The sequence below is a fragment of the Carassius carassius genome, chromosome 49 (genome assembly GCF_963082965.1).
Source record: "Carassius carassius chromosome 49, fCarCar2.1, whole genome shotgun sequence".
Classification (NCBI taxonomy): Eukaryota; Metazoa; Chordata; class Actinopteri; order Cypriniformes; family Cyprinidae; genus Carassius; species Carassius carassius.
This window is the reverse complement of record NC_081803.1, coordinates 16,956,129-17,026,609: the sequence shown is the minus strand read 5'-3', so window position 1 is coordinate 17,026,609 and position 70,481 is coordinate 16,956,129. Positions and strand designations below refer to the sequence as shown.

Here is a 70,481-nt window from a genome sequence, read left to right as displayed (position 1 = left end):
ATGATTAGCATGTTGTTAGCATGATTAGCAAGTGACGAGCATGTCACTAGCATGTTGCAAGCATGATTATCATGTTGTTAGCATGTTTTTAGCACAATTAGCATGGCATGTTCCTGGCATGATTAGAAAGTGACTAGCATGTTGCTAGCATGATTAACAAGTTACTAGCATGTCACTAACATGTTTCTAGCATGATTAGCATGTGCCTAGCATGTTCCTAGCATGATTAGCAAGTGACTAGCATGTCGCTAGCATGATTAACAAGTTACTAGCATGTCCGTTTGGGATACTCTGGATTGGCGTATACGACAGCGTCTTCCAGTTCCTTCCAATATCCAAAAACTTCGCACAGCCATTGAAGTGGAGTAGACCAACATTCCACAGGCCACAGTCAACAACCTGATCAACTCTATGTGAAGGAGATGTGTTGCACTTTATGAGGCAAATGGTGGTCACACCAGATACTGACTGGTTTGTTCAGTATACATACACATATGTACATGTCTCTGTGAAATAAGATACTCAACAAAAACACATATGCAAACGTATGTATGTATGCATTGTCAAACAAGCATTCAAACAAGCATATCAATCAATTAATACCTCGGGCATACAATATCAATATCCAAGATTAGAAATAGCTTTAAATTCTGATGTCTCTTTATGGCCGTGCCGGTTTTAGGTTTAATTTCTTTGTTTTGCATTGCACATTTTTCATTTACAAGAAATCATTTCCCAACACACTGCCTAGATTTAATGGCTTTATTGCTGAAAATTCAAACACTGTAAAATCTCTTAAATACATAAATAGTAGAAAGAACTAGAAGATAAAGTTCGACTTTCGAACTTTGATGTTGGCTTGGCCTCGGCCTAAAAGAGCCGAGTACATGTGTGTCCAGCGTTCTTGAGCTGCCTTGCAGTATTTTTCTATGGACCTGGATTGCTGTTTTCTGTTCTAATAAAAAGCCTAGGCTATGACAAAAGCTTCAACAGAATTGGCTAGATGGATGCGAATTAACTCGTGCCTTTTTTCCCGTTTGCTATTTCACAGTCCTGTCACTGAAGCGTTGTGGGCAACGACACAGAAGGTAACTGAAACAATGTGGTTTAAGTCAAGGTGATCATTAGGGGTCCAAGCACAATGGTTTGTGTAGATGATGCCATTACACAAATGGACGTGTCTCTTTTCAAGTAAATTATGAGTCCTTATATGAGTACTATTAGATGCACAACATGAAAATAGATAACTAATATAGTGTCCCTTCTTTACTTTTTCAGTAATGTGTGATAACTTGAGAAATATGTTGTCAATACTATTAAAATAAGATCAAATTTAATGGTATTTAGGAGATTATCGTTTTTGCATAATTACTATATTGGGCTTTATTAAAGTTTATTAAAAAAAATAATAATATTTATTCATTTTTTATTTATGCACATCAACAGATCTTGAAGTATTTGGTATCCTGTGGCTCCATCGTGTGGACAACATTAGCATTGTGGCCTTCATTTCTGAACAGCATTATGAAAGGGGACTGTTAATATTTATTACAGACCACTGTAACGGTCTAATCTAATTATAATCTAACAAAAAAAGTTTTATTATGAAAATAAAAGTGTACACCAGTTAAACTGGACGATAAACAAATTGATAACAATAATATAATAGAGCATATTTTAGGGTTTTAAGTGTTTAGATGCAGAAATGGACATCAAATGTAAAATAACATGTCATTGATTTAATTAAATATAGATGAATGCTTGGAGCAAAAAAAATAAATAAAAAATACTTTAATGTGAATACATAAACGTATGCAAAAAAGCAGCCAAGACGTATGATTTTCTGTTTTTTATAGATTAAAATTGAAGACAGAAAGCAGATATTAATATTCAAATCCAGTATCATGATCAACTTCCAATTTATTTCTCAACAGTTTATATTCACCAAGCTATTATGTATTTTGAAATAATCTTGTATGTGATTTGTCCGTTCTACTAATGAAAAGCCAGAATTACCGTCCTCTGGGGCTCGAGAGATCGATGTTATTCTGCCCTTAGACAAAAATATCTCACAAGCACTCGTTTTGTAATATATTCTTCTTGCTTTGTGTTGATTCACCGCAGTGTTTTAATGTAAAAGGCTGTAGTTTCTGTAAGTAGACTTTTTTTTCCTTCCAGTATTCAGAAGCTGTCTCGCGCTGTCTTTAATTTTCTCACTTTAACAGCTCACAAACATCTGAATTTAACTCTTGGTGTGTTCTAATGGGTGCTTTGTGTGCAATCGCCATAATATTTCATTTTAAAAAGCTCTTAAACTAGAAAAAGAATAAATTTGTTTGTTGTGAGCTCGTTGTGGGACTGCATGGGCTGATCAGACATCAATTATTAAGGAGCCCTGACCCTGTAATAATCAGATAGGTTGGTTTAGCTTGTCAGTTTGAAGGAAATCTTATTTACTTCTATTTTTAACCGATTTAAAAGTGAAACTAAGGCAGATGCCAATCCAACATAATAATGCATTTAAGAATTATGATATCTTATTTTTACAGACTGAGGTTTACAACATTTACATTAATTCATTTAGCAGACGCTTTTATCCAAAGCGACTTACAGATGAGGACAGTGGAAGCAATCAAAAACAGCAAAAAGAGCAATGATATATAAGTGCTATAACAAGTCTCAGTTAGCTTAAAAGTACACGTAGCATGGGCTTTTAAATAATATAATAAAAAAAACAGAATAAAAAAAAGGATAGAGCAAGCTAGTATTAGAGGCCTTTACACACACGCACACACACACAATTGCATAATAAATGAAAAGAAAATGGAATACAAAAAGATTAGAAAGATAGTTCGATTTTTTAAAGAATAGGATTAGAATAGTGAGCGTTAAAGTTAGAGGGTCAAATAAAGATGGAAGAGATGGGTTTTAAGCCGATTCTTGAAGATGGCTAAGGACTCATCATTCCACCAGGAGGGAACATTTCATTTAAAAGTCCGTAAAAGTGTCTTTGTGTTTACATTTACCTTTTTGTACGTTTTTCTTTTTTTCTCTCTCTCTTTATATTGTTCAGATTTCAAACAGCCACAGTGTTTTATCTTCTTTGCAACGAAATATACATGTAGCCTATCAGTCATACTAGACCAGCAACCGGATGTGCCAACAGCATGGGCCAAAGGCATTTCACTAAATGTGTACATTCTCGGTGTAGCATTTAAAAGATAAGATTGATGTTATTATTTACCTTTAGGAACTGGAATCAATGGGTAGCCAGCAAGCTGTTGCCAAAATGTGATCAGTAAAGTCCACGGTAACAAAATCAAAAAGAGTGCTAAGACGTCCCTTCTTTTCGGCATGTTTTATCTGTGGCAAAAAAAGGGAAAGAAACAAAGAAAGAAAAAGTCAAATAAATACAAAATCTATGGTAATATGATGCGTTTCATTACCAGGTTAATTAACTCGCTCAAATATATAGCTATACGATAAGCAGCGGAGATGTTCCTTCTAAAGACGATTTTAAGGGATCGGGTTTCCTCCCTCCGTGCACCTGTGCCGCTACGAAGACGCCGACGTAGGAAGCGCGGAAAACGCGGCGGTGTTATTGTGAAACTGAAACGGACCATGGGTGGCAGAAAACTCATTGACGTATTTCGTCCAGGATCAACAATTGCGGATAGGAGAGATGTTAAACGAAAAATGTATCGGCGCTTCACGACTGGCGTGCTTGGCGCGGCCTTTGTGAGACAATCGGGATGGTCACCCGTCTGTACGAGAAGCATTGAGCTGCGGAATCTTCGCTCCGTCTGCATCGAGCGGCAGATGACCAAAGAAAATGCCACAATGCAAATGGCTTTACTCAATGTTCTATCCGTGGGAAACAAAACTTTTATACTCAACGATTTTATCATGAAAAATAAACTGGATTTCCTTTTTTGTCGGAAATTTGGTAGAAGATCTTACTCCGTTGACTGACCTTTTACCATTGGGTTACTCCTAGGGCTAGGCGATATACCTAACGATATGATCATGCACATTTAGTCAGTAAATCTGGTTCTGTGATTAGCGCTAAATCGCCATCACCTGCTATCAAATAGAGCGCATTTAATAGACAGAGCCGTAGATCACTGACAATATATATCGCGTTCATTAGCCTATCGAAGGCCATTCATCTGCGATAATGAACGTGATATTGCGTAGTTTGTCAGTTCATTGATTCATTAAAGCTTAATGAAAATAAAACCGATGTTATTGTGTTTGGCCCTAGAAAGCATGAGGTGCTGCAGTGCTTGAATGCAACTTCTCTGACTGGTTTTGTTAAATCTAATGTACGAAATCTCCCATCCATCCAGGTACGGACCAGGCTCAACCCTGCTATCAGTGTTCATCTCTGTAATGTGCAGCATGATTTATAGAATTTGAACTAAGTCAAGCTTTACTTCAAAAAGCTTCTGAAAAAAAAATTATTCTCTGCAGCTACTTTTCCCAAGAAAATAGGTCAGCATAAGCTTTAAAAGCATAGTCTACTCAAATTTTAATTCTGTATTTTATATTCAGAAGAAGAAAATTCAAACAGGTTTGGAATGACATGAGGATGAGTAGATGACAGAATTTTCATTTTTTGAGTGGAATATCCATTTAAACTTTTCTTCTGTTGCAATTAAATAAAAGTGTTAAGAAAAGAATGTAAACCTATCCTCACAATCTCAGGTCTTGTAAGTAGTGTTTGACTATATGTGTTCAGTTTCACATCATCAGTAGATACTCTGCATGTTAAATGTGCTCACCTGTGTTTATCCCTCTCTCATCATAACCCCGCAGCAGTCAATGTCTGCGTAACCTCACCAGAATTTGCCATAACTGACACAAAATCACTACTATTATACATACTATAACTACTGAAATACACATACGGTCGAATGGAACAAATGTTTAAAGTGATGATAAATGAAACATACAGTAATACGATTTTGTTTTATCCATTGGTGTTCTGAGACAGTTCTGAGATGCTGTGAAGTGTGGGTTTTCCTCTTTATCATCACACAGTGTCTAATTCTCACCAATCAGATCATCCCACATGAGTAAAGCTGCCATGGTCTGTCTCTGCAGAGAGGCTGAGATTAAAAGAGGACACACAGCAATGAGACAGCAAAATCCGATTGAACCGATGTGAAACCAGACAGATGGAAATTGCAAAATGAAATCAAACTAAGGTCTATATCAGAGAGTGGAATCAGACTTAGACAGTAAGGTCAAACTGAGCTGGAAATCAGACATTAAATTAGACAGAGGTGGAGATCAGATGGTGAAATCAGACCGTAGACCATTAACTCATATAGCTGGATATCAGACAGCCAAATATCAGACTGGGGTGTAGATCAGAGTGAGATATCAGATCAAGTGAAGATCTAATATCTCTGTTTCTATGCTGATGTCTATTGTTAAATGCTGTTAATGCAATCTTTACTTCACATGAGGTCACCCCTCTTGGGGTGGTCTGGCTGATAGCAGCATTATTGATGCCAACGACACAGTTCATTTAAAAAAATAAAAAAATAAAACTCTAACTGCACTAATCAAAGCCTTCAGCCTGCAGCACAAGAGCGGAGCAGACAGATAACACTGCATGGTCACGTCCACGTGCTACGGTAATCAGTTTCTGAGCTTTAGAGACTAAACCCAGAAAAGAAACACGCAGCAACATATTAAACAAGTCTTGTTAAAATCCTCAGCACAGCACTTCCATGTGACTGGGTCTGTAATTCTTTAATTGTTTTAAAAAATAATATTTTCAATAGCAGGAGTCAGAGCATGAATTAATGATGGTTCAGTCTATTGATTGCAGAAGAGAAGAGATTATCTTACCTGAATGCCTTTCAAGTGTACTGAATCCTATTTACTCGTTTTACTATTTACTCATTTTTTTTCTTGCACCTGTAAATGCAAAAGAACTGAATTGCTTGACACCTTCTCATCTAATATTTTGTTTCTATATATAAAAAAAGAAAACAAGAGACACTCTACCATAACCTTATCTGAAGAGGAGTAAAGCACCCTGTTTCTCTCTCTGTCTGTCTCACTCACACACACATGCACAAACACACAGAACGAGCTGAAACATGGAGTTGTCGATTTCTGAACTTTCCAAGGGTGGACAGATCCATTATAGATCAGCGACGAGCACAAACCTAATGACTGAGTCAGTCCACTACACAACACTCTTAACGACTGACGAGTCACGACTGGACAAATTTGCCAAAAAAATAAAAATAAACTCTGCAAGATCTCAAACAAAAAATGTCAACAACAAGCTGCCAGTATTTATTTACAGTGCAATTTGTGAATTAATTAATTAATTATTTAATTAATAATTGCATCCATTTATATGGTCTCTATGGACAACAATTGTGCCTTTAATTACTGAAATGTTAAATGTTTGTTTTACTTTCCTTAGTTTGTGCTCAGAATAACAGAAAACGTTAGCGTTCTTACTATTAAATGTCACAGAAATGTATCTATTGCTATTTTTTGGCACCATCAGATCTTAATTTTGAAGAATAGCCTAGCTATTCTTTATCTTCAAATACCCTAATCATTATGAAGAAAAATCATTATGAATAATATTCTTTAAAATTAGAGAAATCATATTCTCAATTTGTTTTACAAAAAAAAAACATTTATAATCGGCATGACAGTCATGTAGTGTGTTCTCGATTTAAGATGAGTAATCTACGTAACTAACTACAATGTTCATCATGTAGTCTGTAAACAGTTACAGACTACAATTTGTGAGTAAACCCAGCACTGTTTATTTTTAAAAGTCAGTTTCTATATATTCCACTATTACAGCAGGATTTTTTTTTGGAAATTATTGATTTTTGTCTGAGAAAATAACAGCAGAGTTAATATCATTTCAAGGATTCACTCTGTGTCGTTATCTCTAAAATAGATGCTCTTTATGTACATCTATTCTTTGGGATGGATTACTGTAAAATATTTGTCAGGTAATTGTGCAGTTAAACAGTAGCCTTACAGACAAATCTTCCTGGAACCATTTCAATCTAACACAATCAAGCAATACCATCACCGAAAACAATAAAATAGCTTACCTGTGATGGAGTATGATTTTTAGTTCCGTATATCTGGGGAATATCCCACACGAGCCCCCATAGTTGTTTGATTAATAATTCTGAAGTTTATTTTATCAGTTATGTATTCTGTCAGTAACCCCTGTGACTTAAAATCATATTTGGTCTCCAAAATCTTGGTATAATGTTTTTGCATAAAACTTTAAACATTGTTTTCACATCCTCCATTGAACATGGAAAAGCTTCTGGCCACTTTGTAAATCTGTCAAGGATCACTAACATATATTTACAATTTTGGACAGGTTACATGTGCGTTAAGTTGTTGGAATGGGGCTTCAGGGAATGGTAAGGCTGAATGACTTATTGGCCAATAGATGTTGGACTTTGTGTAGATTGAGTGCAAACCAATTTGGTTGTCTTGTAAACATCTGCTTTGCAGTATAAGGCACTGATCACCTGTGCTGTCTTTGCAGCACTAGTGTAAGACAGATTATATAATGATACACGAGTGTCAATTTTGGCCAGGCTATTTTCCTTTCAGGGTCTCTAATAATTCCTTTGCATGTCTGGCTGACAATCTTTTATTGCCAAAATATTCAAGTCACCCTCTGATGGTTGACTCTGCAATATTCTAATGTCACTGTCATGCAAATTGGATATGTGTGTCATCATATAAATTTCTGCATTTTCAATTTTCTTTGTACATTGTTTTTTAGCAGCTTTTTCTGCCAATTCCCCTTGGTCTGAATCTCCTGTTGCGTGCCCCTCCACATTGACAATGGCCACTTTCAGAGAATCGCAGGCAGCTGCACTGACTCAATCAAATTCCGTATCTGATCAGAATGAGCAATTAGGCCTAATTCCACATCGCCATAATTTTCAAATTGCCTATTGTTAATATTATTTCAAGACTTCACTTTTTTGTCTCATTATTTCTTAATTAGATGTACTTCATGTACTTCCTCTTTTCACTGAGTCTTGGTACTGGCAGGAATTGTAGATGACCAGTGCTCTCTTCCAATGAATACCATGACTGAGGTGAGACCCTTGAGCAAGGCACTGAACTCCCAACAACAATAAAAATGGCTGCCCACTGCTCTGTGTGTGTGTGTGTGTGTGTGTGTGTGTGTGTGTGTGTGTGTGTGTGTGTGTGTGTGCGCACTTGGATGGGTGAAATGCAGAGCACAAATTCCAAGTATGGGCCACACTTTGTGGCCTTTCCTTCCCTTTATAAACATGACTTCTCTTCTTGAATAAAGCTGAGAATGCTTTGGTCTGCTCGTTCATTCTCACAGGCCTGTGCTGCAATGGAACACCGCTGGACAGAATAAACGACAAATGAAATAAACTTTCAAAGAATTTATATAACGAGAGCAACCAGGGCATGTTTTCCCCTATTTAACACTATGGGATAATAGGAACCTGAACTTAAGATAATTATTAAGCATATGCTTTTCAACAGAAATTGTAACTGTTAAACAAAACCAGTTAATTTGACATTAGAAATGAAACAGAAATTCTAAATAGTAAACTGGAAGAAATTACAACATTTGGGCTACATGTGACAGCTTGCACCAATACAAATGTGACGCCAAAAAATATGACATTGAAATCTAAGATTGAAGGAAAGAATTCACAAACAAGTAATCTACGATTAAAATTATTTAACCTATTTTGAACTAGATTGTCTCAGTCTGAAGATGATCATTTTGTCTATTATTTGAAAGAGAACAATAAAAGCATTAGCATAGGCTTTAAAGTAATATCAAGACAATAAGCGGAACAATAAGTTCTAATCGCGCCATCTTGTGGTTGCAGTGCAATGATAGTGCCACATATTTGCTTCAGCACATAAATTATTCAAAAAATCAATGTAAACGTTCCATGAAAACCAATTTACAAGTAATGTAAAAGTAAACCTTAGGCTGACTACTTTTCGCAAATGCCGCGCAGGGCTGCCATCTCTCACGCCACGCGTCCATTCTCTCACGCAGACAACAACACCCTCATTTAAAACTGTAAAAATATGATAATGGCGAAACAGATTTGTTAAAGGCTCCACTGCGTATTTTTGTTTGCACGCTGGAAAGCGTCAGGAGTTTTTAATTATAAAGTGTTCCTGTTTTTGTATCATTGAGCGATGTAGCCGATCACAGTTGATTTCATGTGATTGGCCATTGTGTTGAAGGTAAGTCAGTGACAAGTAACAAAGTGAAGACATGATGTAAATAAGAGATTCACTGCTTATAACCATAGACTGCATAAAAACGGAACATTGTGAGATTGTGATAAAGTGAAAAATTCTGTAAAATTACTGTAAAATTGTGAAAAATGTAATTAAAATATATTAAGATAAAAAAACATTATTTTACATTATAATAATATTTCACAATATAACATTTTCCAGTAAGTGTGATCAAATAAATGCAGCATTGATGAGCATATGAAATTCCTGTTAAAAATTAAAAACTTTTGACCGGTAGTGTATATCCACAACCAAACACCCACCAATCTCTGTGGAAATTCTCACTCCAAGTTGAACTCAAATGTTCATTTCAATTCAGTCCAGCAATTCAAAACGTATACATCTTTAATTTTTTCTTTAAATGCTGCAATTTTCGAGAAAATTTAGAACTATTCCTAAAATGCAGTAAATATTCCAGCCAAAAATGAATGCCGCTGAGGACCGCAAGAAACTCAATCCCCGCCCACCGCGCAATAAATGACAGGTTGGCAGCCAATCAAAACAGAGATTAGAGAAAGCGCTCCTGCTCCGAGGATTCTGAACGAGAAGCCCAGACTGTCGGAGGTATTTTATTCATTTATCCTGATATATGAACAAGTAAAGCAACATTAAACTGTCTAAACAATATATATGTCGAGTATTATTGCTGTATATCTTAGCATGACAAAACACGCTTAGTCCCACTCTCCACGGTGGTACTGAGGACGGTTGTTGTAGAGGTCAGATACTGCGTTCGCTGTTTTCACGCATTGACGTGGCCGTGCGGTTTTGCGTTTTTATATTTTCATGCGGGTACCAGTGCGTGCTCGCTCGCGATGTCAAGGGCAGATCATCAAACATATCTCTTTTGTACATGTATTATTATTAAATTAACACAGCAGTCATCGGTTTTTTATCAGTGCTTGCAATAAGAGCGCATGTGTCCACCTGCCATGTGAAGCGAAGCAAGCATGTTTAATGTTATTTTTATCTGATGTGTTTGTATTTTTGCAAGAGACGTTATTTTGACACCTGCATCATGTTTCAAAGTCATATCGCTGTTCAAGTCCCCCTCACAAGCACCATGGCCTCAAGTTGCTCTTTAACATTTAGACTGCAGGAGGTCTGTAGAAAGTGTTGATACTCTTTACATAGAAATCCAGTCTGGAGTGATTTGTTTTGATTTTGAGTGTCTGAATAGTGCTGATGCCTTGGTTTTGCTCAGATGTGTTTAGATGCAGGCCAGCTTCACAGCAAGTTGTGCGCTTAGACCGCAAAGTAAACTGACTGATGTTTTTCAGGAACATTATCAGTGAATGCCGGCCGTGCAACTTTAAGGAACCTGGAGAGCTGAAAATCCCCTCCGTAGAAGTCCGATGAAAGGAAATAGACCTTTGGATCAGTTTTTGAAACTTTGTAAAGTTTCATCTGGAGAAAACTGGTTTTCATAACTGAAAGATTTTACATCCAGCACATTTTTTGGCCTTGATATTGCATCCTTTTTTTTTGCTTTTATTTATTAATAATTTCACAACTGCAATCATGGGAGCAGCTGGTTATGGATATTACCGCACAGTTATATTCATCTCAATGTTTGTGGGGTACATGCTGTATTACTTCAACCGAAAGACTTTCTCCTTTCTGATGCCATCAGTGATGGAGGAGATTGATCTGGATAAAGAAGAGCTTGGTGAGTGTGCTGTGTGTTCTGCAAGTTTTTTTTTTATTATTATTATTATTTTTTTTTTAATTAAATACTTATTCAGTAATTAATACTTAGTCGGAAAGACCAAAAAAAAGGTATATAAAAAAGCAATTCATTTAAACTTCCTGTTCATCATCTTGAAAATATTTCAGTTTGCACAAAAATATTATGCAGCACAACTGTTTTCAACATTGATAATAATAATACATGTTTCTTGAGAACCAAATCAGCATATTAGAATGATTTCTGAAGGATCATGTGGCACTGAAGACTGGAGTAGAGATGCTGAAAATACAGCTTTTCCATCACAGGAATTATTTACATTTGAAAATATATTGGAAGAGAAAACAGTTCACAGTAACTGGTTTACTTTTTTTTTTTTTTTTCAAATCAAGTCTTATAATGCAGTGCAGAACAACAAAGCCTCCAGAGTAGGGTTTCAGCCTTTTCCTGTTTCCTGTGATGCAGGGCTGATCACCAGCAGTCAGACTCTGGCCTACGCTATCAGTAAGTTTATCAGTGGAGTGCTTTCGGACAAGTTCAGCGCTCGCTGGCTCTTCTCCATCGGGCTCTTCATTGTGGGTGCCATAAACATCGCCTTTTCCTGGTCGTCCACTGTCATGCTGTTTACTGTGCTTTGGTTTGTGAACGGGTTCGGTCAGGGTTTCGGGTGGCCACCATGTGGAAAGGTGCTTCGGAAGGTAAGACTGACCTTTTGCCCTTTAAATCCATTAATATGCACCTGTCTTCCACTATTGGCAGTGTGACAGGAATAGTAAGGGAATTCTAACTGCTGACCACACGGCTCATGCTGATTGATTGCAGCCTGTATACTAGATGCAACAGCTGATGCCGGCCACATACTTATGGAGTCAAGCTGGGAGCATTACGATACACTTAAATGTATTTAAAGCAACTAGCAGCAGTTATCTGTGCCTGACCATTTGGAAGAACTTGTTGGTCTGCAATAAAAATAATGTCATTGAGTGTTACGTAAATTTCAGTGGATGATCATATGCATTTAGTAGTCCTTTTAGGTTAAAAATAAATAATCATATTATTATTGTAGACTACACCAAACCCTACCCTAATAGAAAACTTACAATCTTTACATTTACATTTATTCATTTAGCTGACGCTTTTATCCAAAGCGACTTACAATTGCTATATATGTCAGAGGTCGCACGCCTCTGGAGCAACTAGGGGTTAAGTGTCTTGCTCAGGGACACACTGGCGTTTCACAGTGGATTTGAACCCGGGTCTCTCACACCACAGGCATTCGTCTTGTCCACTGCGCTAACACCACCCCACAATCTTAGAATTATACTTCAAGAATATCCCAAAAGGAGGTTTTATTTGCTCTATCCAACATTTTTAAGCAATTTTGACCTCAAAGCTAAACTGTAGCTAAATTGACCATGCACACTGGGTTTTCTAAAGAAGCTGGAAGGCTTTTTCTAGAAATCTAACTTTTAAATACTAGTAAATAATAATTTGAATAGCCGTTTTTACTCTCTATCCTGTACACTGGCATTATGTTTTTGGTTTTCCATGAAAAGTGTTATTAAAATGTCCTTGTACTGGCCTTTTTTCAGTGGTTTGAACCATCTCAGTTTGGGACATGGTGGGCCATCTTGTGCTGCAGTATGAACCTGGCAGGTAGTCTGGGACCCATCATCACTACAGTGTTGGTTCAGTACTATAATTGGAGAATCATCATGTCCGTGTCTGGGGTGATCTGCATGATTATCTCTGTCGTTTGTCTTCTGACGGTGAAGAACGAACCCAGTGATGTGGGGTTGCCCAATATTGAGGCTGGTTCTAAAAAGGGCAAAGGCAAAAAGGGAGGTAAGAAAGCAGTGTATCATCTGGTGTTTTTGTTCTATGAAGAGAGAAACATATTTTTGAAAATGCAGATTTGCCATCACAGTAATACATTACATTTTGGAATACATTCAGATAGAAAACTGTTTTTACTGTGCAGCATTGCTGAGTTTGTAAGATTTCTTTAAAAAACATAAAAACTCCAAACTTTTTGAATGGTAGTGAATAATATAAACTTGTTGTTTTCTTATTGGCTACTACTCGTGTCAGTCCACTCAGTCTCCACTCTTTTCCCAGGCCCTAATGATGAAAGCAGTCTAAAAGAGTTCCTGCTGTCTCCTTATCTTTGGGTGCTGTCTGCGGGCTACCTGGTTGTGTTTGGGGTAAAGATCGCCTGCACTGACTGGGGTCAGCTGTTCCTCATGCAGGAAAAAGGCCAGTCTGCTATGATGGGTGAGTTTGGTACTATATTTCTATTTATGCTGAAGTTTTCTGTGTTGTTTAAGGCCTGTGTTAGGATGCTAATGTGCTCGTGTGTTTTCTACAGGCAGCTCATACATGAGTGCCCTGGAAGTTGGTGGGTTTTTTGGCAGCATTGGAGCTGGTTATCTGTCTGACAGGGCTGTGGCTAGGGTGGGTTCAGTTTAAAGTAGCATACATTAAAGGAATAGTTCAAACTGTACCTACCCTCAGGCAATCCCAAATGTAGACAAGGTTGTTAACTAACCATAAACTAATTCATTTAGGCCAAAATGAAACTGAAACCAACACTGTGTCTCTCAGTCGCCACAAAATCAAATATTACCGTATTTGCGATGTATTTGAATGCCAAATTATTACTTATTATGTACTTCACTTATGTTCTAATATATCTACGTAAAACAAAATGTTTTGCATAACATCACGGCAGTACGGTGATAACACTTAACGGCACGGATTTTACTAGGCCTACATATTTAAACTGCACAGTTTTTTTTCACGTTTGACTGACTGTATTTTATTATGATAATGAACAGGCTGTAATATCAAAGTAACTATGTGTGCGTGCCGCGCCAGCACAATCACTTGATTTTGTATTAATTTTTTTTCCCAGTGGAACTGTGGAAGCAACTTCTCCTTTTAGTCAAAAAGATAATCTGAATTGTAAACGGTTGGCCTTTATTTGTGCACATTCACAATAAAAACAAATCTTTATGCCTTAAATAAGCCCAGGTGCTGCAGGTGCGTGATGTGATATGAAGACCATGTGAATCATCATGTTCTGTTGTTTGCTGTTTTCTGCACATGTAAAATTAATTCCCGGGAAACAAATGTTAGTATTTTTAATGGGTCACAGACACTTATCCTTTCTAATTTAATTCAATTATAATTTAAAATAATCTTTTTGGTTAACGGTTAATAAACGATTAACGAGCATCACTTTGTCGGTAAGGAAAAATAAACTAAATGAACATCCGTAATTACTTTAATTTGGTATGCACAATCAACCTTAATTACTTTATTGGTGCATCTTCATTATTGGATGAATTAGTTATTTCTGAATAGAGATCATGTCATGTGTTTTACAGCAAGGGCTGGGTACCTATGGCAATCCTCGCCATGGGCTACTCCTGATGATGATGGCAGGCATGGCTGTATCCATGTACCTATTCCGGGTTACCATCACACCAGAGACCCCAGAGGTCAATTTTTTTTTTATCTAAAAATTATTCAGTTATTGTAAAATCTAAATGAGCATCAAGTTTTGTTTTTATTGTGGTGGTTAAATTATTACATTTGGTTTCTCAGGAAGCACCACTATGGGTTTTAGCACTCCATCCAATTGCAATCCACACTGGTGTCTCAGAGAAAGAGGTATAGCCAAAAACTCACCACAATGAGAAATTCGATTTGAACTTAGTAGGCATCTTCAACGTCTTTTTTTTCTGTTCTGCAGCTTTGGATTTTGATTCTTGGTGCTGCATTTGGATTTTCCTCCTATGGACCAATTGCTTTATTTGGGGTGATTGCGAGTGAAAGCGCCCCGTCCAATTACTGTGGGACATCACATGCCATTGTAGCTCTGATGGCAAATGGTAAATCTACAGAAACTGTTTTATGACAAAATGCATTAAGATAAAATTCACCATATAACCATAAATTCTCAATTGTTTTTTCTTTCAGTTGGTGCATTCATTGCTGGCCTGCCATTCAGCACCATTGCCAAACGGTACAGTTGGGACACTGCATTCTGGGTAGCAGAGGTCGCCTGCGCTATAACAACAGTTTGTTTCTTCTTTGTGCGTAACATGCGCACAAAAATGGGCCATGTGCCTAAAAAGATGGACTAATCCTCTTAATAAATATGATCCAATCAGAGAGCCCTGCCAATGTGCCAGTACTCAGTTAGGACATCTGTACTTAAAGGGATAGTCCACCAAAAAAATTAAACATTCTGTCATTATTTACTCACCCTTGTGTCATCTAAACTTGTGGAATACAAAATAAGATATTTTGTATTCTTTTTGTTTGATTTAGTTTGTATTTTTGGTCCATACTAAGAAAGTTTTGGGGAAAAAATGAGGGTGAGCAAATGATAAAAGATTTTTCATTTTTTGATGGACTATCCCTTTAAGGAACTGTTTTAATGTCAGTGTTACTGTTGGAAAAAATTATATTTTTAACTTACATTTTGATTACCTTACCAGTATCATATTAATATTTTTTTCGTCCGCAATATCAAGACATTCACACACTTAACAGATAAAGTGTCTCTGTTGTACATCTCTCAGAAGAACAGAATTGGTATTACTGTAAGAACAGAAATGTTTACACACTTCTTAAATATATAAAGTTGTTTACTTTCTTAGTAGAACTTAACAAGACTTATTTTACATGAATGTTGTTTCACTTTCCACAAGCTTTTTGAGCTTGTTCATTTTGTTTTGTTAAGTAACAGCTTTAAAGATTGAGTTATGTGCTGAATTGAGGTTCCTCTCTTTCCAGTGTACAGACTGTCTTATGTAGACACACGTTGTTCTTTTGCACTTTAGATATCTGTACTTTTGCTTTCAGTATATCAGCAAAAATTCATTTTAATTTAATGCAAACCACAGCATAATTTTTTATGTATAAAGGTGTAAAAAATGTAGTATAAAAGGTTACTGTAACTAAGTTGTTTCTTATGTGTCATTTCACATCATTTTTAACATTGGTCTTGATAATGTTTTTCCTGTCTTTTATTTATTTTATTTATGTATTTTTCTTGAGCTTAACTTATTTTATGTTATCGTTTTAGTAGGCAATATTTTTTTTTAATGATTTGTGAAATATATTATAATATATATTTAAGGTTTATTAAATTGAAATTTGGGGCAATTATCTTGAATTAAGTAAGTATATATCAGTCTCTTATGCTCAGCAAGGCTGCAGTTATTTGAGCAAAGATTCAGTAAAACGGTAATATTGTAGTAATAGTGTTTATATTGTATTATTACAATTTAAAATAAGTCTTCTATTACAAAATGTTTTCAAGCAACTTACACTCTTCTGTGTCAGCCGTGGCACAGGGATACGTTTTCTACGTGTATTTCCGCTTATTCCGCCGTTATTTTTGTTTTCCTCCCATACAAAAAGTATTCTTATCACTTCATAACGTTTCGGTTGAACCACTGATGGCAGATGGACTATTCTGAAGATGTTATTATACTTTTCTGGACCTTGAAAGTGTAAGTTACTAAGCAGTCAATGAGACAGTCACAAGCCTCCCAGTTTTCATCTAAAATATCTTAAACTGTCTTTCAAAGACAAACAATCTTTTATGGGTTTGGAACAACATGGGGGTAAGTGATTAATGACAAAAATTTCATTTTGGGGTGGAGTATTCCTTTAAGAAATAAGAAACAACTGCTGAAAACAGTTGTGTTGCTTAATATTTTTGTGGATACTTTTGGATACAGGATACTTTTGACGAATAGAAAAAGTTCAAAAGAATGGCATTTATTTGTAATAGAAATCACTTAATAATATTATAAAATTCTTTACTGGTGTATTTTGAAAGGTGTAATACGGATAAACAATTGTACTTTTTTTATTTGGGGTGAAACTATGAAAGTTACTTCACGACACGAGAGCCGCCCTCGCTCCAGTCCTGCAGGCGGCAGCCGTGAACCAGTGAGCGCAAGGACAGCACGCGCTGCACCAGACGAAGTGCACACGGACAAAGCGGACGTCCGAGTGCGCGACTTCCTTTCTCTTCCGCAGCTCGCGACGCCTCAGCATGGTGAGTTACTCGAGCGACTCCACAATGTTAGAAAAAATCACTTCTTACCCACTTCTCACGTGTAATAGCCGTATTATAACAACGGTTTCCTACGTTTGTAAGCATGATAATTAATATAATGTAGCTTTAGTGGGCCATTTCAGCGCATGTGTATGATTATTTTGTATGAAGTGTTGCCGCATCGTGCGCGAGGCCTGAACACGCGCACCGCATAACCACACATCGATTCATTAAAACTGTAATTAAAATATGCATTTATTTATGTATGTGATTGAAATTAGTTTTCTGTAACTGTCTAGCCGCCCAAGGACACGAAGCAGAAGAAAGATGCGGGCAAGTCCAAAAAGGACAAGGATCCCGTCAACAAATCCGGAGGCAAAGCTAAGAAGAAGGTAAAATATTTACCTCACTTAGAGACCTGTCAGTCATTTTTAAGTAATTAACACTGAGTTTATGCTGTAATTGCCTGCATGGATTGTAATATTTATTTTATTTGTTCTCGAGTAGAAGTGGTCCAAAGGAAAGGTTAGGGACAAGCTGAACAACCTGGTCCTCTTTGACAAGGCCACATATGACAAACTGTACAAAGAAGTTCCCAACTACAAGCTCATCACACCAGCTGTGGTGTCTGAGAGGCTGAAGATCAGGGGCTCGCTGGCCAGGGCTGCCCTGCAGGAGCTGCTCAACAAAGGTGAATATATGATTGATTCTTAAACTCTTTGTGTATATCACATATGACAAGGCTTCCAAAAAATTTTATTTTTTGTTATTCTAACCCATTATCAAGCTTTTAACATTTCAAATCCACTGGCTTTTATTTGGGCAGAATACTGGTGAAATTCTGTAAGCTTTTTACAAAAATGTTAGAAATACTGCAAATGTGCACACATTGCACTCCCAAATGCATGTCAAAATCGGCACATTCAGAGATTTCTTGAGTTTTATTATGAATCCATAATGGAGCGACATTTTGCGTTTGTCGTTGTCAGGTCTGATCAAGCTGGTGTCCAAACACAGAGCTCAGGTGATCTACACCAGAAACACCAAGGGCACTGACGAGGTAGCTCCAGAGAAAGAGGCATAATATGGTGATTATCAGTTTGGAATATCTTTTCATATTTGATGCCCTCGGCCAGCTATAGTTGTTTCATCTAACTTACTGGTGTCCTATATTGAATGTTTATTCATCTCTTTCAGATTGCACCTTGGATTGAGTTATGGTCTTTTGTATAGGTAAATAAACAACCACAAAATGAAACTTGCGTTTGTGCATTTCTTCAACAAAGTGAATATATACCTTCATTGTAAGTGTTTGTACTAGTAGGAAATCATTACGCACAATTTTGAGAAAGTATATTGTGGTTTATGACAGAAGGATGTTCTGAATCTGGGGTTTAACTAATTAAACCAATCTTAATTTCACCCAATTAAAACATAGACCAGATCATAAAATGAAATGTATTGCTTTTCTGTGAGGTTTTCAAGATTAAAAATTGGTTATGGTGTTTTATTAAAATGGTAGTTTTAGACCAGCAGGCCATTTTTAAGTTGTTGCTATACATTTGCCATAACTTAAAAAAAAATTCATCTGTATGGTGTGTATATATATATATATATATATATATATATATATATATATAAAAATAAGAGGAACATGGCATGTTTTAATCAAAGGAAGATTACTGTTGCAAAAATATAACTTTGATAAACCTTCAAATCAGCACCTACCATCACTGAAGTGTGCTAAAGTCAGTTGATTTCAGCACAAAGTACTTATGTGCAACTGAGGCCCAATAGAAGGGACACCATATTTTCATGTTGCCTCTTCATATTTTAATAAGGTTTACGAGGCAGCAAGACATTAGGAAATAGTTTGGTGATACCCAGTGTATGAGACCGAACACATAATCATCTTTCATTTCATCTACTAAACTGAGGATTTGACATTTGCATTAAGGTCCAACACTAATGCATCGACAAAGTCTTCAATGGTAGGGGTTTTCTGTAGCATTCCTGAGAATCAAAAATGTGAGTCGGTTAATATTTACTCAAGACTGACAGTTAGCAAGGTCTTACAGAAAATGTCATTTCGAGTGGTGTTTTTACCTTGGACCATCAGCACAGGCTCTTTGCTGCCTCCATGAGCGAGCATCTCTCTGCGATAACGCTCTCCCATCACTCTGAAAATGACAGTTCAAGTTTCTTCTTAATTAGAACAGACCTCCAATACAACTACAGATATTTTGTATGTTTGACAGTGAACACCAGTCACTATAGATATTTGACATTAAATGTAAATAGAATTAGAAATAAGTATTTCCAGTCACCATGAGTACCAGTTTGATGTACATTATCTGTGCACTCAGTATCCATCATTATATATATATATATATATATATATATATATATATCTATCATGCATAAGACAAAAGTGTTCTAAATGGCATGAGGAGTTGAAATCTCCACACTGACCTGCTGAAGGGGTCCTGTAGAAAGCACTGCCTCCACACCATCGAGGCAACAGCCCTGGACATGAGGTAGGAGTAATATTTAGCACCATAGCCAACCAGGTGACTAAATCTCAGCTGCCAAGCCTACATCAAAAAAAAATGTAAGATAAGCATTTCATTTTTTAAATTACAGGTCATGAAACAAAAACAAACATTTTTTTTATAATTAGACAAACTGCAGAATTGTCTGTGATGCTACCACGCACTCACAGTGTCTTTAACATATGGTAACCCGTAAAATCTCTCCTGCATTTCTTTGAGGATGTCAGTGGTTGATCTGTATTGTGGTTTTCCATGATAAACCTGGTCCAAAGCTGCATAGAAAATCTTTAAAGAGAAGAATCGCACCATCAAAAAATAAATAAATTAATCACTAGAAGACTTAATATATAAAGCCTACAGTATCATATTTATTACGCACATTTTAATGCCTCTAAATTATCAAAAATCAAAACTTTAATGAAAAACGTATTCTATCTACTGCATTCCTTCTGTCGTCTGCTTGATAATTTTTTTTTTTTTTTACTAAAAGCTTTTTAGTTTATAGTTGTAGTCAACATTTTACATACACTTTGCAGTATCAAATTATATTATTTTACCTGCATAATATTTTTTATTTTGTACTGACCTGAATAAGATATTTTACATAAAAGATATTATACTGTCCACAATAGAAAATAATAGTTTGAATTTTTGAAAATTACCCCAGTCAAAAGTTTACATACGCTTGATTCTTAATACTGTGTTTTTACGTGGATGATCCACAGCTGTGTTTTTGTTTTGTGATAGCTGTTCATGAGTCCCTTGTCCTGAACAGTTAATCTGCCCGCTGTTCTTCAGGTGCTAAAAATTCTTTGTTTTTTTGGCATCTTTTGAGCATTTGACTCCTTTCCAACAGTGATATTGAGATCCATTTTTTCACGCTGAGGACAACTAAGCGACTCGTACGCCGCGGCTATAACAAGTGTTTTAAATGCCCTCTGATGCTCCAGAAGGAAACATTAGTTAAATAATTAACATTTTGCAAATACTGCAAAGTCTATGAAATTTTTTTTACCACAACTGTAGTTTAGGTTTCAGATCCCTGTTCATGAGTCTTTTTGATGTGATATATTTCCACAGTCTTTAGAAGTAAATGTAATATTGTTAGAAATATTTCAAGTATCTACTCAACTACAGTTTACGTCCCACAATTACTCCTGACTCATTAAAGCTGACTTTATTCATACCAGCACAATAGATCTCCATCACAGAGTCGTGATATCTGTTTTTAATACCTGTAGCTGAGTATCAGCAGCACTACAAACCCTCTTAGACTCACATAAACGGGACACTAGGTTCTCCGGAAGAGGCTGGAGAGAATAAAAGACAGATGTTACATCAACATTTTTTGTTTCCCTTAACATGCAGTTCTTCTGATGGGGTTCAGATACATATACAATGATCTCTGGAGCAGGCATGTGCACAAACCTACCTCTCCAGTCTGATAATGTCGTGCAAACCGGCTCAAAACTCGATAATCTGAGGCAAAATACTCCATCAGAATGGAAGGGACTTCAGCAAAGTCTGTGGAGCACCTGGTTCCTTTATAGATATATAAATAAAATTCAGATTAGTTAATTTTCATGTAAATTCAATTTACGCGTAAGCACAACACAATCCTGATTATTAATTGAACTCTGACCTGTGACGTGCTGATAGTGTGTCCTGCCTAACATGGAGTGCATGGCATGTCCCATCTCATGAAAAAGGTTCTCCACCATAGAGGGGGTGAGCAGAGATGGGGTTCTGCCACTGGGTGGAGGTAAACTCAGCATCAGCACCACAACAGGCAGCTGGTAAACACCATCTTCCCTCAGCCGCCCACCACGGATGGTGAAGTGGCAGTCCTGCCATATATAGAAATAGTAGTTTAAAGGGACCGATAAAGCAAAATATGAAAATATATACATATATATGTATATATTATATATATATATGTATATATTATATATATATATGTATATATTATATATATATATGTATATATATATATATATATATATATATATATGAAATATATATTTACACACACTACCCTAGTTTGGGGAATTTTTTAATGTTCTTGAAAGAATTCACTTATATATGGAAGCCTGTTTCTGCTGTTGAATTAAAAAAATTGGGACTTATGTCACAAATCGAACCTAATATCTTGCAATTCAGAGGAGAAATAAAAGCTGAATTTATACATCGCAATAGGTTTTTTTTGTTTTACATCTGCAAGTATATGTCTCATAATTCTAATATTGTTTTCTCATAATTGCAAGTTATAAAATCCGAACTGCAAGAAAAAAAAATCTGAATTGTGAGATTTCCAATTTCCTTTTTTTATTCCTTGGCAGAAACAGGCTGCCATACTTATAAATGAATACAGTAAAACAGTAATGTTATGAAATATTACAGTTTAAAATAATTTTACAATGTAATTTATTCCTGTGATGCAAAGCTGAATTTTCAGCATCATTTCTTCAGTCTTCAGTGTCACAATCCTTCAGAAATCATTCTAATGTGCTGATTTGCTGCTCAAAACAATCTTTCTTGTTATTTTCACTGCGGAAAACAGTTGCGTTTCTTAATACTTTTTGTGGAAACTGATGGAAAGGTCGAAAGAACAGCATTTATTTAAAATAAAAATCTTTTGTAACATTAGAAATGTCTTTACTGTTACCTTTGCTGAATAAAAGTATTAATTTCTGTCCACAAACTTTTAAAAGGCACTTGTGGTATTTGTGTTCGATTAGTTTAACCAATATTATGCATTATACAATTGAATTATACATCACCGTTATACAGAATCAATCGAGAGCAGCCAGCCTTACCTGGTGAGGTTTATCAGGTCTGCGGAAGAAATCACAGTAGATGTATCCCAGCAGTCCCTCTGTTTCATGGACCACAGCCTGTTAAGAAACAGTCAATACAGTGGTGCATCTATATTAATACATCTATGATGGATCTAAGGAGAGCTGGACTTGAAAACTGAGCAAACAAAGATGGAGGACAGAATCTTACAAGCTTTCGAACATCTTCACTCCACAGTTCGCCCATCTTCGGGTGCTCCGCTTGAAAATAAACCCCCAGAAGCTGTGTGAAGAGGCAATTGAGTCCCTCCATGCATGCACCCAGAGAGAAGTATGGGCTGTAGATGCTGGGATCAATGTTAAACCTGCAGGTACATGCATGTGTATGAAGATAAAAATGAAGCAGATGGCATATCCAGAGGGATGTAAACATGAAAACACCTTACATTTCAGTTCGTATGGCACTGCTGAGGTACGCATGATCCCACGGCATCACTTCCTGACATGTGTAAAACAATATTTTGAAAATCTGTCTGCATTTGTGATGCAAAAAAAAAAAAAGGAAAGCAGCATTCCCAAAACAAATCTTTAGCAATAAAATAAACATTTACAGGATTTGTTGTGTGTGTTTTCTTCTTCACTTCTTTCATCATCTTGAAGTCCTTTGATGTTCTGTATTATGACAAACAAACAGAGTAAACTTTAAAACACATCAAAGACTCCCATTCAAAAACAGCACTTAACCTGAACCATACCTGTCAGAGAGTTTTTCTGTTAGCAGCTTCAAAAACTTCATCACGGTCTCTGTAAAACAAATTTGTTTACAAGTTCGTTTTCATTTCTCCTTCGTTTGCAGCTGTTACATAAAAGTAGCTATGAGGACTACAGCCAGCAGATGACGCTCTGATTATTTTACCTGGGGTTTTAGCCATTGTTCCTTTCAAAGCCCTGTGTGCAAACGACTCATAGCCCACTAATGTTGACAGCTCATGTCTACAAGCCAAAAGCTCATCCAGACAAAGCAAGAGACTAGTGTTGGGGTACAGAAAGATTTTATATGCAGCTTCCCGCACCTACCAGAGGGAAGAAAAAAGACGCTTACAAAACATGCAAATTAATGCGAACCTTGCTATAAAGCTTGTGTAAACAGCCAACAGCATATCACACCACAGGGACGTGATGGATTTATGTGCACCTTTAAGCTCAAGCAACAAACAAAGAGATGGTAACAACATAAACAGAATCATTTGATCACACGCACCAACTCATTAGGAGAGTCAGCATACAACCCGCCGATCTGAACACGGTTCCCATCTATGGAAAAGCAGTGGCGGATGTGTTCTGGCAAAACTTGCTTATCTATGGCGTTTGGGAGCTGAGAGCCGCTCAGAAACTCGTGGTAAAGATCCAGCAGCTTCACATTCAGAGCGACAGCCTTACTCCTCTGAGATGATTCATAAAGAAATATATTTATAAAATCAGTATGATCACATTAAAAATGGCTTGTATTTTGGACTTAAAGGATTGTTCTCACCTTTGAATAATCCAGATGTATTCCACTGATCTCAAAATCAAACATGAAGAGCTCTGCCACTCTTCTAAACCGGCAACAGAAACATATGAAAGAAATTGATCAAAAATGATAGTAAAAACATTTATATTATTTAAAAAAAGCTTGGATTTTAAATAAATGCTGTTATTTTCAGCTTTTTATTCTTCAAATAATCCTGAAAAAATTTAGCACTGTTGTGTTTTAATGTATATTAAACAGCATAACTGTTTTCAGCATTAATATTTGATTTTATTAATATTTCTTGAGCAGCAAATCAGCTTATTAGAATGATTTCATGTGTACATGTGACACTGGAGACTGGAGTAATGATGCTGAAAATTCAACTTTAACATTACAGCAATAAACTACCTTATAAAATATATTAAAACACAAAATATTATTATATTACACAATATTACTGTATTTTTGATCAAGACTTCTTTCAAAAACATTAACCAATCTTACCGATTCTAAACATTTGAACAAATATAAACAGTTTTAGGCTACAGTCATTTCAGAAATACATCTTCTCCTGTTTAACTTCGAATTTAAATCATGTTAAATAGGAAGTTCACCTGCCTTGTGTCTGAGTCCAGTGTGGCCAGAACAGCCTCGTTTCCCAGCAAATTCTTCAGACTCTGACACAAATCGACGTTTGTATTGAGTCTGTAATATACATTAAAATAAAAAATAAAACACAAATACCATTTAACAGTACTGCCAGAACAACCAGACGACAGAAACACACATTTCCACAACAGTTCCAACTTCAACGCAGGTCCTTTCCGCTGCCTCTCGGAACGCAGCATCCGGATGAGCCACTTTGATGAAATCTGCCTGCAAATGAAATGCTTGTGAGATTTAACAGACCCCTAACAAGAATCACAGTTTACGTTACACCAACACAATTAAGTTTACCAGGTCTGCAACTCTGCATAAGCTGTCAGACAGCTGATCAAATGTTTCCACAGTGACGGCACCAGGAGGATGTGTGCAAGCTTTGTGGACCAGAAACTCTGCCTCCCTGAGAGCCTGATGCTGAGCCATCTGGAACCCGGCAGGACCGCTGAGCTCTGGTACTCCAAACAGACCCTGAGCAGAGACGAGAGAGATTGACTTTTATTTTGCACAGCAAAACAAGACCTTTCCAAAATGTTTGAACATCCCCCATTAATTTATTTTCGTAAAGCAAAGAATTTAAAGAGCTTTTTCGTTAAGGCTGATGTATGTACAAGTGTATGTAAAGTTGGATTTCTTCAAGTGTGAGTGTTGCACCTTTTCTAATTGACAGAGCAAAACAAGACCATTAAAACTTTAGTCATTTTAAAGGAAGCCTGTTTCTGCCACTGAATTAAACAATTTCTTTTTGACTTTTTATATCATAATTCCGACTTTACTTCTCATAATTCTGAGTGTACATCTCACAAGTCTGACTTTCATATCTCCCAACTGAGATTTAAACTCACAACTGGAAGATATAAACTCATAATTTTGAGTTTATATCTCCCAAATGGTAGTTTGGGGTCATATGACCCAATGTAGGGGTCATATGACGTTGCTAAAAAGAACATTATTTTGTGTATTTGGTGTAATGCAATGTGTTTATGTGGTTTAAGGTTAAAAAAACACAATATTTTCCACATACTGTACATTACTGTTTCTCCTCTATGCCTCGCCTTCTGAAACTTGTCAATTTCTACAAAGCTCATCGTTCTGAAAAGCGAGGTGTGCTCTGATTGGCCAGCTATCCAGTGTGTTGTGATTGGCTGAATGCCTCAAGCATGTGACAGAAATGTTATGCATCTCACCATACTGTGATGCTGTGTGAGACAAGACAAAACCAATAAAACCCATTACAAACAAGGCATTTGTTGCATCCAGTGGGGACATAATTTTATGGATTATAAGGACTTAAGGCCAATTCGGACAGTAATTGTTTCTGATGTGGACCTCTGTAAAAATAAATTTACACATCACCTCAGTGATAAATCCCATGAATTTGGATGACGATCTATTCACAGAGGAGGAGTGAGTTCGAAACTGAGAACGTGCTGCTTACGTGACCAGTCACACAATTGTCTGCTGTAAATAAAATGAATTTTATGTACAAAATGTATTCTTATTATTGTGTAAAATGCATTTAAAAATACTTATTATTATGTAAAATGTATTCTTATTATTCCATGTATATTGTATAATATATAATCCTATGTATTATGATTATTTAAATCTCCTGTTTAAGAAGGCGTGTTATAGCCTAGTTGTATATAATTATACGCAATATAGTTATGTAGTCTATATCTGTTTATAATACACATTTTAAAACTGTATTGCATAACTGCTGCTGCCATAATAAAGACCCATTTCAATTGTTTGCGTGCTTTTCATCTCTTCTACTACCAGTCACTGTGAGCATATATAAAGTATTGTTTTTTTATACTTTCCAGCATTTCAGAACTAAATATGTATGCAAATTACACCGAAGTACAACAGTAACATAGCTTACGGTGTTCAGGGTTGCTCAAAAAGTGTTTAAGCACTGAATCATTTTCTTCTTGTAAACTCAGAGATGTGGATTCAGATGGCAATTCAATTACCACATGACCTCTGTGTTTGTCAAAAACAGTAGGTAATTCGGCTGGGGATTTTTACGGGGGTGGTGAGAGAAAAACACTGACATCCTGGATTCGGACGGCTATTAAATCACAGACTACCGTGAAAATCACTGACGTCCCCCTGAGAAACAATTACCGTCCGAAGAGGGGTTTATACTCTCTTTTTAAGTGAAGCCTTCTTTCTTTGCGTGTACATCTGGGCGGCATTATGCAAATCTTCCCACATCATGACATAGACATGTGGGGGCGGGTTTGAATGAGCCGTTTTAGGGGGCGTGGCTGACTCTTAGCTTTTATAAAGAATACCTATTTGAATTTGAGATTTTAATCTTTGCAACTTTACAGATGTTCTTTATGCACCAAGAGCTTGTAACATTCCAAAGAGAAAAGAAAAACTGAAATGACATCTTATGACCAATTTAAATCTTGCAACTGTGAGATAATTGCCAGAACTGTGAAATAAAAAAAGTAGCAATTAACCCCTTTTTTTCCGTGGCAGAAACGTACTTCCATACATTTGCCAATGCATAAAAATAATATAATCATACAACATTATATAATTACATTTAAAACACTTTATAAAAATTAATATACTTTTTAAAAAACAAAACTAACAAAATAAATAAAGATTAAATACTTATAAAAGCTTTATACAAAATAACAATAATGAAATAAAAATACAGTTAAAGCATATATTATAATGTATTATAAAAGTGTTTTAATAATATATTATAAAAGTCTCACCACATTTTTCTGTAAATGTTCACATCGTTGGTGCTGCTGAACATTAAATGCTGCTCCGACGGCAGACCATGTGTTGACGCTGCGTCCGTAGAGCGCGTGAGAGCGCTGCAGCAGGAGCCGCGAGCTGCGCATCACTGACCCTCACACACAACACTGTTTAACATTACAGCATAAGCTCCTGAGAAAACTCCCTGTGAAACAACCAAGCCGGATCGGCTCTTGCAAAGTATTATGCAAACATAAGTAATTAACTCAAGTTTCCCAGCGTGTAAATCTGCAGAGATCAGCTGTGGATTTCCCCTTTCCTGTGGAAACGTCAGCGTAGATTTCACTTCACCACTTTCTATAATCAACAACGAAAACGTACAAAAATCTTTAGTCAAGAAATTATCATCCAGAAATGCAATTACATTTATATTGTTCAGAAATGCGCTACGTTATGTTTAGCAATGTTGTGGTTAATTGGGGTTTGTTTCATATACTAACGAAACTGCGCGGACGTTTGGGTAAATGATATGTGACGTCAAGCTCAGATTAAATAAATCCAGCCAAAGCAGCAAACTAAAGGTCGCTGAGTCGCTCTGCCCTTGTGCTCCACTAATACACAAGCGAAAATGTTTCACACGAAGAATAAGCTTTGTTGTTTAATTAATGGCCGGTTTATTCAGTCATTTGTGGAATTAATGTTCGTTTTAAAATCTGAAAATGAAGAGATTATATGCGTCACATACTGGCCAACGATTTTTGAGTTATATAACTATCTTGTGTTATATTTGTATTATCTTGTGGGTCACATAGGCTTGTTTTCCATCTATTTTATATCGAATGTTTATAAGGAAGCATTAGCTTTATAAACCTACATTAGAAATAGCTTGAATGTGGCCCTAGACACAAAACTCAGACACTCCCTTGCCTTAAGCTGAAGTGTGTTAGAATATAAACAAAAACCCTTATGGCAAACATTATCTAGGTCATCACAGTCAAAACTGAGAAACTTTGGGTGGGGGTTGGGGTTACCATTACATATGGTGGGCAATTGCTCATCCAGTTATCTTATTAGTTGGGAACAGAGTGACTGTTGATGTCACTTCCTGTGCCAGGTGCCATTTATGAGCTTGGATCCATCTGCCTCACATCTGACTTGGCATTTAAGATACTCACATCGACTAATAACATGTAAATGGGAATGATTTCATATGTGTGCATATTCATCTGTCTTATTAAATGAATAAAGTATAAGAAATAGAGCAGTCATAGATATCAAATTCTAGGCATTGCATTTAAATCCTTGCACATTATAAAAACCATCAGAGAACTGTCAGATCCAGTGAAATACAATCTGAATGCTCTTGGAGAGAAATGAAAAAGCAAATCTTGAAACACTTTTGTAAAATGGTTATTCACCATACCAAAGAAATGTGATTTTAGCCATAAAGTGACATTTGGAATTGACATAAAATAACAAATCCATGTGTTAATTACTTTTCAAAAGTACATAACCGTAAAGAATAAATGTTTTTCCTGGATCCTAAATTAAAGAGATTTAGTTCAAAAACATTTAAACTCATTCCTAGACAACTAGTCATTCTAAAAAGTACACATATATGTGCTTAATATACATATATTTTTTCAGTTAACATTTGTTTTATTTTCTCAAGTAACTATGATTTTTGTTATACAATGGTATTTTTAAATATACCATACATTGTACATGCAGAACAAATTGCATCATTTGAAAGTGCAGAAATCTTATCTCATTTTAATCACCCAGTTCATTTAATACATCAATCTTTTAAAAAAATGCAAGTATAACTACATCTACAGTAATGAATGCAACTTCAAAAATCAAAGGGAGAACCGGGTATCACAACTGATTTTTTTATTGTCTTGAACCATAACACACAAGAGATACATCTATAAACAATGATCAAAAGAAACTGTACATTTATACTTGATATAATGCTACTGCTGGTCAGAACGCTTTACAACTAAAGAGATTTTACACCTAATGACTTCCTCGAATCTTAATAATGCATTTGGATATTTAAGAATCGCTTGCTTTGCAGATATTCATCCCACGTCTGCCATCGGTGCCACAACACAAACTCAACTCCAAGCCCCAAAAATCTTTTTCCCAGCAGTTTTACAAATTTATTGTGGTACTATCACAGAAAAGACGAAATCAATACACACGAAGCACAGGCCTGACATGAACTCCAGTACTAGAGAAAGTGTTTATTTAGAAGAAATGATAATGGAAAACTGCAGTTAATATAAGGAACACAGCTTACAAACGTTCTACAAGTAATCTTTCACCTTATAAACAATGAGTTATTTTCCCACCCCTCCCTCCCCAAACACACATTACAGGTCACACACACACACACACACACACACACACACAAAAAAATCCCTCATAGAGCCAATGGAATGTTAGTCATTCGGCAAGCTCGGCAAGATGTCCAGCTGTCTGTGTGAACGACATGCCTGCAACCTTCCCCTCTACCTCGCACTTTGAAAGCGAGAGCAGAGAGGGGGAAAAACTGCCTGTCGATATTTACCATGACGGTAGTTTTTTCTGCCCAATGTAAAAACGCTGGATATGATGAGATCACTTTCAAAATGTTTATTTTCTTCCATAAAAAATGTGTCTCTACAATCAAACTACTAAAAAACCTGCCTTTAGAAAATAGTAGATAAAAATATTCCCCTGAATTGTACAAGAAAAGAGGTACAGGGAGTGCTGGTAAAAGATGAGACCTCAGCAAAGTTATTCCCCGTCTTCTCCCTTCTTGTCGGCGTCTTCTGTTGCTGATGCCTGAAAAACATCACTGGCGTTAGATTACATACAAAAGACCAAAAATCGCTTTAGGTTATATATGTAAGATTTCCCAGTATATGACTATGTTACCTCTTCGTCAGCTTTTGTTTCTCCGTTTTCTGCGGGCACCTCCTCTTTCTTCTCCTCCTCCTTGGGCTCCTTGGGTTCCTTTGTTTTCTTAGGCTTGGCAGCTGCCTTCTACAATGTGTTAAATGAATTTTTAATATTACTGCCAAGTTATAATTTATAACTTAATTTAGGGTTGTATCATTCTTCTTAATTAAAGACTCTTGTTACCTTTGGCTTAGGCTCTGCCTTTGGGGGTGCAGGTTTCTAAAAATGAAAAAGTTATAATACATCAATTAGTTAATAAAGAATATAAATAACTGCCATGTGGGTTAAATGAATGAGAACTGAATATAAAAGTAGAACATGAATACTCACGTTTACCAACCTCTCCGACCTTCTTTTAGGCTGCAAAGTAATAACACGTTTATTCAATACTTATTTTAAAACTAAAATTAAACTTTATTTCCATGCAATAAGGAGTGAGATCTGCTTACCTCAGTGACTTCAGCATCATTGTTCGCCTATGGGGGGAAAAAAGTATTATTCTCAAGTCCCATCACTGTCATTTATAACAGATTCAACTGTATAACACAAGTTGCATGTAAAAAATGGCTACATTTATAGCTTTAACAGTCTAGCTCATCAGGTAGGGATGAGAACTGTACAAATGTATTTTATTTTGATATCTCTTTAATAATTATTTTAGTACTTTTGAGAAAACATCTTTGAGAATATTTCTTCATATGAGATAATAGAACAGATATAATAAATCTGAAACAAATGTAATAAAAATGCAAAAGATGTTTACAGACTTTTTAAGACTTTTCATAGTTCTAGAGGCCAGCCAATAATTGGTTAAAATATCAAAACAAGTGGTACAAAATTTATTTTAATAAAACATTACTTCAAAAATCATGACATTATATGAATAAAGCTACATTGACATGAATCTTACATTAACTTAAGCGAGCCTTGAGTACATCATAACACAAGAAACAGTTTTTGATTCCTTTCCATTCAGACATGACCAAAGTAAATAACTTTTGGTTTCATAAGTGAATCTGTTTTTATCAACTGTGAATTAAGTAACCGTTCTAACTGATTAATTACATTCATTAGAAAGGGGCTAATAAAAATAATTCCATAAGGAACTGGAATAACGGAGTTGTATTTAATTGATTCACTAAGAAAGAGACGGCTCATTCGAGTCATTGGTTCGAGAAACTGTCTCACTGGTCGCCACGTATGGTTTTGATTCCTTATTAAAAAGAATCGGATCATTTGAATCATTCGTTTGGGAACGAGACTACACGGGTTCAAAAGAATCGGATCATGAGTCATTCGCTTGGTGTTCGTACATGGTTGCTCTACGTTTCGTACTTTTTGTGGATTATTTCTAAATGACTCCCAAACACACAGCCAGTAAGTAATCACTGTTTATGTTCTGCCTCCGTTCTCCGATACTGTGGCTGCTCGGTCCGTTTTTATTGCAGTCTCGCGCGTACCGCCCCCTTCATGCGTACAGTCTCATTCAACGCTGATTAATGGTGATTTGCTCTCGCCCCACCGACCCCGCTCCATGACATTCCCGCCATTCGATTTCAAACACAACATCCCGAGGTGCACAGCCACAAGAAAAAAAAAAACACTAACGTTACAGAATATACCAGAATAATAGGAAACACCAAACAGTGGCGCTATGATGTGCAAGAATACCGCATTGCATAATCTGGCACATGCACGAACAAATATACCGAGACGCAATCGTGCACTACAGCCCTAATGCACGAATTAAATCCCTAATGCGCGTCTATGATCTGCAGGATAAAATAATGCACCGTCTGTCACCGTGTTTTCAGACCCACAGCGAGTTTAAATCATCAGGGTTGCGCTTAAGGGCAGCCATGACACTAAAAAGACCCGAGCCTTTACAAAGACATTTACGTGCAATTTTAGCCAACCCTACTAAAAATAAAAACTTCATGTGATAGATAAATTAACAAATATCCCATGCAACAATCTGATTTGATGTCCCGCACAGCCTTTAGGTTGCCCGACTGTATAAGCTTGCACATAAACGAAAACTAATAACGTTAAGTTACACCCCCTTTGTCTGATGTCGACAGGGACTTCGTCCATTTGTAAACAAAAACACGACACATACACACACAAATTCATATTCTACGTCCGCGCACGTGTGAAAATCAAGTTGGGTTTTAATTAATTTGATGGAGAAAAAAAATCTCAGTAGCGCGCTCTCAAATCAAAACGCATTTATTCAAACACAAGAATATGCAAACAAAAATGCAGGAATACTAATGCAATTGGATAAAAATAAACACATTTGTATGCAAAGTGCACTATTGCACATGCACTATTATTTTGATTCCGCTTTTGCTTTTTATTAACTGCATGTTCTATTAAAGATGGTGCTTCGATAAATTAGGAAACCAATGCGCTACTTACTTTGCTCCTTTTAGGCATGGCTGTGGGTTTGTACAACGCGCAAAAATCAAAGCGGTTAAAATGCAAGATGCACGGATTTAACGCTGAAAAACAGTCGACACTGTGTTGAGCTCGGTTAAAGATTCACACAGTAGGTTTGAGCACAGTATAGGAACACGTTAACGCTCGTCCGAAACAAAAACCTGCTCAAACCGGATTGGATTCTCCTCCTCCTCCTTCTTCTTCCCTATTCAATTCATCACAGGCCGACCTGACAGCGAATCTTCGATTCCCACTATGGCGAAGCCCCAGCTTATGAATATTAATGATATATTGATGACGAAACCTGGCAACTTTCCGTAGGCGTCCAGTCACTTACCTTAATTAATATTCATTAGCAATGCCATACAGATAGTAGGATCCGCTCATTGGCCAGCAGACTAGAGTACCCTTGCCAACGACTGCCTTTAAGCCAATCCGAATGAACGCAATTTTGCTAATTTAATATTCATAAGCCTCGTCTTCACCATAGTAGGATTATCAAATCCGTCTCTCCACCTCCTGCTCCCGGTGATTGGCCGGCGGAGACTGACTGCACATTTTCAAATCATAGCAAAATACCCCTGTGGACACTTTTGCGTGCCAATCAGTTGGTATATTAATTGTTTTTGCAATGACTTTGAGCTTTTGAAGGGAGATTTTATTGGTTCTGTTGTCGATTTAAAATGTTAGGTAAATCCCAAATCATATTCCCATCTTTAATTTACTTGCGATTAGATCATAAATGTTGCACAATCTAAGGCATTTTTTTATGGTTTCCAGATGTGTGCGAGCTATTTTTGGAGCCGGATTTGAAAGGGACCTCTGAGCTGTTGGGCTTTTAAAGCTTTTAAAGGTTTTGCAGGAGAAAACGGCGACTGTGCACAGAAAAATTTCTGAAGCCATTGCTGAAATCTACTGTGCAAACAAAAACAATGCAAAATGAATGAAGCTGCAGTTCCTGTGCCATTTTTCATTATTTTTTTAAATTTTTTTTTGCTTTTAGTGAATTATTAATAAGTGAAAAAATACATGTTATTATAAACATACAGTACTGTGCAAAAGTCTTGGGCCATTAGTATTTTCACCAACACAAAATTGTTTTAAGCCAGTTATTTCTCTGTTTTGTTGTAGTGTGTCAGTAGTTAATATGAGTTTACATTTCCAAACAATATTTTTTGCCATTAATTGTAATAATCCAGTGAGATTTTTGTTTGTACAAGGAGTCTGACCACAGCCGGTGCTCCACACAGAGATCTGATCTCACCATCATCCAGTCTGTCTGGAATAACATGAAGAAACAGAACAAACTGAGACAGACCAAATCCAGAAGAACTGGCAATGTCTCCAAGATTTCAAAAAATGGTGCTCTGAAATCTGTCATAATGTATGACCTAAAATGTGATAAACAGCTTAGTGTCATCATACAGCACATTGGTATCAGCAAAGAAAATGTTCTCATCAAGTACCATATTTTTGCTATATAATGTTCTTGAGTTTGCTACAATTCTTTTGAGGTTAAAAAAAGTCTTGACATTACAATACAGGATCTTCTAGCACCAGTAAATGGTTAGTTCTAAATAAATGAAGCATAAAAACTGATTTGTGGAACTTAAAAATATCTCATAAGGCATAAGTGGAATTTTTATGTCCAAGGTCCAACCCAAGGTCTCCATTTCTAGGGTTCCTGTATGTTCCTAGTCCACAACGTCATGAAAATCAGTCATGACTTTAACTACATTGCTATCTCCTAATCCAGACCCTTGCAATTTCACAATGACCACCAGCAAGTCCCTCCTTGCCGGTCCCCTCCCCCATGAAGTTGTCCCATGTCTATGTTCCTGCAGGACTGGGATGGGGGTGGGTGTTGTAGGTGTGGCCGCTGAGTTTCAGATAACAGGTCACGATTAAAGACATTTGCTATCCTTTAACTTCAGTTAAGACAGGAAGGAAAGGGGCTCTGAAGTGATCTGTGCCATGCTCGATTACAAAGCTGCTAACTAAGCATACATGTGAGGGTGAGATCATTGTGCATGTGTGATCACGTCATTGAGAAAACACATAACACCAGTGTACGATGAGGTCCTGACAACCCATGAGCACCATCTGAATGTCCTCAGTGTTTGCTTTATTTCACATGCTAAACACCTACATACTCCCAATCTCTGTGTGTGTTTACTTGCAAAGAATTCCAATGTTTCTAAGGACAATCAAACCATATAATTTTAGTAGCTTATTAATATAAATGTGTACAAAACGGAAAACACTGTATGATGTTGCTATGCAAATGCCATGGCATTCTGAATGGATTTAATGTTTTTCTGTGTGGTGGCAAGGGCTAGTTGCATAAAAGGTCTTAAAAGGTTATCATCTGTTTTTTTTTCTTTTTTCTAAATTTAATCCAAAAATAAGATCGATTACCCTGCTAGTGTGTCAGACTAGTTCTTAAGACACTGTAGAGGCTATGTTAACTGGCCCCTTTCTGGTTTCTTGAGTGTTGCTATGCAATTTCTAGGGTGTGAGTGGTTTCATCTGGTTGTTGAGGTCTTCTGGGTGGTTTTATGGTGTTGTTATGCATTTGCTAGGGTGTAAGTGGACTTTAGTATGTGGCTATTTGGTTGTGGAGGTGTTCTGGGTTGTTTATTGGGTGTTGCTATGCATTTGCTTGAGATTTCTGAGTGGGTTTAGTGTGTTGCTGTTTAATTGTTAGGGTATGCTAAGTTTTTAGGCATTGCTATGCATTTGCTAGGGTGTTCTGTTTTGTAATTCAAGTGTTCGCAGCTATGTTATTGCTAGGGCATTGCTATGCATTTGCTTGGATTTTCTAAATGGGTTTAGTGTGTTTCTGTGTGGTTGTTATGGTGTTTGTGGAGATTTCTAGGTTGTTGCTATGACTTTGCTAGGAAGTTCTGAGAAGCCTAGTTGTAGTGCATTGCTATGCAGTTGTTAGGATGTTTTGGGTATGTTGATAGGATATCATTATGGATAAAAAAAAAAAATATATCAATGCCTAAAACACGCTTAAGTCTATTATTAAGAAGTGGAAGGTATTTGGTACAACAAAGACCCTCCCTGGATCAGGATGTCGCTCCAAACTGGACGAAAGAGCCAGGAGGAAACTGGTCTGAGATGCAACCTATAGGCCTACAGCAACTCTGAATCAGTCGCAGGAATTTATGACAAAGAGTGCATTGTGTGCATGTACTAACAATATCACAAATTCTCCACAAATGTGACTTGTATGGGAGTGTTGCAAGAAAAAATCCGCTCCTCAAGAAAGACCACATGCAGACACTACTGAGCTTTGCCAAAAACCCACCTTGGAGATTCTGAGGCAGATATGAGACTGAAATGTAATTATTTAGTCTCAACACAAAACAATATCTCTGGCAGAAATACAATACAGCTCCAAATAACAGCATTTCTCCAGTAAAGCTTATAGCTGGTAATATCCTGCTGTGGGGGTGTTTCTCTGCAGCAGTGACCGGAGCACTTGTCAGGAGAGAAGGAAGAATGGATGGGGCAAAATACAAATTCTTGAGGAAAATCTACTGCCCTGTGCCTGAAATTTGTCGAAGGGAAGAAGGTTTACATTCCAGCAGTGACCCAAAGCACACACTAAAACTGAGCACACAGTGGTTGAAGGAGAAAAAGGTAAATGTCCTTGCATGGCCTAGTCAGATCCCAGACTAAAACTCTACTGAAAATTTGTGGAATGACTTGAAGATTGTAGTTCTCAAACGCTCACCATCAAATTGGGCAAAAATCGCAAATAGTCTATAGACATATCCAAACAGACTAAAGGCTATAATTAAAGCAAAAGGTGGTCCAACAAAATACTAACACAACAAGGTGATGCTTTTTCCAAATCAGTGACTCGTTTTTTTGTTTCTTTTCTGACGTTCATGAGAAAAAATTGTGTCTGTCTTCATTTCAGTCTGCAAAGCAACTAAATGTGATTATTTTAAAGGAGAGTGCTTCTTTTATACCCACTGTATACTAACTTCACAAGTTTCACTGGTGACTGCACTAGAGCAAGATCATTTCTATTATTTGTCCTCTTTCATGAACAAGTACTTTCTTCAGTGTAAATTTGGTTAAATTCCTCATATTCTTCAATCTCTTAACCTTTAGCAGAGTTTCAAATCTTGCTGACTCTCTTGTGAGAAGTGTATCACACTTGCTCTGTGTTGCAAGATTGGCTGTTCTTTACTGATGTCACACATTCATGTGCATTATTATTATTAAACTCAGGATTAAAGCCTGGGTTGATAAAGAAAGTTAATAATCAGCATAATGGTACCAACAACACTGGATTTGAGTGGTTTGGTTTTGTTAATTCAAGCATCCTGTAACTCTGAATTTGTTCAACTACCATTGAGGTACAGGCCCAAGGTTTATTCAGTGTTGTTGTGTGTGTGTCTGTGTTGCTATGTGGTTGCTGGGGTGTTTTGGGTGGTTGCATATTGGTTGGGTCCCTCCTTTCCTCTCTTTTTCTGCTTTATATATTTTATTTTTTTATATATGTATAATTAATGATTTAGCTATGGTATTTTGCCACATAGCTATGGTATTTTGTTAGAATGTTACAATGGCATATTTTTGCAAGGAAATCATGTTGTTCCATAAAGTTGAAAGGTGCAATGTGAGGACCGGTATCAATAGATTTACAGAAGGATGTGTTTGATGAGTGGGATTAAGATACCCAGGTCACCTTGAGGTATTTCCAGTAGCTTGAACAAAAGCCTCTTTGAGGGGCAGCACTTCCTTTGGTTCTATCATCCATCTGCCACAACATCTTACTCACTCGACCGCCTTCATATTACCCACTTGATCATTATATAATCTGAGCACAGACGTTTAATTAAGACTCATTTCGTAGCAAAATCTACCAGACTTCAACTTTGATTTGGTTTGAATATGTCTGTTTGGCTCCAGTCAAACCCAGACCTGCACAGGCACGTCGAAGATGATGGTGAATGCTTAAAAATGTAAAACATAATAATCGTGCAATCTAAAATCCTGCCACTAGTTGACTAAGAAAGGTTTTAGCAGAGGTCGATGCAATGTAATCAAGCTTGATAAAACATACAGCAATGTTATCGTGGAAACATAGAGATTAAACTTGTACAGTAAAGCTTTGCTGATGTGGTCTTGCAGGAGTGGATACGAGCACAGACGGCTCTAGTGCATGCACTCATTTTGGAAGTGCAAGTATAACCCAGTGACTATATGGGTCAGTAAGTGGATTTCTCCTCGAGCGAATGGCTGCCTGCCCATCTGGACATGCACGTAAAGCCCAGATTACACAGAGTAATGGTGATGCTGCAGGGGTCAGTGAGAGGGGAGCAGACAGAGCTCCTCGCCAGTCTGGTACAGATTTATTATTGAAAATACATGTTTTGATTGATATTTTTCTGCATATGCACCTTCTTCATATCTTTACATATTACATGACTTATTATATTACAATACTATATTTTCTAATGGAATATTACACTACCACATTGACATTTTGCTCACTTGACTTTTACTGCAATAATGTTTGATGTAAAATACACTTGCATTTATGCATTCAGCAGATCCAGTGCATTCTAGGTAGGTATATACATTTTTATACTTGGGAATTGAACCTAAACGACATAAAAGCTGAAATGTGAAAAAATATAACTTTTCAACTTTAAGATACACAAGCAATTAATAATATGTCTGTTCGTTTGGTACAGTCTGTAAAAAAAATGTGCAGTTTGGGGAAAAATATGAACATTGCACATGATACTGTGGCCAACAGAGGCCATGTGTTGGAGATTGATGTACAGCAAAGCTCAGAAACCTGCTGTGACTGAGTATCGCTTTAACTGATGGACCAACTCGCTTAACAGATTTCCTAGAGGTGTGTCTTAGACAATGACATCATGGCAGACCAACTTTTCTTTTGTGATGAAGCTTATTGTCTCAAACTGCAGCGAGAACACAATTGGTTTAATCTTGGGTGAAGTAATGAGATTAACAAGGGACTTTTGAAAGTCAGTAACTTTAGATAATAATGAGGGACACCACGGCAGTGGATTTAAAGACACTGTAGTGCTATCTGTGCCTCAAAACATGGTCAGGGCCAGAGAGCATCTTGAGGGCTCAACCCTCCCCCATACTATACAATATTTCCCATTTGCAGCACTGAGGTCTTTATTGCTTACAGTGCTGCTATTGGTGTATTAGATCCACAGCATCCCCCAGTCAGCCTACAAAAGTGATTTATTTATACATCTCATAGTACATTTATGGAGAATTCCACAAAAATCTTCATTTACAGACAGAAATGTCTGTCATGGAGGGCAAATCTCATTAAGCCACCTACAACTTGCTTTGTTTTTTCTCCTTCCTGCTTTGTTTGAATTGTATTGCCTTAGAGCTTAATTAACACACTGATTTACAAATTAAAAGGCCCTTTTTTAACCGACAGACACCGAAAAAGCGCCATTTTCTAATGTTTACATTTTTAGTTTTACATGTAAGAGCGCATTCTACCACTAGGAGGCGACAAAAGCAAATATATCTGACAGAATTTATGTAATTTTCAGCGACATAACAGGATACAAGAAACCTACCAAATAATTTTACATCAAACTTCATGGCACTGAGGTAAGACATGGGGATGATTTAAAAGAATATGGTGACAAACATACTTGTATCATGAAAAACTAGAAATATTCAAGTCTTCTCAAAGGCATAATTTCACAATTTAACACTTTATTAAATAATACGAAGTTGTTCACTGTTATTACTATTCACTATTATCACTATTATTATTATTTCTCAGAAAGTGCATCAAAATTAGATTTTTATGGTCATAAAAAATATTGTATTTTATTTTTCCAACATCAAGTGAGTATTATGAGCACTAAATATCAGTGCATATATTACAATAATGCAGATTAGTCAAGCAAAATCTACAATTAATTTAAAAAAGGTAATCTACATATAGCCTACACTAATATAATATACAAATAAAAACACAAGTTGTTGAAAACGACTTCCTAGATCAAAGATCACAGGAGTGAAGAAGAAAAAAATTAATAAACAATTATATGAGATCAGACGTTCAAATGTGTAAAAAGTGTCTTCCCAGCTACATGGAAAAATCTATATAAATTTGACTGGTTTTTCATTGTTTCAACTTACATACAGCATTGTTGTTTCATTGGTTAAAGATGGCAGATGAAAAGTAATAATATTAAAATATTAATGAATATTAGCTGGGAGAAAACTGTAGCATTTTGTAAACCAGAAAATTATTTTTGAGAAGGACCCAGTAAGGTCACACCTTCCCAGACCTGTAACACCTCAAAACCCTCCTCCCCAGGGGTCCCTGTGCCAAACCTGCTGCTGTTTTGCTGAATGAAGCAGCTCAATTCACTGGTGCAGGAAAACAGAGGAGCTCAAGAGGAAAATCCGCAGTGCAACAGCAAGGCTTCAGTGATTACATCTTCACAATTCCCTATTCAGTTTTCTTATTACACAGCTTTCTGGAAAAAATAAATAAAAAAAATTCTGTGATCAAATATAATTTGTAATGTGGCATGTGATGGTATCAAATGCTTATACCATGCTCATTTTCCTCCATCATATTCATATATCATAGAATTAAAAATGCTGATTCAATGTACTTGCATTGGAATTACCACATATAGCAAAAAAACAAAACAAAAAAAAAAACCTTGGGAGACCGGGGGCAATTGCAACTCTGATTAATTTAATATCTTTTCCTTATTAGTGAACATATTTGAATTGTATTATTAATTAGTGCACCTTTATTTGTTTTTTTGTATCAAAATATGACTCGTGTATTTCAAGTAGCCTGTGAGTTATGAAAGAAAAAAATAAACAATTGCCCCCGGTCTCCACTCCACTTATTTTTATGTTTTAACATTAGAACTAAGAACATGTACTTGATTATAATTTCACCTGTGTGTTATTTGATATTACATTTAACATATTTGAAAATGACAACTAATGCATTACACATGTGTTAATACAACTATAACAAATGGAAGTTAAGATATAAAATGACTTTAATGAATATTTTAATTTACCTTAAGTTGGCATTACATTGGGCATTACACTTTAACCATATTTCAAAGCAATTATGAAATTACATATAAAGATGTAGCTACTGCAGTTCTACTTGGTCGAAAAACGCAGTTGAATTAACTGCATTTAATATAATTTTTACCTATAATTTAATTACAAACATGCAATTAAATGTGAAAACGTTAAATTTAGTTAACATTTAAGATATTCTTTCAAAGTATAAGGAAAAACTGCATGCACATTTTTGCATTTAGCAGACGCTTTTATCCAAAAACTAAAGGAGACTTCTAAAGGGGAAAAATCTAAAAATGCTAATTCCATGTTGCCCGTTTCTACTCTCCTGTCCACCAGTTGTGCACCTGCATGTAGTCTTTGTTTTTGACCTTGTGTGGTTTCTCTCCCTCCCATTGACTCTAATCAAATGTGTGACCCGCCATCTCTGGCTCTCCACAGGTGTAGTTCACGCTCAATGCTAATAAAGAGCCTCACTCCTGCCCCCTGCAGGCTGATTCGCACCTGCCCTCTCTGCATTAACTCACTCTCGCCCCCTGCATGTTGACTCAATCCCTACATCTCATGTGAAACTCATAAAGTAGCTCTCCTCCGGATAATACCACAAAACAGGTCCAATGAAACATAACATCTTAATGTGTTGAATCCAAAAGACTTGGGATATTTTTTGTGAATAATGGCTTAAATATTTGACTGTTATTCAAAGCTATCATGTGGCTTCAAGTCATATAGACTTCATGATATATATTTTTGTCAGAATCACAGCCGAAATCTGAATACAGGTCGTTTTCCATCAAATGTTCTTGCTAGAATGTGCCTGGTGTTCGTACATTATATCAAAGTCTTTATTATCGGTGAAGTGCTGTGGAGAAACGGCCACGTTGAGTGAGTGGTGCTGTAAAACAGATTCATTTACTTAATCTTTTTAGACAAGCTGCCTGAGTGCTATTGCTATATTTCATTCATAATGGCTTTAATGGTACCGATATTTTTTTCTGGTGATGTCTAAACTTTATTTTATATCCTTGAAAGCGTTTGGTCTGATAGGAACAGACATAGCTATAGCAGGGCCGTCAAATCCTTCAAGGCAGCATGACCGGTTACCAGCATGCTTTACCATCATTCTTTATCATTTATTTCACTCAGAAGGGCTTCAATGTTACCATAATTCATTCTGGTGATGTCTGATATCTTAAAAAGCATATAAACAGCTGCAGATTTACAGCAGGGTCTCTAAATCTGACAAGCGGAATAACAGGCCACCGAAATCCATTGTCTGGTGTCTAACCTTCTCTATTTGCTTTCCTAGAACACATTTTGGTCTCTGAATCTGTCAGTGAATCTGTCAAGGCAGCCTGACAGGTTACCAAAGTTGGTTACACCTCTCCATTTCACACAAAATGGCGTAAAAAGTACTCAAAAATGTTATTCAAGTGAAAGTACAAGTACTCAGTGAAAAGTTTACTCAATTAAAAGTACAAGACAGACAAAAGAATGGTTAAAGGGAGAGAACGGAAAAAATGCAATGGCACAGGTCATGTATATTTAGTTCAACAACAACAACAATTAAAATGTAACTCAGCGGAACACCAAAATAAATAAATAAAAATACAGGGAAAGGGATTAAAAGGAAACTCTATCCTTTCCACCCTCATGCCATCCTATATGACTTTCATTTATCAGATGAACACAAACTAAGAGTAAAAAAAAAAAAAATTCAAAACAAATAATGAATAAACTTTTTTGCGCGGAAAAAAATACTTTGCTACCTCAATATGCTTCCTCAGATTTGAAGGTGAACTTTCGAAGCCAGACAGAAGTGTGTTTGATGCATGAAAACAACGATCATTAGTTCTCACATCAGGCACACACGTTTGAGCTTCTGTTTATCATATTTAATGTGCATAAGATAAAATAAAAATATAATGTACTTTTCAAGATGAAATAAAATTGTAAGGAGTAAAAAGTACTGTTTTTTCTTCAGAAATGTAATCAAGTAAAATTACAAGTAGTCAGTTTAAATTGTAGTTGAGTAAAGTACAAATCCCCCAAAATAATACTTAAGTAAAGTAATCAAGTAAAATTACTCAAATATTTTACACCTCTGGTAATGTTACCCAAATTCAGTTTGGTAATGTCTAAACTCATGTTCATATTTCATGCTCTATAAAACATTGTGGTCTGATGTGAGCAGACACATTTACAGCAGGGTCACCAAATCCGACAACACAGCATTAGAGGATACCAAACCAGAATGGCTTTAATGTTACCCTAATTCACTCTGGTAATGTCTGTCCGCCTCTATTTTATATTTTAGTAAACTTTTTTGTTCTGAGGTGAACAGCTGCAGATATAAAACAACAGGGACAACATAGAATGTCTTTAATGTTACCCACATTCCCTCTGGTGATGCTAAACTTTCTGTATTTTATATGTTAGAATGGATTTGGGTCTGATGTAAACATACACAGATACAGCAGGGTCACCAAATACAAGAACACAGCATTAAAGGTTACAGAAATCCATCACCCTCCGTGTTTTCACACAGAATTGCTTTATTGTTATCCAAATTTACTCCTGTGATGTCTAACCTCCCCTGTTTGCAACTCTAGAATCATTTTGTTTAGACATAAACAGACACAGAGATATAGCAAGGCCACCAAATCTGACGAGGCATTATTGAATATAAGTTTTAAATAGTTTTAAAGATTTATGCTAATATGCTTCTCAAGTAAATGTAGCTTTAAAGGATACTTTTTTATGGTTTGTATTTATGAGTGAGTGAAGTGACATTCAGCCAAGTATGGTGACCCATACTCAGAATTTGTGCTCTGCATTTAACCCATCCGAAATGCACACACAGAGCAATGAACACACCCACACACACTGTGAGCACACACCCGGAGCAGTGGGCAGCCATTTATGCTGCAGCGCCCAGGGAGCAGTTGGGGGTTCGATGCCTTGCTCAAGGGCACCTAAGTCGTGGTATTGAAGGTGGAGAGAGAACTGTACATGCACTCCCCCCACCCACAATTCCTGCCGGCCCAGGACTCGAACTCACAACCTTTCGATTGGGAGTCCGACTCTCTAACCATTAGGCCACGACTTCCCTTAAATTAATGTATGCATTTGTTTAAGTATTTTGTAAGTATCAGCGGATTTTAAAATTGTGATTGCACTGAAATTCATAAAAGAAAAAAGCAACATACATGAATGGTTTAAAAAGGAAAACAGAAAGTGCAAATTAATGCATTGTACGTTATTTTGGTTAAAGCCTTTGTCAAAGGTGTAAATCTTTATAATTGTATGTTTCTCAACTTTTTACATTTCACTTAAGAGTTTGATTTGTTTTTACACCTGTTAATGTGTAGCTGGTAGCACAAACCCAGTCACGTCAAAGTTGATTTATTATCATTTGTCTTCTTCGCAGAAGGCAATGAAACCAAATACAGTGTCTCCAGGAGCCACAGGGCATGTGATTTGAGTATAAACAGAATATGTGTTTCAGGCCTGACGTCATCGTAACCTGTTTGCATATGTCCTTCTGTGTACACTATACTTGTACGGAGTTGATGCCTGGTAACAATAGATAACTCAAGCAAACAGAGTTGCTTAAAAACCTGAAATTTTGTCTGTTCATCTTAAGGTAAGTGAACATTACCTGTGCAAATTAGAAGTGGTTTTGTACAGATACAGTGATAGAGATTTGATATATAAATCAACTGATCTCCAGGAGTGACTGCTTGTTGACATTGTCTCTTTTTTTTTTCTTCAGTGAAACTGGGTGTGTCTGCTTCAGATTTAAATCAACTGCATTGAAGCACAGTCTTGCAGGAACCCTAACAGATGGATCGTGGGCTCATGTGCCCCAATAGTGAACTTTCAGATAGACGGGCCACCTTGTTTGCCATGTCAGTGTGACACCAAATGAGATCTGCAGTCATATGCAAAGCAGCCAGGCTGTATGGAGACGGCTTCCTTCTCTCTTTGATAACATGGCTGGAAGTCAGCTGGACTTTGACCATCTCTGTAGGCTGACAGGTGATACAGGTGATCTGACGAAGAAAGACTTGGGAGTGTCTTTGATTTTACTGGATTAATGGAATTTCATAAGGTAAGTCGTTCAAGCTCTTATTATAACATTTAAGTTCACTGTCACAAAGGGAGTATGTGTATTCAAATCTGAAAGCTGGTACCTGTCTTACCAGCTGTGTACTGAACGTGAAGTAGTGTAGACAATATAGTGTATACTCATGATAAAATAGCACATGTCATTTGATCAAATATGTTATTTAGGTGTAAACGGCATATTATAGTTTTTTAGAATTATTTTGAATACGTTTTTTTTTCATTTTATATATATATATATATATATATATATATATGCTATTTCATCATATATATTGTCAGATCTTCCCCCAAAATATAAAAAAGGAACAAAAGAGATTAATACTTTTATTAGACATTTATAAACATTATAAAAGACATTTTGAATATTGACATTTTGAATAAAATAGAAAATCGTTCTTTTAAATTGCAATAATATTTTATAATATTACAGTTTTTATGTTTATGTTATGTTTTTTTGATCAAATAAATGCAGCCTTTGCAAGCACCATTACACTATTATAGTATTAAATATAGTATTAAATACTATTATATATAAAATATTATATATATATTTTTATATATAAATATTTTGTATTAGTTTTTATTTTCCATTTTCATTTTATTTAGAGTTAAGTACTCTTGTGGTGCATTTTTTTATTACATTTTTTACCCTCAAATACATCTCTATAATCTTTATACCATTTTATTTCAGTACTAGCTTTAGTTGTTTTAGTACATAAAGTTAAACTAAAATTAAATGAGAAATTGCTTGGCAAATAGCTGTTTTTAAAAAAAAATATTTTCTTTTATTTCAGTTAAATGATTATATTATTTAAAAATACTTTTGGGTTTTTATGGTTTTAGTTTTAGTTAACTGTCATGGCTGGACTAGCCATTGGGCATACCGGTGGGCCGACGTGCTTTTTGGGCCGATATATCTCATTCTCATACTTTTTTTTTTTTTTTTAAACGGCCCATAAAATTTGTACATCGGCGGCCCATTCGTTTTGTTTTGTTTTGCTTAATTGGCGGCGCTGGGTTTGTGCCGGTGTAATGCATTGGTCAAAGTCAGTGTTAGTTTTTTTTCTGACAGACCAGCCCATGAAACACGTAGATCAGCGGCCCAGTGGCTCTTTTCTTGATTGACACTGGGCTGGCCCAATCACAACTTTAAAGGAACACTCCGACTTTTTGGGACTTTAGCTTATTCACAGTATCCCCAGAGTTAGATAAGTCCATACATACCTTTTTCATTTCTGTGCGTTCTGTAAGTGTTATTTGACGCACCCACCGCTAGCCTAGCTTAGCACAAAGACTGGATGTAAATGGATACTGGTAGCATAGTAATCCCAGTAAGTGACAAAATAATGCAAACATTTTCCTATTTACATGTTGTGATCTGTATAGTCACAGCGTGTACAAATAACAAGGCTATATGAGACAGAGAGCATTTTTAATCGTATAAATACTGGGAACTATATTCTCACTAGGCGTAGGAGCACAGCTAACGTTACTTGGGCGGAGTGGCTACTTGGGCGGAGTGATTAGCGCAGCACACGAGACCGTAAACAAAACAAACGTGACTCGTGATCATGGCTGACTTTGAGGAATTGTCAGACTCAGAGGAATTTTACTGTGTATCAAACCAAGATCCAGAACCATATAGTTTTGAGCCAGAATACACAGACGAGGAGTTACAAACTTTGGAAGCTGTAAGACGAAGGGAGAATCAGAACGAACACGGACTGGTGGTGTAAATGTGGAACATGCCAACCTATGCCGACAGAAACCGAGTGCCTTTGTTGTAATGAATGGGACCGGGTATTTCCATCAATGTCAAGGCTTGATGACAATCAAAATATTTGCGTAACTACCACGGAAGATTTCTCTGCCCTAATACACCCGGCAGTTGTCTTTTTTTCCCATTGTGACAAGATCAACTGGAAGAAACGCCCCATGCCGAGTGAACCTAATGGTCAGCTGTCCACCAAGTAAGTGATTTTGTTATAATGATCATTCATAGTTCAATGAAATTGTAGTATAGCCATTGCATACAGTGTGTCACAATAATAACAATAAAGGGGATACACGGATACACGGAGCCCCTATTCACGTAATAGTGTCACTACTAAGGTTATATTACATTAGCATGGCACTGTTACAGTATGGCTAATGTTAGTCATCTCAAAACATAACGGAACACTTACCGCAGCAACAGGTGGTCCAATTTGTCCTGTCTTTATTATCAATGGGATGGCTGTATCCTTTAGCACACGTTTCATGGTCCGTATGGCAACTTGCATTTTTTCAAAATAGTCGTCTACAGTAAAATGTTCAGAGCAACGAAATACTTCGTGATGGTGTTTACAGGTGTGTTTGGATCTATTTCCAGAGCAAGTAGCCATCGATTCATCAGGTCAGCGTTTGTGGTTGGAATTCTATGAAACATCATAGTAATACCTGGTCTCCCCTGTTTATTGTCGCAGTTATTTACAATACAGCGAACACCCATGATTGTACACTATAAATCTACTATCTAGTAATTGCTGACTCTATTACTCCAACTCTGAGCGAACTCTCTTCTCCTCACCACGGCGCGTCTCGGGTGCTGCGCTAATCACTCCGCCCAAGTAACGTTAGCTGTGCTCCTACGCCTAGTGAGAATATAGTTCCCAGTATTTATACGATTAAAAATGCTCTCTGTCTCATATAGCCTTGTTATTTGTACACGCTGTGACTATACAGATCACAACATGTAAATAGGAAAATGTTTGCATTATTTTGTCACTTATTGGGATTACTATGCTACCAGTATCCATTTACATCCAGTCTTTGTGCTAAGCTAGGCTAGCGGTGGGTGCGTCAAATAACACTTACAGAACGCACAGAAATGAAAAAGGTATGTATGGACTTATCTAACTCTGGGGGATACTGTGAATAAGCTAAAGTCCCAAAAAGTCGGAGTGTTCCTTTAAACGAGTGAGCGAGCGGCAGCAGTGTCAGTGTGTATCTGTAAAAAAAGATGGAGAAGAAACGCAAGGAATGTGCAGATAAATAGCGTGAAAAAAAAGATCCAGGCCCTTAAAGCAGACACTGTAAACTGTGTCAAAATATATGTTTTCTGACCTTCATCAGCTCCTGTGGCAGATGATGATAGTGAGGACGGAGGATCAGGAGAGAGATGAGAAAGTGTAGAGCCTGCGGTAAGCATAACTACTTTCAAAACACTTAGGCCATGTCATGAGTGTAGATTATTTCCACATCTGCATAGTTGACGATTACCGCAATTCACTAGAAATTTAATAAGAGGCGTTTGTAAACCATGTTTTCCGCCAAAATAAAAGCTTGATGCAGTTTGCGTCAAAATAAAAGATCATGTGCTTATCTCTTTCAAGTATAGAAATTGGTACAACTAATTAAGAAAGTTTCCTTTATTTTTTTGTGCATTTGTTTTACAAAATATGGCTATTACTGTCATTGGATTAATATTATAACTATTTATAGGTGTAATGTAAATAGACACTGTAACTAATTTGCACACTGAATATGGGTTGGAGCTTTTAATTTTGAACTCTCAAAGTGCACCAGATTAATGAATTTAACATTAAAATGCACAAAATTTTCTCACGGGGGGGCATGCCCCCGAAGCCCCCTAGAAGGACCGAGGACACACCACCATAGTTTTAACAAAAATCCTGTAAGAAACACTGGTATTGCTATGCCAGATCCGCTTATAGCTTGTTTTAGGATTCACCGCTGTGGAGTATAGTTCAACTTTATTAATAAATATAACATTTTGACTTATTTCATCTGTTAACTCTCACTCGTTCCTATACTCACTCATTACATGGCATTAGTGGTTTTAATGAATAGGAGTTGGTATGCATATAATTAAGGGCGTGCAAAGATGGGTGGTGTTTATGATCATATAGTGGGCCGGTCTGGGCAAAAATGCCCGGGCCGATTTTTTGTCCCAGTCCAGCCCTGTTAACGGTAATAACCTTGGTGAGCATCTTCTTTCAAAAAACATAATAAAAAAAATAAATACTTTTGACTGGCAGTTAATATAATTCTTTCATACTGAAGTTCATAGTGTGAAACACAAACATTTTGGGTAATATTTAGCAGAAAATCTTAATAATAACTTTGATTATCAAATAGATATAATTTCAATGACTGGACTATTTGGAAGCATGCTACAAATTAGTGTTTAGCTAACATGACAATAAAATATGTATGCACAGCCTCCATGTCAAAAACACACATGTTTGAAGACAATCGACTGCACGTACTGATCATTTCAGGGTTGTGTCCATCCTTTGCCCTTCCTGATTCATAATGGTGTGCATTTATTTTCTAGGGCTGCGGATGCTGGTGTGACAGGAACTGAGGAAACATGTATATTTTTAGACTCAGTCTTTTTCTTCTGACCACTACGGGTGAGTTTTCATATTCACTTCATCAGGGTGCCCACAGCACCCTCACACATAAAAAAAAGAGACAATTTCAGTATTTTTTCACAATTAGTCAGTATTTTTTAATTGTTTTCCAGTAAAAATATCTAAATATCTTTCAAACAACACACATTTGCTTGTTTGTTTCACCCACTGAAAATTCTTTTTCTTTTTCTATAATAATAAACTTAAAGTTTATTCTAAAATTAAATGAATTGAAAACAAGTCTTGGATGGATGAAAGGATGGACGAATAATTAAGTAGCTACAAGTTTTTCTGGAGTTTGGAAGTATCAGAAAACATTTTTAAACTGTGATTTGCAGGCTTGGAAAAGTCATTGAAATTAGTGAAATTAGAAATGACAAAGTAATGAACATTTCTTTGGGAGTATAGACCAAAGTCTCTTTAAGACTATAGTCTTTGTATAGGGCAAGCTGTCACACTGTATTCCAGTCAATATTTCTCAGAGTAGGTTTATATGAGAAGTGTTTATTAGACCGGGACAAGGTGCCAGCAGGGGTCACTCATTCTTCATTAAATAAATAACAAACCGTTAATTCTGCCGAAATACATAAAACATGAAACACAACCCTGAAACGGTATTGATTGTTTATGTTGCTAAGGGTGGTAACTAAAGGTGTTGCTCAGTGATACACCGTTGGGTAAAGCGGTCATAGCAGTGCTGTATTGTGAATAAAACACAGCTGCTGACCAATCAGAATCGAGGAATGGAACTAACCGTTTTGTGAATTCGATTTAGTCACGTTATATGTTAGTCCAGGTGATATGTGCAAATAATGTTTTTTTTTATTTTAATAATTTTGTGTCATAGCTCCTGAAACAAACATGGTAACACCGAAAAGGTGATGTCTAACCCTATATTTTGATGGTCAAGGATTACAATATACAACAACATAAACTGTTCAGGTGAAGAGTTAATGGTGAAATCACCTATGTGAGAAGGAAATCGCAATATCCGAGTATCATAATATCACAGCGTTAATAGTATATATTATGGCTATTTATTTCTTCTCTTTGATAATTAACTAATATTTTATTTTTATAATACATTAAAATATTGTTTTCAAGAATACTTCAGAGATAAAAAACCAAAAACAGCTCAGGTAAGTGTAGTATTTTTCCTTACCTCTCAGGCAGAGTCAGGTAAGTAGTGTTTCAAATACATTCTTGTTCTCTCTCAAGAACAATCTAACATCACACACAGATGACAACGCAATCAGGTGAACCGTTAATAGTTAATTCAGTGACTTTATGAAAAGGATTGCAATGAAATCTGAGATGACGCAGAATGAAATTTCAAACAAATTTCATGTAAACTTAATTTACAATCACTCTCTGGGGCCAGAGTTGTCTATCATGTTGTCCTCGGAGGGGAAGCTAGAGGCAGATACATGCAGTGTCATAATAATGGACATATGTTGATGTATATGTAAAGCGATTGAAGGAATGGAAAGGTGGATTAAGAATCTCCAACGACAACTGGCAGTGCTACATTTGCTACAAGTGCCTGCACTTCAGTGTCTGCCCATCTATCGCTGTTCATCATTCTTGCGAAATAAGTTGACACAATGCTTACAGTATGTTTACACAGTGTTTTATATCATGGTGGGTGAGGGCATCTGGCCAATCAATGTCTACTTACGTCACAATTAGTACCAGTTGTGCTGGTTAGACCTTTCTCTGGATTAGGAGATATTTGGGTCTTGAAAAAGGCAGTCCGGTACTAAAATCACACCCAGTTCCGGGGGTGCGAAAACAGCAATAAGTGGGTAGTTCCACAGTTAGTTCTATGTACTATGAAAAGGTTACCGCAGTGCGAAAAACCATAAAGAGAGGTGTGAAGTGTACCCTTTTGGGCTCATGGAAGAGTAGTCATGCTGCTGCATTCTGAATCATTTGTCAAGGTTTGATTGCGCATGATGGAAGTTCAGCCAGAAGAGCATTGCAATAGTCCAGCCTACAAATGACAAGGGCCTGGGCAAGTAGTTGTGCAGCTTGCTTTGTTTGGATCCTCCTGATGTTGTGCAATGCAAACCAGCATGATCGAGCTTTACAATATGGTCCTTAAAAAGTCACCTGATCACCAAAGAATAATTGTTGATGAATCTAGCAAGAAATCTGATGGGTTAACATTCAGTTGGTCATTCTGTGTAAGAAATAATGTTCCAGTGTCTATAAAGGTGTGAAAAGAATGCTCCCCAACATTAGAATAACAAAGGAACAGCATTCACCAGGAACATGTTGTAGATTGCATCTTGGATCTGGGTGAAGGAAGAGAGGATAACACTACCTAGGAAAGATGGATGGGTGAAAGGGAGTGGAGGTTTTGCCTAAAAGTAACTGGTAATGGATTTGGTGGCAAACAGGTAGTAATATGTAGGTTAAATGTAATAAAGAAATGATCAGAGATGTCTAGAGGTTTTACCAAATGTTGTCTGTGAAACTAAGACGCATGTGTAAATTAAGTCAAGCTGGTTGCCTGGTTTGTTAATTCTTGTGGTGGTAAACCATTGGAGATCAAATGAAGCTAGGAGTGGAAGAGGAAGTCTGCAGTATAAGGCTTCTCCAGATGAATTTCAAAGTCACCAAAGAAAACAAGTGGACTGCCATCCACAGAGAATGAGGACAGCAGCCCATACAGCTCCTCTGTAAAGGTGCCCAGTTGGCCAGTAAGGCGATAAATCATTACAACATGTAGTTTAACAGGAGCGTTTACCATATTAGCATGAAACTCAAAATAATTTCTATTGCATAGGGAAGAGTGGGTTGAATATTTCTAATTACTAGAAATGAGAATACCAGTACCCTTCCAACCTGATGAGAAGTGTGAGACAAAGGGAAGTTGTTAGAGAAAACAGCAGGTGTTGGGGAGTCTTCCGGACAAATCCAGGTCTCAGTCATCATGTGTGGTGGGCGTTCTAGCGCAATATGCTGCTGTCACATCATCCAGTGGGATGCTGCACATTGGTGGTGGTTGTGGAAATTCCCCCTTCCATGTAAAGTGCTTTGAGTACCCAGAAAAGTGCTATATAGATCGGAACAAATTTATAATTCATTAATGAAAACAATCTTTTATTGCACTATTGATTAAAATACGAGTTAGTTATCAAAGAAAGAAAAAATTAATATCCATAATATGGACTATTGTAAATGCTGTGATACTGTGATGCTCAGATACTGTTATTTCTTTCTCACATAGCTGATTTCACCATTAACTCTTCACCTGAACATTTTATGTTGCTGTATATGGTATCATCGTAATCCTTGACCATCAAAACATAGGGGTACACATCACATTTTCGGTGTTATCTTTTTTGGTTCAGGAGATATGACATGAAATAACCACGAGGTGTAATAATTTCACAAACATTCACTGTTAGAACAAAAACACATACAAAACCCACAAATTTGTGTAATTCATTATTAACTTTTGACTCAAAATCTGATATTTACTGAGATTAGCCACTGTGAAAACAGCCCCTGGTCTGTATATTATCTATTTTTATTCAGCTCCAAGTTAATGCTCTTTTCTTTTATTTCAAAAGAGGGGGGTATAAAATATACCAATTAAGTATTCCATAATTACCTTTAATGCTCATAACTTTCCTTTAAACGTAATTTATGATGAGAAGAAAACAGGAAAACATGCCTTGAATAACTGGATCTAAATAAAACCAACTCTGTGGAAGTGTTTGGAGTTATTTGCTTCTTGTGTGTCGTTCACTGCAGTGGCCTCCGCTCAGCTGCAGCTACAGCCTCTGAATGCAGCGGTGCTCCGTGGATCAAAGGCTCGGTTCAACTGCAGCACAACTCAGCCCCCATCTGTCATGAACTGGATGGTCAACGGACGCTTGGTTATCACCATTCTGGAAGCGTCTGGGGTGTTTAACTTCACAGATCGTTTTTCGGCCCAAGATTTCACCACACCTGGAGATTACAAATGGGAGTTTATAATTAGCAACGTGCAGAGAGACGATGCGGGTGAAGTCACCTGTCAGGTTTTGGGTGGAGCGCCTCAATTGGCCACACTGTCTATACAAGGTAAGCAGTGTTTTAAGTTCTATTGTGACTCATTTTAACTGATCCATGCCATATGACGTAAAATTTTTGACCACAGAGAGTGAAATATGAGAGTATATGAGAGAAAGTGATCGAGACAGAGCAGCTAAAGAAAATTTAAGCAAACCATTTAAAAAATATATTTAAAGACAGACCGACCGTTCTTTCTGTTTATCAAAGTATCCTGAAAAATGTTTTAATTTATAATAATTTAAATTATAATTAAGTTAACTTTTTAAAATATAAAATAGTTACTAGAACTTGTAAAAATATTTCACAATATTACTACGTTGTTGAGCAAATAAATGCAGCCTTTGTGAGCATAAGAGACTTATTTGAAAAACATTTGAATAGTAAATGAAAGAAAGAAAAATGTAAGTTTATTTGCATGGGGACTGCTGGATCTCTTTGAACTGTATGATCCACTTTTTTAAGAACATTACATAAGGATTTAAGTAAACAATTAAAAACAGACAAACACAAATGCATGATTTGATCTCACTTAAGCTTAAGCTTAACTTCTGCTTCTCAGATGCAAAGCTGCATGCTTAATGATTTTTGTCATGGTTCGAATGTTAAATAACACTCTTCAACAGCATCTACCTTCTTGCTTCATCTTTGAGTGAGTTCCAGCACCTAAATCCATATGCTGATCTTTACAACCTTTAAACATTACTCAGCAATTTTATGCACGACAGAGTTGCAAGAACATTCCTAGAGACTGTCTCCTTAAGTATAGCTTTATTAACTAATGCTCACATCAGCATAAAAATAACCTTTGTGAATCAAATAAATATATCAACTAAACGACAGGAGCAATTGTTTCTCCTAGACAACAAAATTAAAACGTGACCAAATTGAGACTCCCTAGTAATTTCACATTGCAAGAGATCTCAGCAATGTTCCAAACTGTGCTCAGATTTGCCAAGATACATAGTCAAACATCTTAAAAGTAACTCGAATATTTCTCACCAAATTCTCCCCAGATGATATTCAATATTACTTTTTTATAGCTATATATTCCTCCTTAAACTGATTCCAAAATAAAGCAAAATATAACAAATAATAAAACAATTCCATTAAGTCTCCTGCAATGAAAGAGCAACCTTTGAGCAATACATTTTTCCTTAAATGTTCTGTCTATTATGTATTCATTTTATTCATTATTTGTATCTTTGATGTTTTTAGATTGCATAATAGCTTGATTAATTAAACAAATGAAAAAATTAATAAATCATACAAAAAAAAAAAAAAAAAAAAAAATATATATATATATATATATATATATATATATATATATATATATATATATATATATATATATATATATATAAATGTATTTCTCCTTAAATTGATTCCAGAATAAATAAAACATCTAAACAGTTGCAAGTTAATTTTGCTATTTTTTTTGTCAGGTGCATGATCCATGTTTTTTTTTTATACAAGCTTTACTGTAGCTGCTGGAATAGACTATGTTGCTTATTTTGCTTGTTTAACTTTCATAATAAATCATTATTATAATATGTTATTATTTTTTATTTATTGTGTCAGAATATTCTGTATCAGACATTTCAGCTTTAAAATGTATCAACAGAAGGCCAAAATAACCACAGAATATAGCAGTTTAGCAAGCATAATTTCTTCATTCTTTGATGTACTGTCAGTGAAAGAAGTTTTGCCATATAAGATCTGTCAGTGCTTTTATGATGGACCACAAAAAGTATAAAGTGCAGTACAAAGTTTTGTACAAAGCAAAACAAAACTCAGATGTTATCAGCCGCACCTGTGAGTCACCTGTCCTGCTGTCCCGTGGGAAATTATCCGATTACATCTCAAAGTGCAGATAATCAATAATAATCTACTTCTTAATTAAAGTGGACCATGTTTTGAGACAGGCCCAACCGTCATTAAAGCAAACGCACAAATCCACAGTGATTAGGGCAGAGTGTGTGTTCAAAGAGATAATTCTGCTCTGTTCTTTTCCAGAAAGTGGCAGTGTGGAAATTGTAGGTGGAAATCAAACCAAAACGGAAGGAGTTCAGACAGAGTTTCAGTGCAGGGCTGTGGGCTGGTTTCCTGAACCCAGCATGTCCTGGTCTGTAAATGGAGTGGCAAATTCCTGCAACAGAAGCTCTGTAGCACAGGGAAACCTGTTTAACTCCATCTGCACGCTGACAGTCACTGCTGTCAAAAATTCTTCTGTTCAGTGTCTGGTCAGTGTGCCTGCCCTGAGCACACCGGACACCAGCACTGTCTTTCTGACCGTTGGTAAGAACAATATACATGTTTTTATTTTTATAAGTAATCAAAAATGATAAAAGATCACAAATTCTAAATTCTATTCTAACGATAAACACAAACAGAATCTGAATTCTAAACATAGCACAACAAATATTTATTTCCACCCACAAATCAGATGAGTTGCTTTCAGCAACAGATAGAGGGCACTGCAAACACCAATCCAGCCACATAAAGTTTAATATTATAATCAGAGTTAATTGCAATGAGAACTTTGCTGTCCTTTTTGGCACAAGATGAAGATGATGCATGATTCCCTTATCTCTTTCTGTTCAAGAAAAGTTTGCTAAAAGAGACCAGACAGTGTTGATCGCTGTCACTGTGGCCTTCAGTGCTGCGGCTCTATTGTTTCTAATCATCTACGCAATTTTTTTCTTCTGCATGAGAAGAAAGAAAAGTGAGTATTTGAGAGGATGAATCCCAGTTTTCCTAATGTAAGACAGATTATTTGCATTAGTGCATCCCACAAAAAGTACTTTGTGCAGCCAGATTGTGTATAGCCAAGCCTTTTAAATTATAGACGTAATTCTGGTCTTAAATTGTAATCAGCTCATTTTATTGTTTCTTTTCTACAGAGTCAAGCTACCAAGAGGAGATCAGGAGGTGAGAAATGAGTTCCAGTGTGTGTTTTGCATTTAAGAGGGACTGGAAATACACAGTAATGTGAAATTGAGGAAATAATTTCTATTAAAAGCTTTATTACTGTGAGTAGCTTGTTAACAGGTTTGGGCTTCCGTTTCAGGGCAAGAATCCAGTCCCAGAATAGGACGCCTTCCACAGAAAATGTGCAAGGACAGGACAACCGAGGATATATTAGAGATGGACACGATGGTCTGTATGCTTAAACTAACATACGTACACAGGGGTATATATATATTTCTAAACTTTAAAGACACAAATAACTGAAAAAAAAAAAGTTAAGTAATTGATTGCATTCAAAATTACAAATCTGAATGGGCATTATGTTTTTGCACAGAAGAAGCCTTATTTTCTTTCTTTTACTGAAATCAGTTATAATGTAATGATTTAAGAAAGCATGAATGAACTCTCATGTACTACGAACTTTCATGTGTCTCTCTTTACTGCAGGACACACCACAGATGGAGTCTGGTACACAAACCATTCTGACAAACATCAGGTGATGCCTCCGATCAAGCTTAAAGTCAACATCAAACCAAAACTTCATCAATTTACATCCTTAGTACACATTCTTGATCTTGTTTAAATGATTCATCAGTACAGACTATTTCAAAGAAAAATTGTCTTCATAATCTATCAGCAAAATGAAAACCAATCTTTTTTTTCTAATGTAAAGTGTCTCATAATGAAAGTAAAATGGGTTGTGAGCGCCTTTCATGTTGAATCAAATACATTTCAGTACTTTTCATAAAAATTAATATTTGTCAAGACTCCAGATCTAATACAAATCTTTGGTTTTTCAGATGACTGGTATTTTTTTTGATGATGCTCACAGGAAGCACAGACACATGACCATCGTCTAGAGACTAAATGCTGGACTTCACAGACAGGTGTTCTGGTTCTCTTCTTCTCTCTTCTACATAAAATCATCATTTTAGGTTTAATTACAGAAGAAAGAGAGCCTGAGGGACTTCATATCAGCACTTATGGTGATCTGTTTCAACTCCACTGGATTTTTTATTGGAACACAAGCATTTTCTTGGTGGTCTCTGACTTTTGTACCCCACTGAATACTGTGGATAATCACCAAGAACAGATGAACATGGTCAAAATGAGGGTGGTCGGGTTGGTAAAGACCTGCCGGAAATCACTTGTCTGTTTAGCTAAACAAACCAATATGACTGGAACTATGTGATGCTTATTAATACATCAATTAATCAATAGTATAAAATGTACAAATTTTTGTGTAGTTTTCACTTATCTGTGTTTCACACTTTAACAGCTCTAAGATCCATTAAATGGATGACAAGCATTTTGAACAAATTTTTTTTATAAACCTAGGAAGAATGAACCTCACTTTTATGGTTTAAACAAGAAAAATATTAAGCAATGTACTATAAATTAATCCAACTTAATTTATTACTCATTTTAAGGCTATCTATCTATCCATCTATCCATCTATCTATCTATCTATCTAAAGTTGACTTCATTATATTGTTTTCAAGATATTTCCAAAATACTTTCAGAAGCCACAAAGCTTGAGAAAATAAGAACAGACATATAGATAACAAACAGAAATTTTCTGCTGCTCTTTTCATGCATTCCTTTAGTAGAACATCTCGCTGCAGTGAGTATTTGACATTCTTATCCAAGAGCTCTGCAGTCAGTGTGTGTGAATATTAGCCCTCTTTCATATTTTCCCTAAAAAAATAATGAATGCTCATAAATAAATAAATAAAGCTGGGTTAATGGCCAGCTGTAGGCTGGCATCTATTCCCCTGTGGCTTGTTAAGAGCTGTGGAGTCTTCCTCTTCCTCACGCCTCACTCCACCCAGCTCTGAGCTGACCGAGCAGCTGATATTCTCCCACTCATTATGACCACACCAAAGACACTTCCTGTTATGTAACCAGCACTGTGTACCTCCAAGACACAGATATGGAACATCTCCAGTTTCATTCTAATATTAAGCCAAATATCATGGAAAACCCTGTGGTGATGCCCTGGTATGTTGATGGTATCAGCTGGTAATTTCAAAGAATACCACGGTACTTATTTATGGCAATGGATAATTAGCATATAGCATGGTATTTATATGCTACTCCAAAGTATTTTAAATGATTATATCAATTTTAAAGGGGTCATATGATGTGATTTAAATTTTTCCTTTCTCTTTGGAGTGTTACAAGCTTTTTGTACATAAAAAAGACAAAGACTTAAGTCTCAAATCCAAAGTGATATTCTATATAAAAGTTAAGAGTCAACCATGCTCCCCACAACTGCTCTTTCTAACACGCCCCCACATGTCTACATCACTGTGTGGGTAGATTTGCATAACGCTTCCCAAATGTTCACGCAAAAAAAGGCATAACTTTTATTTTTACTGTTGCCGCTGCCGCCATGTCATGAAGACGCTGTGCATTTCCTTGTGGAAGCAAAACTACATTGTTTGTCCTTCCAAAAGAGGACACAACTAGATATCAGTGGTTAAGTTGTATTTAAAGCACTATTCCAGAACAGTTCAACCGAAATATTCAGATGTGTGCAGTGCATTTTACGGAGGACGAGGACTTTTTCCTGAATTAGTAGCCAATACTTCTGTGCGCTAAGGCTGTTTCTATAATGTGGGGCAATTCCAGCTTTGTAAGGACAGTTTGATGCTTTTGACTCACAGCCTGTAAGTATGTTTACATATTTAAAGAATTTGCCACTGATGATTCAAATGTGAGTTTTGAGCAGTGAAGATTAGCGTGTTGTTTGTTGTTTCTCCGAAATGCAGACGTGTTTTTTTGTTTACGCTGTGCGATACACAACACAACACTGCAAAACAAAGTATAAATCATTATAATCCGTAATTATGTCCCCACTGGATGCAACAAAAACTTCGTTTGTAATGGGTTTTATTGGTTTTGTCTTTTTTTTTTTTTTTTACATTAAACCACATAAACACATTGCACATATTAACACATATTAACAAATATGTGTATATATATATATATATATATATATATATATTAGGGGTGTAACGGTTCACAAAATTCATGGTTCGGTTCAATACAATACACTGGTGTCACGGTTCGGTTCGGTACGTTTTAGATACAGCAAAAAGAAAAAAATAGCAGATAAATTTCCTTGATTTTTATAAAAATGTTGTATTTATTAAAACTAACAAAGTATGTTTTTTTTTTTACATTGAACAATGAGGGAGCTATTCTTTACCCATCTTCTATGGTGTTTTCTTAGCAGCATACTGTATAAATCAAAAACAGCTCCTTATAAAAAAAATATGAAAATGTTATATTAGTTATGAACAAATACAAACATGTAACTTTTTATATGGAACTCTATAACTCTTTATATTGAGTGTGTTTTTACTCAATTGGTTCTCTATAGGGCTTATGTTTTTTGGAACAAAGCAGGAATTACGGTCTGTCTGAAATGAGCTCGTGAAGGAATATTGTAACGGGGCTCAATTACATTAAGCATGTTCTTAAAACCTACGTTTTCCACTACAGCACAGTTACTCATTGCGCGGCTCGCGAGCCGCATGCGGCTCGTCAAGCTATAACTGGCGGCTCGCATAGTAGCTTACAGTATCACACTGCCACTTGCCTTCAGAGCATGTGAGGCGGGAGTGAGCGGGCGGATCTTGGACAGAGCGCAGAGCGGCAATTTCAAAAGGACGGTGGACGGAGCGTCGCATTTCCCGCTCCAATTTCGCTCTGCTCACACCAGGAGTCTGAAGCATGCTCATTCAAGCCTGGCCCCGAATCCATTAGTCTTGCACAGTCATCAACAGTAGACTATTTTCATGCAAAACTCGGCTCAATAATGGAGTTCAAAAAGTAAAATGAGAATTCATACAGGTGTAGCCTATCAATATAAGTCGCTCCAGAGTAGCCTATAAGGCGCATCAGTCAAAAAATGCGCCATGAAGAAGAAAAAACATATAGGCCTAGCCTCGCACTGGACTATAAGTCGCATTTATTTAGAAATGTATAAAAAAAAAAAAAAAAATCTTATGGACGGGACAGTTCTCTGTTACGGACGTGAGCGCTCTGACAGCGGCTCTAAGACTGCTTTAAAACTTTCACTGAGACCTCAAACAGAAAGCATAAAGCCTGTCTTTAAATTTGATTTCGTTTTGTATTAATTGTATCTTAATTTTAATCAAGGTTTCATCAACCAATTGTCTGGATTTAATAAGAAGTAAATAGAAAATAGATTACCACGATACGAAGGAGCCGGTGTGAACCTGGAGTTTGTCTCATGAATGAACCGAAACTCAGCGTATAGCCTACTTGCCTCACAGACCCGACAAATAGGCTACTATAAATATCTAAATATCTAAATATCTACTTTTAAACAAAACAATTCAAAACGAAAGAAAACAGACTGCTCTCCCTCCCGTATGAAATGTGCATTTCTCTCAGGCGAGTTCACTACTGCGAAGATCACGAGTCAGCATCTTTCTAGCCGACAGACATAAAAATATTTTTTAATGTCTTCTGCTATATTTTACATATTCATAATCATTAATTTTGGCGGTTCGTTGTGACAGCTTTTAGGTGCCCTTAAATGTTACATGAATGCATCAGCACTGAAAACATAGAGATTTTTTTTTCTTTTGGGGGCATTTTGTTTGACATGCATGCCAGCTTTCGCTCATCCCACTATTAAAGTAAATCTGTTCTTAAACGAAAATGTATTGACCGTGTTATTTCTTTTTTGTGGGATGTCCAATTTATATGTAGAAATGCACATTTGCAAAGGTGACTTAGTATGTTGTCGTAAAAGTGGCTCGCCTTTTGATTTTTCTCTGCCAATGTGGCTCTTGTGAAAAAAATAGTGAGGATCACTGCACTACAGAGTAAGTGATTGAGTAGCCTAACATAAACATATAAGTTGGTGTTTTTTTCTTCTTCGGGGGTGTCAGGGGCATTGCCTGTTACGTCGTTTGGGTTATTGGGCTACCTTGTTGAATGCATATCATTATATTTCACAATTTTTTTTATTTTCCAAATATAATTAATTAGTCCAAGGAACCGTTCGGTCCATAATGCGTACCGCGTACCGAACCGAAAGCCTCGTACCGAACGGTTCAATACGAATACGCGTATCGTTACACCCCTAATATATATATATATATATATAGTGAAACTCTAGACTGAAAAACACAATAATTAATGACTACAATAGATTAATTAATAAACTAAAAAATAAAGTTATAGTGCCAATTCTGTTGGAAATCGTATTCTTCAGTTCTTAAAATTTCATTATAGTCGAACACTCAAAAGCATTCTCTCGGACCTTCAGAGTTGCCGTCATGAAATATTCAGAGTGGGAGCAGATGTAAAGTGCTCCACCGATCTTGGCACACTGTTAACAACCTCTCAGAATAGCTGCTTGAGTCAGTTGGTTTGAATGACTGTCTTCTCCTGAAGCAAATGATCATGGATGTGAGAAGCGTAAAGGGCAGCCAGACTCCAGAGTTTATTTGTTCACACAATCTAGTGGGATCTTTTGCTAAAGGCACTCTGGGAGTTAGTGAACCACTGTTGTGTTTTCGGAAAAACCAGACAGAAATATGGCAAGCTCTAAAACTGATACACCAAGGTGGTCTTGCCAGAAGATATACAGCTTGGTTTCAGGAAAAATTTATAAGCTAATGATTGGAGAGGAAATATTATCACCTTTGCTCACAACCTTGCTTTTAAAGATTTATCAATAAAACCTCCAGAGAGTAGCAAAACTGTCTTCTTTCTATATATACCTCTACAAACTGAAGGAAATGCTTCTGTTGTGGTTGTGTGGTGTATACTCACTTGAGACCCATTTCTGTCTGGCTATTATTTAAAATAACATGCTATTTTTGTACTTCCGGCAGAAAAGCAATGCTGATCAGCAGGTCAATGCAGATGAATTCATTAGTGAAATTATGCCTTTATGGAATATATAGTTCTCCCTGAAATAGAAATGTACAGGACATTTACTCTCTCCAGCCATCCAAGATGTAGATGAGGAGTTTGTTTCTTCATGGGAACAGATTGGGAGAAATTTATCATTACATCCTTTGCCCACCAATGGATCCTCTGCAGTGAATGGGTGCCATCAGCATAAGAGTCCAAACAGCTGATAAAAACATCACAATAATCCACAAGTAATCCACATGACTCCAGTCCATCTATTTACCATCACTTCTTGCCACTATTTGTTTAGAACTGTTTTGGGCTGTTTTTGCTTGTAAACAGTACTTGACCTTGATCCATTGAGAGCAATATTATGAATAGATTACTCTAATTTTAAAACATCTTAAAGATGGATATCTTACAGCTTTTTCACTTCAAAAGACATTAATTGATGGACTGGACACGGGAGTGTCCCACGATACGACACGCATTCACTGCAGAGGATCTATTGGTGGGCAAGTGAGGTAAATAAAAATTTCTTCAGATTTTGAAATTTTGTTTTTTGGGCAAAATGTTCCTTTAAAGTTTAACACTGAGCCTAGATATTACTTTAAGTGGTTGGAATTTGACCCATAATGGCGCTCTCTCGTCCTAACAATCACTAATGCATCCTGAAGCCACCAATCCATTTTCATAAGCTCTTTTAGCTCTTGTTAACTGTATTTCGATTTGGTATATAACCAAAATGTATTTAATTAATTTGGTAGATTTCATCTTTTATGTCAGTGGTTCAGTCAAAGTAAAGACTATTTTCTGAACTGCACTGATCTCATTTGCCTGTTTGTGATTAGTATTCATGCAGTGCAGCATTCGTATTAAGAGAGACGTAAACCTCATGGTTTAATAAAATTTTCTAGTCCAATAAACATGCAGGCAATCTGCAATTAAGATCTTTCTCTCATCAGCATTGAAGATCCATGTACACAGCTCCACCATTTTGCCAATCAATAAATTGCATCATAAATTAATGCCAATTAAAATTGTATTGCACATGTTTCCATGGAGTTATGGAGCGAGGAGCAACTCTTGCTCTTCCAACAAAATTTTCACGTTTTCCAGGAAGCCAGTAATAATTCAGTGTAATACAGTGTCAGAGAGCCATTTACTTCAAATGAGCCCACTCTGAATTGAACACTTCATTACAGCACACAGCTAATGAAAGTCAAAGAGAGGTGCAAGTGTATGAAAAGTGAAGTGTGGTGAGGTCACTGTAAAGTCCTCACTGAATAATTGAGAATAATTATTAATTATAAAGCTTAAAATCATTTATATAAATATAATTTAGATTTTATGAAGAAAGTAAGTAGTGATTGTCAATGCAAAACTCACCACCATGATGCCAGGCTGTTGTTAGGTGTTCCTAATATGTTCTGAATGGTTTTTAGTGCATAGCTAGGCAGTTGCTAGGGTGTTTTGGGTGGTTGTTCACTTACACAATTCCTTGGATCCCATCTTCCATTTCAAGTTCTTTGCCATTTTATTTAACAACAATAATCTTGAATATAATTCCCCAGGTTAAAATTGTAAGTCTGGTCGATTTGAAAAGTAATAGCAAGTCTGTCATCACTAGCTATGTTTACACGCAACTCCGAGGTAATTTTCACTACAGTCGGTAACTGAGACACAAGATGGTTCCACTTGCATTTGAGTGAAATTAGAAGAAAGACAAAAACAGCAAATATTAGGAAATATCTGGAGAGCCATGTAATAATTAAAACCCCAAGGCACACTGTGAGAAATAGTAACAGTCCAACCTGATCTCACAGGGAAAATAGAACTGCCATGAGATTGCTTTGTTAGTCCAGTATATGCACATATTGGCAGAAGCAATGACAGAATAACACTGGCAGAAGATCTGAGAGGGGTTTCCTCTGTAGATTCTGGCCTCAAGACATAAGTAGGTTCATATAAGCAAAGCTGAATCAATGCCAATGAACGTTTCCCCTCCTCCTCTATTTCCTGCGCTCATCTCAGTGTAGGCAGTTTCTGTGCCAGCAGTGCATTGGAGATGATTCATAAGATTCTGCTAATGGTCATTGATAGGCTATCAGGAATGGCCTTAATTAAGGCTTAAGCATTCTCAAAGCCTTGTCATTGTAATGAATAGCTGAAAAGTAAACACGAGAAGTAGACTTTAATTAAGCTTTTGCTTGAATATGTACAGTAATGTGCTATTGCTGTCAGGTTTGGCTAAATTACCATTATGGTTTGTCAAATACTCAACGTCAACCAGGAAAATTCTATCATTGAAAACCATTGAAAAACACAGCCAGTCCTTTCTGCAGATCTTACTAAAGTGTTGCAGTGTAACTCTGAGTGAAGTGTGGGTCATTATCAAATTCAGAGCTCGGGGGCAGCAGAGACATTATATGACACCAGGCAGCGCCATTAAACAGGGACTGTCTGCGGCACTGTTTACTGAGGAAAGACCAAAAAAACAGAGAACCGAGTACAATTCTCTTATGTAAAGAAAAGAGCAGTGACCTTCTGCAGGGCTATGATTTGAATTAAAGGAATAGTTCAGCCAAGAATAAAAATCTGTTAAAACTTAACTCATCCTCAGACCATCCAAAATGTAGATGAGTTATGAAGCATTACTTTAGATTATAGAGTCATATTTTGGCCAAAAGTGATGGTTTAAATTTAAAACACCTTAATGATGGATTTATTTCATACAAATATAGAGCTTTTACTTCACAAGACAATAACCGATGGACTAGATTGCACATCGTGGATTATTGTGATGCTTTTATCAGCTGTTTGGACTCTCATTCTGATGGCACCCATTCACTGCAGAGGATCCATTGGATGATACATTTTTCCAAATCTGTTCTGATAAAGAAACAAACTCATCTACATCTTTGGCGAGTACATTTTCAGCAAATCTTCGCTTTTGGTTTTTCACTATTCCTTTAAAGTGCTGGAAATGCAAAAACAGGAAGATAAAATGTTGTCTTTCTATAAATGGTTTTCTTCTGTTATACACAGTCCATCACAAAATTCATGGTGACAGGTGCCCTGTAAGGCCTGTTTGGCCAAGTGTGAGTCAAAAGAGAACACCATGGACTGCCTATAAATTTCCAATCTCCATTAAAACGTCTCTGTTAAAGCTGGTCTTTGCAGCTTGCATTAAAGGAAGGAAATCGATTGTCATTCATTTAACAAGCCAGCAAATACAAAATGTTATGGGAATCCAAGGAACAAAGACACACAATTCTGATCTTGCTGTAGTTGCGTCGCTCTAGCTGGTTTTATCCTGCATGGCACTAGAGGAATAGCCCGTGTTTAATGGAGCTCATCTGTTTAGAGAGATGATAACATCTGTGATAACCAAACTCGGTGCTCAGCAAATATAAAGACCGTATGTGAATCTGATGCACCAAGCCCCAAAACGGTTCAAAATTGTATTAGTTTGTGGGAGGCAGCATGCAAACAGCAATTCTCCTCCAGCTCACATGCTGCAGTCAATGATAAAACAGCATGATTTCCCCCTCCACTGAACATGCACAATAAATGCATAATACACAAATTATTTATTAAGATATCCTCTTATCGAGGACCATTCTCTTCATCAGGGCCAGCTCTAGCTTTTGCTGGTGAGGCATCTCCCTGCTGCTGTTTTATAGATTACATTGATCCAAACTTCATTTATGCCAAGAACCACTGCTGCAGTGAAGCTTTTCCACTGGCGTTCATCTGAATCTATGCGAGTCAAGGTCTACATGCTGACTCTCTATGAGGGAGATGCCAGATCTGCACCAAGATGCACAAGTACATTTGCTGTTGTGGAGGGAATACCTTAAAACAGTCTAATTTCTGCAAACTATAATGGAAACTGAATACTGTACATTTAGGGGGGATACTTAATTGGTTGTTATATTTATTCTATACATATTTAAATAATTAATATTATTTTATTTATATAATTATTACTATTATTTCTTTTTTATTAAAACACCTTTATTCTTCAAAGTAGTAGAAATCCAAAAATTTTGCCACCATGCTGGAACATTCCATTTTTCTTTTTAAAGCTACAGTTCTTTTTCCCTTTAACATGCACACACATAGTGGTGGAAATGGCTCATATTCATTTACTCTACCTAAAATGTTATTATAACCTAATGTTATACTCTGTAATATTATTATAATCTATAATATCATTAAGCTTATTTCATAACCTTCTTGGATATCAAGACAGTAACCTTGCAATTCTGGCCAAATTAAATATACATTGTATGTGAGTTTGCACATGTTATAATGTAAGCATCATTATGTTTAATAAAAAAGCAAGCAAGCAAACAAACAAATAAACAAAAAGATTGATTAGTGAAATGAAAGAATGATAATAAAAAAAATTGAATGATTAGTAATTGTTTCTAATTGACCCGATTAGCTAAGCCATCCATAAAAAAATATATATATTATTTAGTGGCACAGTTTTGCATAAATTGTATATTATCTTTAATAGTTTGTTTGCATAAACATTTACATTTAGTTTTTAAAAGGTAACATTACATTCTTCAATGCTTACACATACTTTAGGAGCTCTTATGCTCCTATACTTAAAAAAATAAAAAAATAGGAGCACCTTCTGATCAATGACAGTAATTAACCTTACCATTATGAGGCAATATTTGACTCCTTAAAGTGATTTTGGGGGGGGGGGGGGGGGGGGGGTTCCTTTCTAATGCCATTTTTTTCTAACTTTATTAAATGTATGTTATCTTTTGTGTCAAAAAATGCGTATTTATAAACTTTTATCAACAATTTTCATTAAACAATAAATTTAATTAAAATAATATAATAAAATCAAGACAAATAAGTTACCAGTCAAATGAAATAAGCATCAACAATACATCTTTGCACTAGAAGATGGCACAGAACAACACAAACTTTTTACTTTTTAGTACATCAAGATGTTTCAATGCAATGAAGGTGCAATATCTGAATGATGTTAAATATGTTGATTGAAACATATAGTATGCCTATAAGCTATATGTTTAATGCACTGAAGGCTGAATGCACATATGGTTGCAAGTAGCCTACATTCCCATGCATCAAAATATGTTATTTGTCATACTGTACATTTCTATAGGAATCGTAAAGACAATTGTGCGCTTCAGTGATTATCCAGAAGATTAAAGTGGTGACATCAGTAGCGTTGACACAGGCAGCTTTCCATTGGTTTAATGCAAACGTGATGACATGAAAGGGAGTTGGAGCTCCAAGTATAAAACTCCAGCAGGCGCACAAACCCACGCAGCGCGCGGACTGAAGGACTGCATCACTGCTGCTCTTCTGCCGAGAATCCATCCTTCATCACCATACTCATCATCCAGCATGAGTGAGGTGAGCTTTCCTCATATACTATAACCCTCGGTGCACGATGCATCACTCTACTCTACTGTAACGATCTCATGGGGTTTCCCTAGGAGGAAATTCTCTTTCAGTTTTGGGGAGACCTGAAAATGCAACATTAAGACAATTCCTTGAACTTGCATTGATTGCAGTCAGACATTCCCCCGTTTGCTGAGTTTGAGGGCATGTTTTCTACACTAGGCTACAACCGCAAATAATCGTTTAAATAACTGAAACGGCAACCATTTATAAAAACAACATGCTTAGTAAAGCTTAGAAGAGCACGACGGATCGGGAATATTGTTCTGTTGCATCTGCGCGCGCAGGCAGATTGTGGAATCAGCATTATCCACGCTATGATGATTAATGATGCAACAAATGACAGCTGTCAGTTTAGACTGGTATGACACGGTCATGGTTTCTTGATATGGCAAGTAAATTTGCTCTCATGATTTTTTAAATCGAATTCGCTAGTATTTTGATGCACCAAATGTTTTTCAAATTAAGTTGATACTGTTTGCATGAAATATATGCATTGCTATATATTTAGAATTAGTTGGAATTCTTGGAGTTTATACTTACGATGCACATGGAGCCAGCACAGATAGTTTAACGCAGGGGCGTCATGCATTCATGATTTTTGAGGGGGCACATTTTTTTTGGGAATATCTCGTTTCTCAAATATGTGTAGGTAAACGCGTTTTGCACCTTTATAGATTGCTATTTGATCAATATATGGAAATGTAGTGTAATCTATTAACTACACATAAAAACCTGACTTTTTACTTAAGTGCCATATCATGCCATAAAATATTTTTAATACGAATGAATTTGCATTTAATGTAAATTTTAATAACAATATTGTAAGATACTTATTTTAACACTTTCATTTTACAGAGAGTAAAGAACATTTACATTATCAAAAAACATTTTCATTCAGTCTAGCCAGAGTTCAGGCACTCTCAAAAACTCCCATTAAAATCACTGAAGCACTTTACATTATGAAACGAATATCTTACTTACATTCGTACGCACATCTGCACTTTTTGTTGTTTCTGATGAGAGAATACGCTAAATAATTCAGTCAGCGAGCAAGTGAACAAAACACTGCGTTTCAGTGATGACTCTTCTGGACGTCTCTGATTGGCCATTGCATCCATAAGCGCAACAGAATAGTTTCTGATTGGTTATCATGAAGCGTTGTACGAACGCGTCTGTCTCTGGCTCAGCGCCAGCCAGCGAACGCAGATTTGAATTTAGCAGCTGATGCTGTGCACTGAACGATCTAATCACAACGCTGTGATTGTATCAAATATATAAAAAATATTATTCTGCAATTTTTTTTTTTCGTTTGGAAGCTGCATTTAAAATCCACTTGGCTCAGAAATCTGAGGGGGCACGTGCCCCCTCACTTCGAATGTGCACGACGCCTCTGGTTTAACGTTTTTACGCATGTTTCGCCTAGCTGTATGGTCTGTTTTACTGGCAGATCTTTTTAGGATTTATCTTTTAATTATGGCTGAATTAAAATCATTTGGGTCATAAACGTAAACACAGCAGTTTAGTAACCTCATAAATTTAATTATTTCGAATTGGTTTACAGAATAGTTCAAAACGATTCGTTGACAAAACGAACTGATTCGAACTAAGCTGTTCTCGAATCAACAATGCACTGATTCGTTAAACCGAGAAAGGTTTGTTGTGGACATGTCTAACTAGAAATGATCAAGGTTAACCCTTCACTAAAATCATTACACCGAGTCTCTTTTGATTAGGCTATTATTCCCATAATTGCCCTTATTTATACTCATTGAACTGATAGGGAAAACAGCAACGTTATCCGCGCGCGTCTTGTCTTTGATAGTGAGCGCGCGCGTGCGTGCATAGTGCGCGCCGACCTACTGCTACAGCAGACGACGAGGAGACGCTTCCCTCACAGCAGGAACAGGAAATGTAGGAATGCTATATAAATGATAATTTTGGTCTCGATTAAAAACATGCCTGAACGTAGTATTTGCTAAAAGAGCATAATAAGGCATGTGGTGCACTGCACATCTTCGAACAAATCCACTGGCCCATTCAAGCATGTCTGCCAGTTAAATGAACAGAGGAAGCACATGGAATCCAGAAATTATGGATAGAGCATCATAAGCAGGTAACTCCTCCATGCACGTGCTAGTGGAGTGGACTTCATACAGCACTCTTGAAGTCAGGAATATTTCTGGAATTACAGAGATGAAAGTGAAAAAAGTGGAAGAAAATGAATGAATGGGAACAAGGGAAAACACAGGTGGGCAGAATCCTATCAGTGTAAAGATGCTGTTTATGGTCATTATAACAGTATAACCTCTTAACAATAAAAAAAAAAACTAATATTTTATTCTTAAAGGAATAGTTCACCCGAAAATTAAAATTTTACCATTTATTTCCTCACCTTCATGATGCTCCAAGCCTTTCCTTTGTGCAAGTTTTTTTTTTTTAAGGTAATAAAACTGGTTAAGATGATCATGTATGCATTTTAGAGTGCTGTCAATCGTTTAAAAAATAAATAAATAAATAATCTATAAACTAATTTATCAATTGCAGTTTTCTGTAATAAATTGCGATTAATCGCACTATTAAAATTAGCAAATACATTTGCAGATGATTGAATCTTGAAATTGACATGAAAACAGCATCTTAATAAATACATTTCTGGGGATAAAATAAGTAAATATATACATTCATCATTACAGTAATAT

The 70,481-nt window shown here is 36.4% G+C and overlaps 7 protein-coding genes across 8 annotated transcripts in view; 4 read left to right on the top strand and 3 right to left on the bottom strand.

The window, feature by feature from the left end:
• The window catches only part of LOC132132796 (galactosylgalactosylxylosylprotein 3-beta-glucuronosyltransferase 1-like), a 7,506-nt gene extending 3,431 nt beyond the window's left edge, over positions 1 to 4,075 (bottom strand). The window contains exon 1 of one of the 2 annotated variants that reach the window (XM_059545328.1): positions 3,970 to 4,075. Coding sequence is in view for 1 of the 2 variants with exons in the window: in XM_059545327.1 (XP_059401310.1) it covers positions 3,245 to 3,356 (112 nt within the window). In the remaining variant the exon portion in view is untranslated. Of the gene's footprint in view, positions 1 to 3,244; positions 3,533 to 3,969 lie in introns of those variants that run through there. The other variant, XM_059545327.1, reaches the window with a different exon arrangement.
• A 5,697-nt stretch (positions 4,076 to 9,772) lies between these two features.
• slc37a4b (solute carrier family 37 member 4b) lies at positions 9,773 to 15,991 on the top strand. The gene is made up of 10 exons (XM_059544985.1): positions 9,773 to 9,894; positions 10,611 to 10,999; positions 11,483 to 11,715; positions 12,610 to 12,862; positions 13,136 to 13,291; positions 13,386 to 13,471; positions 14,407 to 14,520; positions 14,627 to 14,692; positions 14,775 to 14,913; positions 15,002 to 15,991. The coding sequence occupies exons 2-10, from the start codon at positions 10,852 to 10,854 to the stop codon at positions 15,166 to 15,168; spliced, it is 1,362 nt and encodes a 453-aa protein (XP_059400968.1). The 5' UTR covers positions 9,773 to 9,894; positions 10,611 to 10,851; the 3' UTR covers positions 15,169 to 15,991.
• A 967-nt stretch (positions 15,992 to 16,958) lies between these two features.
• LOC132132200 (small ribosomal subunit protein eS25-like) lies at positions 16,959 to 18,357 on the top strand. The gene is made up of 5 exons (XM_059544513.1): positions 16,959 to 17,099; positions 17,399 to 17,491; positions 17,607 to 17,790; positions 18,089 to 18,187; positions 18,297 to 18,357. The coding sequence occupies exons 1-4, from the start codon at positions 17,097 to 17,099 to the stop codon at positions 18,181 to 18,183; spliced, it is 375 nt and encodes a 124-aa protein (XP_059400496.1). The 5' UTR covers positions 16,959 to 17,096; the 3' UTR covers positions 18,184 to 18,187; positions 18,297 to 18,357.
• A 533-nt stretch (positions 18,358 to 18,890) lies between these two features.
• On the bottom strand, positions 18,891 to 27,702 carry mipepb (mitochondrial intermediate peptidase b). The gene is made up of 19 exons (XM_059544982.1): positions 27,358 to 27,702; positions 24,917 to 25,090; positions 24,747 to 24,835; positions 24,578 to 24,664; positions 23,981 to 24,044; positions 23,708 to 23,890; positions 23,363 to 23,519; positions 23,202 to 23,250; positions 23,058 to 23,118; positions 22,893 to 22,945; positions 22,658 to 22,811; positions 22,468 to 22,545; positions 21,294 to 21,498; positions 21,084 to 21,193; positions 20,887 to 20,961; positions 19,820 to 19,936; positions 19,572 to 19,693; positions 19,206 to 19,279; positions 18,891 to 19,112 (listed from the first exon to the last, which is right to left on the bottom strand). Exons 1-19 carry the CDS (start codon positions 27,487 to 27,489, stop codon positions 19,027 to 19,029), a joined length of 2,070 nt encoding a protein of 689 aa, XP_059400965.1. The 5' UTR covers positions 27,490 to 27,702; the 3' UTR covers positions 18,891 to 19,026.
• A 2,266-nt stretch (positions 27,703 to 29,968) lies between these two features.
• LOC132132126 (high mobility group nucleosome-binding domain-containing protein 3-like) lies at positions 29,969 to 32,963 on the bottom strand. The gene is made up of 6 exons (XM_059544407.1): positions 32,714 to 32,963; positions 30,742 to 30,768; positions 30,623 to 30,652; positions 30,476 to 30,511; positions 30,269 to 30,376; positions 29,969 to 30,175 (listed from the first exon to the last, which is right to left on the bottom strand). The coding sequence occupies exons 1-6, from the start codon at positions 32,729 to 32,731 to the stop codon at positions 30,128 to 30,130; spliced, it is 267 nt and encodes an 88-aa protein (XP_059400390.1). The 5' UTR covers positions 32,732 to 32,963; the 3' UTR covers positions 29,969 to 30,127.
• An 11,176-nt stretch (positions 32,964 to 44,139) lies between these two features.
• On the top strand, positions 44,140 to 57,597 carry LOC132132435 (immunoglobulin superfamily member 5-like). Its single transcript, XM_059544803.1, has 10 exons — positions 44,140 to 44,480; positions 44,610 to 44,948; positions 49,305 to 49,383; positions 53,149 to 53,460; positions 55,465 to 55,746; positions 56,054 to 56,173; positions 56,352 to 56,379; positions 56,519 to 56,607; positions 56,865 to 56,914; positions 57,219 to 57,597. Exons 3-10 carry the CDS (start codon positions 49,341 to 49,343, stop codon positions 57,276 to 57,278), a joined length of 984 nt encoding a protein of 327 aa, XP_059400786.1. The 5' UTR covers positions 44,140 to 44,480; positions 44,610 to 44,948; positions 49,305 to 49,340; the 3' UTR covers positions 57,279 to 57,597.
• A 9,983-nt stretch (positions 57,598 to 67,580) lies between these two features.
• The window catches only part of LOC132132349 (calmodulin regulator protein PCP4-like), a 17,571-nt gene continuing 14,670 nt past the window's right edge, over positions 67,581 to 70,481 (top strand). The window contains exon 1 of the mRNA XM_059544726.1: positions 67,581 to 67,731. Coding sequence (XP_059400709.1) covers positions 67,588 to 67,731 — 144 coding nt within the window. The 5' untranslated portion in view covers positions 67,581 to 67,587. The remainder of the gene's footprint in view (positions 67,732 to 70,481) is intronic.

Bases quoted from the DNA above. Each gene is read 5' to 3' on its own strand.
- slc37a4b (XM_059544985.1), top strand. From the start codon at position 10,852: ATGGGAGCAGCTGGTTATGGATATTACCGCACAGTTATATTCATCTCA. The intron at 12,863-13,135 runs GTAAGAAAGCAG...CTCTTTTCCCAG, and splicing joins GGGCAAAGGCAAAAAGGGAG to GCCCTAATGATGAAAGCAGT. The intron at 14,521-14,626 runs GTCAATTTTTTT...TTGGTTTCTCAG, and splicing joins TCACACCAGAGACCCCAGAG to GAAGCACCACTATGGGTTTT.
- mipepb (XM_059544982.1), bottom strand. From the start codon at position 27,489: ATGCGCAGCTCGCGGCTCCTGCTGCAGCGCTCTCACGCGCTCTACGGA. The intron at 22,946-23,057 runs GTAAATGTTTAT...TACACATGTCAG, and splicing joins AAACACACACAACAAATCCT to GAAGTGATGCCGTGGGATCA. The intron at 22,812-22,892 runs GTAAGGTGTTTT...ATGTACCTGCAG, and splicing joins AGTGCCATACGAACTGAAAT to GTTTAACATTGATCCCAGCA.
- LOC132132435 (XM_059544803.1), top strand. From the start codon at position 49,341: ATGTATATTTTTAGACTCAGTCTTTTTCTTCTGACCACTACGG. The intron at 55,747-56,053 runs GTAAGAACAATA...TTTCTGTTCAAG, and splicing joins CACTGTCTTTCTGACCGTTG to AAAAGTTTGCTAAAAGAGAC. The intron at 56,915-57,218 runs GTGATGCCTCCG...TTGGTTTTTCAG, and splicing joins ACCATTCTGACAAACATCAG to ATGACTGGTATTTTTTTTGA.
- LOC132132126 (XM_059544407.1), bottom strand. The intron at 30,512-30,622 runs GTGAGTATTCAT...TTTCATTTTTAG, and splicing joins GGTCGGAGAGGTTGGTAAAC to AAACCTGCACCCCCAAAGGC. The intron at 30,176-30,268 runs GTAACATAGTCA...GATGTTTTTCAG, and splicing joins AAACAAAAGCTGACGAAGAG to GCATCAGCAACAGAAGACGC.
- LOC132132200 (XM_059544513.1), top strand. The intron at 17,492-17,606 runs GTAAAATATTTA...GTTCTCGAGTAG, and splicing joins GAGGCAAAGCTAAGAAGAAG to AAGTGGTCCAAAGGAAAGGT. The intron at 17,791-18,088 runs GTGAATATATGA...TGTCGTTGTCAG, and splicing joins GCAGGAGCTGCTCAACAAAG to GTCTGATCAAGCTGGTGTCC.